General features: G+C 37.4%; 2 protein-coding genes across 3 annotated transcripts; one reads left to right on the top strand and one right to left on the bottom strand.

Annotated features, from left to right (window-relative positions):
* The first annotated feature begins 494 nt into the window (after positions 1–494).
* On the top strand, positions 495–18148 carry CHAF1B (chromatin assembly factor 1 subunit B). 2 transcript variants are annotated; one of them, XM_083361582.1, is made up of 14 exons: positions 495–547; positions 2075–2201; positions 2512–2644; positions 3896–4016; positions 4225–4328; positions 6012–6108; positions 6725–6809; positions 9295–9388; positions 12100–12169; positions 12261–12352; positions 14831–14987; positions 16381–16788; positions 16987–17051; positions 17258–18148. In XM_083361582.1, the coding sequence occupies exons 2-14, from the start codon at positions 2076–2078 to the stop codon at positions 17332–17334; spliced, it is 1629 nt and encodes a 542-aa protein (XP_083217708.1). In that variant the 5' UTR covers positions 495–547; position 2075; the 3' UTR covers positions 17335–18148. The 2 variants fall into 2 exon arrangements, with proteins under 2 accessions (XP_083217708.1, XP_083217709.1); XM_083361583.1 differs by having other exon boundaries at positions 12103–12169.
* Positions 18149–26438: 8290 nt separating this feature from the next.
* Positions 26439–27146, bottom strand: CLDN14 (claudin 14; the record flags this gene model as incomplete). The annotated part of the gene is made up of 1 exon (XM_083361619.1): positions 26439–27146. One exon carries the CDS (start codon positions 27144–27146, stop codon positions 26439–26441), a length of 708 nt encoding a protein of 235 aa, XP_083217745.1.
* Between the last annotated feature and the right edge of the window lie 44943 nt (positions 27147–72089).

The following is a 72089-nucleotide window of genomic DNA, read 5'->3' on the forward strand; positions in this document are numbered from 1 at the left end:
ACGTGCTTTCAAACTGCTAGGTTGGCAGAAGCTGGGACGAGAAACAGGCGCTCACTCTGTTATGCGGCACTCGGGATTCGACCTGCCAAACTGCTGACCAAGCTCAGCATCCTAACCCACTGAGCCACCGCCTCCCTGGCAATACATAATCCAAAACAATTATAACCTGCCTGAATTGCAGAGGTTTTTTAATAGGAATCTGATATTTTTTATTTTAAAAAGTAAAACTCGAGCATCAAGTCGGGTCTGAAACTATAACTTATGGTAACATACGTTTTAAATGGTTAGGCATCAATTATATAGTGAAGCGCACAACCCTGTAAATTCTGACTCTTGCAGTCAGGGGAAGCCTAGTAAAGCCTAGCGAGACGAAGCGCGTCGAGTCCCGGACGCTAGGTGGCGCTTTTCGACACCCTAACTAGGAAAGCCTCCGAGCGACCTGCTCTTCCTTCGGGACGCCCAATGACTCCAATGCGCAAACGCGAGCGCGGGAACCTGAATTAGTTTCGAGGGGCAACTGGACCTCTGTGCCGATTCCTTTTTGCAGGTATTACGGGGTGGGAGGTAAGAAACTGGCAGACACGAATGCAAAAGTCCGGGTCGGGAGCACGAAAGAACGGATCTCTCGCTTGTGCGGAGAAAGGGCGGGAAAGCGGCTTGGGCGCAGTAGGAGGGAAACTCTTATATGGAAACTGTCACAAAGGGTTGCGTCCCTGAATTGTGCTGTGTTGTCGGTAGGTTCGGGGGAAGTTTTCCTTTTTTCTGGACAAAAGTGGGTGCGCTGTGCTACTCGCCGAGGGTTAAGATGAGGGCGGTTTATTTTAGATTAAACAAAGAGCCCCTTCCCGGTACACGGGGCAAGAAAGTAGCTCTCTGGACTCAGACGGTCGCTCCTCCTCCTCCTCCTCCTCATTGCTTATCCCAAAACAAGGTAATACGTTGATACACAAGTAGCCCTTGGCTCCAGGATTAAAGGGAGGGTTTTAAAATAGAGAAATGAGTAAGTTGAGTGAAGGGCTTGCTAATTTAGCTAAGAATATGGCATCCTCAACAAAAACGTGGATCCAGATCTTGACTCCAAGAAGCGTTTATAAACAAGTGGAAGAGCACTTTTATTTGTGCGGGTTTGGGATCCTTTTCCCCTGCTTCCAAGTCTAAAATTCCGTGATCGAGGAGAATAATAACCAGCCCCAGTCATGAACGGGAGGACAGATAGGGTTAGGGTGTCTGTCTCTCATCTTCCATTGTTTGTATTGTAACCCTAACCCTTGGGTGCCTCAGAGAAGCTTAGATAATGTAAGTTAAATGCTTTGAACGTTTCTGAAAGAATAGAATTTAAAGTGTTATTTTTGCAAGCCCAGCTTTGCTCTAGTCTTCTTGTGACTTATGCCTCCTTGAAGTTTCAGCAGTCCCACTCTTGCTTTTCTTAGTAAAAGCTGAAGGATTTATTCAGCTGGAAGAGAAATCAGAGCTCTCATCTTTTGTTTTAACAATATATTCCTGTGTATGCTTTAATTATATACAATTCAATTTTCATCTTATGGCTTCATTGTCATTGGTCTCCTTTTGAAGAAGCTTAATTCTTAGCAAAAGAACTATAATGGAATGGTTTTATTGAGAAAAGACCAATGTGTGAGAGATGAGAGCATTCCTCTTACTTGTCATAAAATCCCTAGGATTGTAACACTATCACTACATACACTGGGCTTTTTAAACCTTTGCATTTTTATTCTATAAATTTATAAGTTGTAGAATATGGTGAAACTAAGAACAAAGGGGGAAATGATTAGCTGTCTACCAGCCATTTGAATAGATCTAGAATATCCAACTGACATACTATAAATTACAACAATGCTAATTTGTGTGATATTTGTAAGATAACAAGCCATACGGCATAATTCTTTGATATGTTTTCCATTGTTTAGGTTAGTATTTTTCAGAATGGTAGGTCAGTTTTATGTTTAAGTTTAAAACCATAAATATACAGGACCAGTACAATGATAGCCATGCATTGGGCAACACTAATTTCTATCAAAATAAAATTATCTTCAAACTTTTTATCTGCTTTTTACAGAATGAAAGTAATTACATGTGAAATTGCATGGCACAACAAAGAGCCAGTGTACAGCTTAGATTTCCAGCATGGAACTGATGGTAAAATCAATAGACTGGCTTCAGCTGGCGTAGACACAACTGTTCGTGTGAGTTAAATGTCAATGATATTGCTATATTTTTGCATATTCTCTTCCAATATGAAAACTTTAATTTATGGAACTGGACAGTTTTATGTATATATCCCTAAAGATTTAGAAGTTTGGTCATAGAACAGCAAATATTTTATTTCTGTACATATATTCAAATTGATTATGAAAATGTTAAAATGTTTTATCATCACATTTTATATATAACGTACTACTTTCAAACTGTGTTATCATTAGGATTTGTTTTGGAATTTTCAATTTTTTAGTTATTCTGATATTTTTGCTTTGGACGTTGTGTTTTTATAACCAGATATGGAAAGTAGAAAAAGGACCAGATGGGAAAGCAATTGTGGAATTCTTGTCCAATTTAGCTCGTCATACCAAAGCAGTGAATGTTGTACGTTTTGCTCCTGGTGGTGAAATTCTGGCATCTGGTGGTGATGGTATGTGTAAAGTTGGCATTGAAATACTGATTTTAAGTTTCTTAACATTCAGTAAGAAAATAAGTGTGTTTATTTTATATACTGCATTTATTCCCTTTTATAAAGGAATGAGGGTGCAATGGCTCAGTAGTTAAGGACTCTGGGTTTGTCAAAAAGCTGATAGTCCAGGTTTTAGACCCGAGTGCCATGCAATAGAATGAGCTCCCTTTGCTCGCCGCAACTCCTGCTCACCTAGCAGTTCGAAAGCATGCAAATGCAAGTAGATAAATAGGTACCATATTGGTTGGAAGGTTCTGGGCACCTCGGAGTATAATCATGCTGGCCACATAACCATGGAAAATATCTTCGGACAACACTAGCTTCCTCCCTAAGAAACAGAGATAAGCACTGTCCCCTAGAGTCGGAAACGACTGGACAGGGGAAGCTTTTACCTTTATAAAGGAATAGCTCAGTAGCTTTTCTTGTAAGGCAATTATGGTTATTTTTCAATCTCTGAATCTTATAAAAGACAATTATACTTTAAACATTAAAAATAATATTATAAAGTTATCAGGTTATTTAGAGAAATGGAATTGCAGTAGTAGCAATACTGTCTATATCTTGTTCTTAATTGGCATGTAATTTTTTCCCCCTGAATTTCATAATTGTTGTATAATGCATTGAGTTGTGGAAACAATTTTCTACTGCAGTCGTATAGTACCCTTGACGTAACAAGGAGCAAATAAGCTGTTTGAGTGCTACAGATCCCAAAATTTAAATGAAAGGCCAGAAACAACTAAAGAAATCCCAATTTTACACTGAGTTTTAGTACTCGGTGATGGGGGATATATATTGCTTAGTTCAGTCATGAAGTGTATATTACACAGAAATAAGTTCCATTAAATTCAACAGGTTTTATTCCAGATAGACCACAATTCTATCTATGCCTAACTCTAATTCTGTAGTGGCTAGCCTCATAAACCACTGTTGTGGTTAAGGCATCAGGCTAGAAACCAGGAGACATGAGTTCCAGTCCTGCCTTAGGCACAAAGGTGACCTTAGACCAGTCATTCTCTCTCAGTCCTAGGAAGGTGGCATTGGCAAACCACTTCCGGAAATCCTTGCCAAGAAAACTTTGAAGACTGGTCCAGGTAGTTGCCAGGAGTAAAAATCTGACCTGAAGGAACAAAATAAAATTTTGTAATACTATGTCATAATAAAATAATAGTTGGAAAATTGCCAAAGATTTTTCAGAGAAATTAATGTCCACAGATGCTGCAATTTTATTATGGAAGTTGAATGACAACAAAGAGTTAGAAGCAGTTGCATTTCAAGATGATGAGGATGATAACCAGCTGAACAAAGAAAACTGGACAGTAATCAAAACTTTAAGGTAGCTTTCTTAGCTTTTATTGAAATTTCACTGAATGAAATAGTATCTTGAGCCAAGCTGCTAATATGACAAAATTGTAACAATATAAGACTGGCTTACTTGTGTACTTGAGCTCTATTTTAATAGTTAGCTAGAATATTTACCAGCATCATCCCATTAATAACTTACTTCCTTTTTATCAGTTTGTTTTTACTATGCTTCTTTTAAGAGGTCACCTGGAAGATGTATATGATATTTGCTGGACTCCTGATGGAAATTATATGGCATCTGCCTCAGTTGACAACACAGCTATATTATGGGATGTCAATAAAGGTAACTAATTGTTAAAGCTCAAATTGCATAAAATTACATGCAATGAAATCTGTAACAACCAAACTATTCACATGCTTTGAATAAATGTACGTATGCTGTGTATTCTTCTACAAATTATTACAATCTCTTTCATTTTAATTGTAAAAGCAAATTGATGAGTCAGATAAAGCAGCATGCTAATTAATTTACTTGCCTAATGTATCAATAGAAGATTAGAAGAATTCAGTTGTGTATATATTGTATTTATATGCTGAGATAATTTATGGGAAAATTAGGAGTTATCTTTATTGATAATAGCAATAACAGTTTCTACTAATTGGAAAATGCTATGAATCGTAAAACCATGTCCATTTTTTTATATCTGTTATACTTGCTAGAACAAATCTTGACTGTTAGGCCATCACAGAACCCTTGATAAGGCACTGTGTAACACATTGGATCTGCAACATGAAGCAGTCGTAGTGTTTGATAGCGTAGGACAGCTGGTACACAACTTTCTCAAAGTTTTCTCGTATATGTTTGCATGTCCTGAAGCCACTTTCACCAGCTATTCCAGATAATGGAATATCTGCTGCTAACATAAACATTTGTCAAGATAACCTTGGAAAAGCACTGAAGCAGCCATTCGAAGCCTTCAAGTATAGCTGTTATCAGTTTTATATCCTTGCTGTGTGAATCTAGAACAGTGGTTAAATTACAAATGAAATATTTTGTCAAAGCATGCAGACCTATCTATGCCAAATAACATTAACTTGGACTTAAATGGATTTGTAAGTGGATTGAGTGCCAATGATATGGTACAACGTTACATCAGGGATATTTACTCATGGTTTTCTTTCTTCCCTTTTAAATTTTATTTTGTAACATTTGTAACTCTTTGTGGATAATATGTTAGAAGCAGCAAAGAAGCTGTTTCTTACCTATAAAGCCCTACATGGCTTAGGCCCGGGATATTTGCAGGACCGTCAGCTGCCAGGAACGTTTTCCCATCGCCCTGTGTGCTCACACAGAGAGGGCCTCCTCAGGGTGCCATCGGCCAGACAATGTCGGCTGTCGACCCTCAGGGGGAGGGCCTTCTCTGTTGGGGCACCTGCTTGGTGGAATCAACTCCCCTGGGAACTCCGGATGGCCCCAGACCTTCGGTCCTTTCGCCGTGACCTTAAGACATATCTTTTCCAACAGGCCAACCTGGACTGATGATAATGGGGTTTTTAATTATGATTTTAAATGTTTTTATTGGTTTTAGTGGGACTTTGACACAATTTATTTCTTTTTTAATATTTGTATTCATTTGTATTTTATTGTTGTTAGCCACCCTGAGTCCTTCAGGAGATAGGGCGGCATACAAGTCTCATTATAAATTAAATAAATAAAAAGTATTAGTGTTAAGAATATTAAATTTGCAACCAAAGAGCATTTCAAAATTATTAGATTGCTGACTTTCCTATTTAAAACAAATATGCAGTTTAATTGCTTATAATAATACCACATATTTTTATATCATTAAAGAGTACATATTGATTTTAACTGCATAAAAATGAAATTGTTATTGTACTTATTTCTCTAATTAGTTTCTAAAATGGAAAGAAAAATATAGGGTTATAAAAATTGATATGAGGGAAATTGCTATAAACAGAATTATTTGTCTCACTGTTTTGAAAATTAACTTAGTGTTGTTTCTAGGGCAAAAGGTTTCTATTTTTAATGAACACAAAAGTTATGTGCAAGGAGTTACTTGGGACCCTGTGGGACAGTACATTGCGACTCTTAGTTGTGATAGGTAAGTTTTTACTGTTTGGAATATGAGATTGTTATTTTAATTGATTCTGCATTGTTTAAAAATGTTTACAACAGTTAGGCAATATATCTAATGGTCCATAGTAATGCAGGCTACGGGCCATAGAATCTTTTGTTTCATGTGCTGCTATGCACCAATAAAGTTTTAAGTTTTTTTCTAATATTAAAAAAAATCATGTACTTGTTCTATTCAGATGCATATATATTCAAAGATAGATAGATAGATAGATCATTGCTAAATGGTATTGTAGCCATTAGTGTTGCACAAGGCTTTGGTTTTGATTTAGCTGAGATGCTTCAAGATGCACAGGAGCTATCTCCAACTTATTCAGACAACTTCATCTTTTTTCATAATTTTACAGTTGCTGGAGACAAGCTTCCACTGCAGCCATGTGTGCCTAGAAATATGGCCTGTCTTAATGAGTTGTGGTCTGGTACTACATTTATGATTCTGCACATCCTTCCAAATCAAATCCAAATCAATGTGCAAGCCTAATTGTAGAAGTGGAAATTGAAACTCGAAAAGCTGTAGAACGCACCCTTTTTTGTCACCATGCAGTTAGTTCAATGTTTGTAATTAATACTTTTCTTTTATGTAGGATACTGAGAGTGTATAGCACACAGACCAAGAGAGTGGCATTCAATGTTACTAAAATGTTATCAGGAGGAGGATCTGAAGGAGAGGTCAGAATTAATTAAAACTCTTTCTAGCTATAGTTCTGAAATATTAAAAATACTTAGATATTTTGATAATATTCATATGATAAATAAATATCAGCGTATTTATACTCTTTATCATTGAAAATATACACTGAAGAATATTTTCATCATTGCTTCTAATTAACAGGTTCTGCCCTTCATTTTTGCCCCAAAGGAGAGCAAAAGTGAGGAGACCAAGAAGGAATGAGAATTTTCAGAGACTAGGTCTCCTTTTTATCTTCCATTCTACATTATTGTCCTCATTTCAGATAGTAATATAGCCTTCCAAAAGAAGCTACTTTCATTCTAAACCACTCCAGCTGGACAATGATGTGGGGAAGAGAACACCAAACTGTTTGGAATGAATTCATGTCACTGGAGCCTGGCGGATTAGATGTCAGGGTGTTAAAGGAACTGGTGAATATTATCTGAGCACCGTTGAGGGTAATCTTGGAGTGCAGGGGATTTGCAGAAAAAGATTATATTATAATCTTTTTTAAGGGCAAAAAAAAATTGACCCAGAAAGCTGAAGATCAATCAGTTGTACATCAATAGCTGGGAAATATTTAGAAAAAGATAATCAAGTTGTGGCTTTGTACACATTTAGAAAGGGATAAGATCTTCACTACATACAAGATGGTTTTATTAAAAATAGATTGTGCCAGATTAATCTTATTGATTTTTTTCCTGATACAGTGACTAGATCAGCAGATCAAGGGAATGCTTTGAATATAGTGTACCAAGACTTCAATAATGCATATGATAAAGTTGACTATAGCTTCCTAATTAATAAAACGGAACAAAATGGGATGGATGGTTTGATTACTAGATGGATTCAGAATTGTTTGAACAAATATTCTCATCGTGTGTTCTTAATGGATCTACTATATCTATATTAAGAGAGTTATGTAGTAGGAACCTCAGGGTTCTCTCAGGGGCCAGGTATTCAACATTTTTATAAGTAACTTAGACAAGGAGATAGAAGGGATGGTCAGCAAATCTCCAGATGAAATACAGCTGATGTTGATTGCTAAAATCTCAGAAAACAGGCTCAACATTGAAAAGGGTTTGCAGACACTTGAACCTTTTGCCTTTTTCAATAAAAATCCAATTCAGCAGTGAGAAATATAATATTCTGCACTTCGGCAGGAAAAAATCAGATGCACAAATACAAGACAGACAATTCTAGGCTGGTGGCAGTGCTGGTACATCCATAGATGAAGGGCAAAAACCAATGGATCAAGCTTTACAGAGAGGAAATGAAATTCAGTAAGGAATTCTTTATTGGTTATAGGAGCTGTTAAGCAGTGGAACGGCTTGCTTTCTGGAGTTGTGGGGACTTCATCAGTGGAGGTTTTCAAACAAATGTTGGGCAGCTATTTGTCTAAGATGGTTGAGGCTTCCCACCCATGGGCAGGGATGGAGCCAGAAGACTCAAGTTGCTTCTGCCCCTATGATATTCTGAACATTTAGACAGGATTGCTGTCACCACCATGCCTATAATTAGATATGGGATCCACATGTACAAACAGTAAAATATCAGAAGTATGTGGTGTATCATACTCAATTCAAGATTGTTTCACTCCCATTTTTTTAGTTAACTGATTAAAAGTTCCTCTTATGCCTTTGCTTCACAACTGGGTTTCCTAGCATGAGTCTTGCAAGTGTCTGTACCTTTCATTGGAACCTACAAAGCTTTCACATCTTTTTACATCTTTAAAGCTATTTTTTTTATTAAAAAGTACCTGGCGTGCTGTAAAACAATTTGACTGAATTATATTTATTTCCAAGATTTTTTTAGCCACCGTATGAGCTAATGAGCTTTCTCAAAAAAATAAAAACGAGCAGCTATAGTCCAGTACTTTGTTTGAAAGAGTACCTATTTTTGCAGGAAAAAAAGAAATATAAGGGGTGTGGGGGGATAGTTAGCAATATAAGGTGCAGTATATTGGTGCTTTTAATTTTGTGACTAGCAAGATTTCCCAGCTACCATCTTGTGAAAGTTCCCAATCATATTCTCTGCGAAAATCCCAAAATTGGTAAACTGGATTTGCTTCAGTTGCTTCAGTTGAATTTTTTTTAATACATGAAATTATCCACTGAGTTAAATCAACTTAAAAAAATACCAAAAACAGGAATCAGATTGTTTTTAAGGTTGTTGCTTGTTATATTTGTACGTTGTTTTCTTAGCTGACAAAGCAGATCTGTAGATTCAGTAAGCGCGAATTAAAAATGCAGATACATGTAAAAAAGAATAATTGCTTAAAGATTGAGACATTATTTGTAAGTAATCCCCAGATATTACTAGATTGCAAGTCCCTTTGATAGAATTGGAATTTAGCAGCAGATTGTGATCATAGTATAAACTAGACTATGACTTTCTGAATAAAAATATCCAAAATCACTGTGTTTGTTCGTGCAACAATTGGTATTGAACAGAATTATTTTATCATTGTTAAAAAAAATTCAGGTGAAAAGCTATAGAATGTTTCACGATGACAGCATGAAGTCCTTTTTCCGGAGATTGACTTTTACTCCTGATGGTTCTCTACTACTGGTTCCTGGTAAGCAGTTTTACTTTCGTTATTTCATACAGTTCTGTAGAGGTCATGGGTCTCTGAGCATTTTGAAAACAAAAAACAAAAACCTGTTCATGTTAGCATGTAATGTGAGGCATGTTGACATTTATTATTATTTTGATTACTCTAAATCAGATACATGACTTTTGTTGTCAAGGCCTGCATTCCAAATGTGAAATATTTTGGAGAGATTGGATTTTGCTCTTTAATTCCTCAACTCCCAAATACACAAGTATTTATATTTCTTTTGAGTTCAAAGGGGAGTGTTTAAATTGTGGGTTTTTAACTGTAGATTTTTAATGTTGTACACCTCCCAGGGTCACTGGTTGTGAGTTGCGTGGCTATATAAATTTGGTTTAGATAGCTAGATGGATGGATGGACGGAGGGATGGATGCATGCATGCATGCATGGTGTATTGGGCTGAGAAGCTTGACAATCCTAGAACAGATCCAACTCACACAATGGCAGTTGTAGAAATTAAGACAATGGGGAGATCTCTGTATGTGTTGCCTATGGTTTGTAAAAAAATTAGTCTCCAAATCTACATTCCTGAAGTCACCATTAAGTATTTACTAGACTGGGAATGTCACCCCATTTATATCAAATTGCCCTTCCCTACTAAATCGATTTGCCTTTTTTTAACTAGTTTTAATGAAAAGCAGAACACTTTACTCATTGAAAGAAGATTGTCTCTGTTAATATGTTATCCAGATTCTCTTCCTCATAATATTGAAACTTTTGAAAAATAAAAAAAAGAAAAGAGAATGTTGTTTTAGAATCACAAATACAGTAAAACATGACATTACTATTATTTATTCCTGAAGACTTCCCATAGCATTGTATCACTGCAATTGCCATACAAAAGAAATGACAGGGCAATGTAGAAAAGATTTGCATTCCTTCACACTTTCTGTTTTTTAAAATTGGAAATCTATTAAATGAAATGACATCTCAACCACAGAAGATGTAAGAAATCTAACTCAAAAAATAAGATTGAATACACATCATATAAAGCCTGAACCTTATGCAAAATATCTTATTTTTCCTTGTTTTCTTCACCTGTTTTTCTAAAGTGTAAGCATGTGAACTGTTTAAAATCAGAATAATTACTCAGTTTATTATCTTGTTGTTAGGTTCTTATTTCATTTATTTATTAAGCATGTGCCACCCACCTTGCCAAAGGTGACCCTAGGCCACTTAATGATATGGTTTTTAACTTCAATTTTTGCCAATATCAAATTATCAAAATTAAGAGATTCTAAACTAATTAGATTTCTTTAGCTTATGATTCTGCTTGAATGCAAAAGCAAAAACATTTTAAAGCAAACTCAATTAGTATAATTACAAATGTAACTAAATTGTATACATACATTTAATAAGTATTCCAAAAGATGCTATGCAAAATAATGTTACATATAGTTTCATGTTTCAACAAAAGTGTTCCACAAATTTCTGCTGTACCTGGAATCAGGAATATGGCTGTTCCTTTGAATCTTTTAAAAAGAGCATTTTCTATTGCTGTCATCTCCTATGCATGTTATTCTTTTGTAGTAATGAATTATGAATAAATTGCTTTTATGTTGAATGTTTTCTCAATAATGTGCCTCTAATGAACTTCTTTTAATTTGTCTTAATAGGAAGATACATGGTCAAAGATGTGCATTTCTAACTTTTGTCATGTGTTATAAACCACTTTAAGTATAGTATGAATATATACAAGTATCTTAGATATAAATATTAGAAATTAGATTCTTTTCAATAAAACAATAATGCAAATCTTCATTATGGGCTATGTACATTTGAAGCAAATATAAACATACTGATTACCGTATTTTTCGGACCATAAGACACACCGGACCATAAGACGCACCCAGTTTTTAGAGCAGGAAAACAAGAAAAAAAAATCTTCTTCTCTCTCTCTCCCTCTCTTTCTCTCTCTCTCTCTCTTTCTCTCCCTCCCTCTCCCATTGTCCCTCCCTCCCTCCCTCCCTCCCTCCCTTCCTTCCTTCCTTCCTTCCCTCCCTCCCTCCCTCCCTCTTTGTCCTTCCCTCTCTGCATTAGAGCAGTACCCGCGGAGGCGGCCCTGCAGCCCAGCTTTCTTTTGCAGAAGCAAGCTGAAACGGAGTGAGGGAGATTGCCAGAAATGCGAATCGGCCAATCTCGCGCTCCTGCAAACTCCCTCGCTCGGTTTCAGCTTCCCTTGCTACAAGAGAAAGCAAGCTGAAACGGAGTGAGGGAGATTGCCAGAAATGCGAATCGGCTTATCTCGCACTCCTGCAAACTCCCTCGCTCGGTTTCAGCTTCCCTTGCTACAAGAGAAAGCAGGCTGAAACGAGGCAGATTGCAGCAGCGCAAGATCAGCCGATTCGCATTCCTGGCAATCTCCCTCACTCCGTTTCAGCCTGCTTTCTCTTGTAGCAAGGGAAGCTGAAACCGAGCGAGGGAGAGTGCAGGAGCATGAGATCGGCGTTTCTCAGCACGTGCCGATTCGTGCTCCACTTGCAGAGGTTGGGGCTGGCCATACGGATCACCTTCGGACCATAGGACGCACCCTCGTTTCCCCCCCCCCCACTTTTGGGAGAAAAAAAGTGCGTCTTATGGTCCGAAAAATACGGTATTTAAATTGGCAATGTTGATTACACTTGGCATTATCCAACATTGTAAAACTGACATTTTGGCACTTTCATATTCTCAGCAGGCTGTGTGGAATCAGGTGAAAATGTAATGAACACTACTTATGTCTTTTCCAGAAAAAATCTGAAAAGGTGAGGGCTGAATTAACTCCATATTTATGTAAATATCAAATGCATTCTGTAATTTCTATTTTTATTTTTAAAATCTGCTATTTTTTTTTAGACCCATTGCTCATCTACCTTGTCCTGGAAAGGCAACATTAGCTGTTCGTTGCTGCCCTGTCTACTTTGAATTGAGATCTGCATGTAACAAAGGTATTTTGAATCTGTTAGATAGTTGTTTATATTGCAGGTTTATTAAAAAATAAATTAAATATAATTAAACTAGTTTAGTTTAGTTTTAGTTTTATTTGATTTCTATACCGCCCTTCTCCCTAGGGACTCAGGGCGGTTCACAGGGCATATATAAATAGCGATACAAAAGTTAAAAGGAAATTAAACCAGTGCCCAGTTAAAAAACAACAATAATAAAGTACTAAAAAACACCAATTTAAAAACCCATATTCCCCCATCAGGCCAGACCAGCTAATTCAAATAAGTGGGTCTTCAGCCCGCAGCGGAAGGATCGGAGGTCTGATGCCATCCGGAGCTCAACCGGCAGTTGGTTCCATAATGCCGGAGCGCCCACAGAGAAGGCCCTCCCCCTGGGGGCCACCAGTCGACATTCCCTGACCGGAGGCACCCTGAGGAGGCCCTCTCTGTGGGCACGTACTGGGCGGAGGGAAGTTGACGCCGGCAGCAGGTGGTCCCCGAGGTAACCCGGACCCATGCCATGTAAGGACTTTAAGATCATGACCAAGACCTTGAACCTCACCCGGAAGACAACTGGTAACCAATGCAGCTCGCGGAGCAAAGGTGTAACATGGGAGTACCGGGAAACTCCCAAGACAACTCTCGCGGCCGCATTCTGTACCAGTTGGAGCCTCCGAGTGGTCTTCAAGGGAAGCCCCATGTAGTCAAGGCGAGAGGTCACGAGCGCATGAGTGACCGTACACAGGGCATCCCGGGCATCCCGGTCCAGATAGGGCCGCAACTGGCGCACCAGGCGAACCTGGGCGAAAGCCCCCCTAGTCACGGCCACTATATGATCTTCCAGGGTAAGCCGTGAATCTAGGAGGACTCCCAAGTTGCGAGCCCTATCCACGGGGGGTAAGAGCTCACCCCCCATAGAAAGAGATGGAACATTTTGAATGTCCCGGGATGCCGGAATGGACAGCCACTCAGTCTTGTCAGGGTTGAGTTGAAGTCTGTTCCTCCCCATCCAGACCCGAACCGCCTCCAGGCAACGGGACATCACAGCGAGGGCATCACTGGGGTGGTTTGGGGTCGAAAAGAAAAGTTGGGTATCATCGGCATATTGATGATACCCAACTCCAAAACCACGAATGATCTCACCCAGCGGTTTCATGTAGATGTTGAACAGGAGAGGCGAGAGAACCGACCCCTGAGGAACTCCACAAATGAGAGACCTAGGGGCCGATCTCTGCCCCCCTGCCAACACCGACTGCGAGCGTCCCAGGAGATAGGAGGAGAACCACTGAAGAACTGTGCCTCCCACTCCCAATCCCCTGAGGCGCCGCAGCAAGATACCATGGTCGATGGTATCGAAAGCCGCCGAGAGGTCTAATAGGACTAGGACAGAGGAATATCCCCTGTCCCGAGCCCTCCAGAGATCATTCACCAGAGCGACCAATGCCGTCTCCGTGCTGTACCCGGGCCTGAAACCTGATTGGTAGGGGTCCAAATAATCCGCTTCATCCAGTGACTATTCTGTTCTACATCTTCCTCTTTTATAATGCAAAATCACGAATCTTATTTGTCATCTCCAGCTCTCTGCTATTTACCATTACTGAGTTTTGTGCTGTTTCATTTTATTTAACTTAGTATATCACTAACCCCTAAATTCTATATTAGCTTATCTTAAAAGAATATTTAGAATTAAAATTAAAATGTTACATTATGGTAACCAATAAAAACAAGTTAAATTATGCTATGACTTGTTCTACATCTATAGTAGGAAATCATTGTTTGTTTGTGTGTATATGCGTGTGTTTGTGTGTGTGTATACACACAAATACATATATACATACATATGGGGCGATGTGGTAGCTCAGTGGTTAAGATGCTGGGCTTGTCGGCTGGAAAGCCGGCAGCCCAGGTTTGAGACTTGAGCACCATACGGACAGGGTGAGCGCCTGTTCTTGCCCCAGCTGCTGCCATCCTAGCAGTTTGAAAGCATGCAAATGCGAGTAGATAAATAGGTGTCACTTTGGTGGGAAGATAACAGTGCTCCTTGATGTCAGGCTGGCCACATGACTGCGAAAATGTCTTTGGAGTGCACTGGCACAATGGCCTTGAAACAGTGATGAGCACCGCCCCTATAGACAGCAATGAATAGCAGAGTAAAATCTGCAGAGACTCCTTTATCTTTTTTTTAATGTGTGTATGTATGCAAAAAGTTTTTGCAATTCAATATTCTTTCATTTTTCCAGTGCTGGTAAATTGTTTTCTATTTTTGGTAATAATATTCAGAGAGAGACTTCAAATCCCATACTGAATAAGAGTCCCCTCTACTCTGAATAATAATCAATTTGATAATAAAACTTTAATAATAAAATTTAGAATAATCAAATTCTGTCTTTAATCATTCTTAAATATAAGAGAATCCTGCAGCAGTTTATAATCTTGTCAGTAAGGTATGATTTTTATAAGACACATTTTTGGTTGTTGTAGAAGAAACTTCCCAAAAGATTGGTCTAACAAATCTGCCTTATCGGTTGGTTTTTGCTGTTGCTTCAGAGGATTCTGTGCTCTTCTATGATACACAGCAAACCTTTCCTTTTGGTTATGTATCTAACATACATTACCATACTCTAAGTGACATTTCATGGTGAGTAATTTGTCTTTTTTTCATGGTAAAAATCTGTCTTAGTTTGCATACTTAATACTGTTGAGTTTCTTACTACCTTTCTTCCAAATGAACAAGAAAAATATTGTCTAATTTCACAGTTTGATAAAAGTATTTTTAATATTGGCAAAAATGCATGCATGTATAAGAGATAAACAAACGTAAGGAAAAGTAACTTATTACTTTTGCAAATAGTTGTTCTTAGGCAAAATAAACAATACTGAAGTATAGCTTCAGAATGACTTCAGGACCCCAACCCCCCAGTCCGTGGCCCAGTGCCGGGCCAAAATCTGTTCAGAACGGAGCTGCAGAAGTGGCGAGTGCCTTAAATGACATATATTAGTGAAAAAGGTCCCCAACTTTTCCGGCTCAGCGGACAGGCGGTGGCGGGGGGAGGGAGAGGGAATGTTTTGGTGCACGCGCATGCATGCCACTTTCACAACTGCAGCTTTGTGCGCGTGTGTGAGCACTCGCCACTTCTGCAGTCATTCTGGATAAGGAAGATATAAGTGTGTGTGTGTGTGTGTGTGTGCATCCCATTGACATGAGAAATTAGTCTTGCCACTTCCAGCTGAAACATCCTGTCAATTTTCTTCCCACCCCAAGAAATGTCAATGGGATGCACAAGCGCACACACACAAACACACACACACACACACACACACACACACACACAAATGACATTTTGGAAAAGGACACAATATGTACAAAAATATTGAATTAATAACTCTTCAGGTTAGCTGCCTGTTAAATATATTAATAAATTGATCTCTATATGCAGATATATTCTCTTTTGCATACAGATTGCTCTCCCGTACCAGAACACATAAGCACTGAGACACCAATATGTTTTCTTTCCCTCCTTTCAGCAGTAACATCAGAAAAGAAGAAAATGGATGGGATAAAATGAACATAAAATTATTGAGATGAAAGCAAAATGTTAACTGGATGAGGAAAAAGAGAACAGAATTCTGACTTAGACATTACACAAACATCAAATAGGTTCCTATTGGTTCCCTGTAATCTTGGCTGATTTATTTTATTTTTTTAAAAAACTGGATTAAAACACATTAATCAATCTTGCTCATCTTCAAAGGCTTTTCAGCAGTGAACTCTGAAGTTATTTCACTTCTTACTCATGCTTTTATCTTCAACAATTTCTGTTTTTATCAATCAAAGTAATTTGACCCTTGTCAGGCAATTGAAGTAGAGGTTACTCATTTCCTATCAGCTAAATCTGATAATATGTTCAAATATTTCACCATGTTTAATAGTTTCAGACGTTAACTATAATCCATTTATGCTTTCATTCTGAATGGATCACTACTTGAAAGTAATCAGTTTTTATCTACTTTTCCCCCATAAAATATGCCAGGTCCAGTGATGGATCATTTCTTGCTATTTCTTCTACGGATGGATATTGTTCTTTTGTGACATTTGAAGAAGGTGAACTTGGAATCCCATTGAAAGAGAAGCCAGCCATTAATATCAAAACACCTAGCACAGCGGAAAAGAAAATTAAAAAGGGTCAGTCTCCGAGTGTTGTCTCTCCAGTTTCAAAACCAGTGGACGGCAGTCTTAAGTCTGGAGAACCATCATCTACACTGCAGACTCCAACCAATAGTAAAGACTTGTACTCCGTACCTGTTATGGTTAAAAACATTTCCATGTCATCTTCGGAAGATAAAAAATCTGTGCAGGCATCAGTTCACACATCAAAAGTAAACCAATCCAGGAGGGTTACATTGAATACCCTACAAGCATGGAGTAGTAAGCCACCAAGGTAAGTTTAACGTTGCAATTTGGAATCGAGAAATAAACAGGCTTCCAGGAATGATATCTCTAAGGTGGAAGAGTCAGGAGAAACAAGGGGACAGGGGAAGGAAAGTTGAAGGAGAAATGCATTATTAAAGAAAGCAGGTAGGAGGAAAACATACTTGCATATCTTCTAACGTGTCATGGGTTTTGTTCTTGTTCTCAGGAGAGTTGCATTGATTCCTCTAAAAGCAGCTACTCCAGACTCTTCCAGAAACACAACTCAGCATGGTAAAACGTCTTTTTGTTCATAATTTATTCAGATGTTATTGTAAAACAATTACTAAGTAAATTGATTTTATCTCTGTTGGTCATAATTTGATGCTGCTCATTCTGGTTGAACAACCCGTGCAGGGATAGCATTATGAAGAATATATACGTCATCAGTTCAGGTTTTTAAAATACTAAAATGTTTATTGAATTCTTCAATTTTTCAGAGAGACCATCGCCACCTGAAGACCAGTTACAAAATCCACCATCACCTAAGCGACTAAGAATGGATGAAACCCCATAACTGGATTTCCTGAAAATGAAAACAAAATATAAATCCATTGAAATGCTTTATTACAGTGGGGACCTTTTTCTACAACACAGTTACCCTACTCTGTGAAAGAGATTTACTCAGAATGGCATTTGCATTAAACATGACTTTGTGGTGAGGAAGAAAATGAATCAGTGGTTTTTAGACTTTTTAAACAAAGTATTGGCTATATAATGGACCAGTAAGGATTCACATATTATATGAGAAAGGCATAAGTGTTCTGCTCTGTATCTGGTGGTGAAATCATTGCTTTTCAATTGGCATTTACTTAATTATTTATCTTAACAAGCTAATTGGCACAGTATAACATTTGTAAACTAATACATTCCTTCTCTCTTTCAAATCTTTAAGATGGGCAGTTGGTTACTTAATTGCCCTACATTAGTTAAATGAAAGTAACAGTAAATCTGAATGTTTTCCTTACACACCAAGTAAAATGTACCAGAGATTAGAAGTTGGATTTAAGCTTGAAAGCCTTCACTACTTAAATTTTCTACATTAATTGTATCCAAGCTCATTAAAAAGAAGTCTTCAAATGTCTATGTGATATATATTTGTTTATGTGTGGGCAATGGGTGCATTGTTTTAAAAAGTTATGAATTTCTAATTTTAAAGATTATGTTGTAAGAAAACTGTTTCAACTGTTGCCATAGTTATATAGAGCAGAATATTTAACATTAACATTCACACTTTTATCTGGTGTACATTTTAGTCATTTGCTTTTTAAAAATGGTTATTTCAGATTTAATTAAAAACAAAGCAAGATGGTATGAGGAAGCATGAGAAAGAAAACAGTCAACTTTCATTAAAAAAATAATGGAGGTATATAATATAGTATTCAAATAAATTGTGTTGCTGTCCAAATTCTTATTTAAATGTTAAGATTAATTCATAAGAAAGAACTTGGATTATTTTGCACTCATTTCCAGAAGAGCTAAACTATATTGTGACAAAAATATAACAAAGCAGAGCTGTGCCATTTAGGAGGCAAGCCAGAAATTCCATGCCTACTTGACTAAAAATAAATCACATGATGCTTTCAGGCCTTTTGCTTCCATGTAACTGTTCATAGAATGTAGCTAATTTCTGCTTCACAGAAACACCAAGAGTCATTCAAGCTGAATGCAATTAATTCTGTGTGACCACTACATTAGTGCAAGCTTTTTTTATACTATCATTCATAACTGATTTTCCCTGTTCATGCAAACTCCAAGAGATTCAAGGTGCTGGTGATGACCTATAAAGCTCTAAATGGCTTGGGTCCGGGATATCTGAGGGAACACCTGCTGCCGGCATCAAGTTCCCTTCGTCCTGTGCGCTCCCACAGGGAGGGCCTTCTCAGGGTGCCGCCGGTAAAGGATTGCTGGCGGGCGACACCCAGGGGGAGGGACTTCTCTGTGGGCGCGCCTGCCCTTTGGAACCAGCTACCCGTAGAGCTCAGGACTGCCCCTGGCCTTCGCTCATTCCACCGGGACCTGAAGACCTGGCTCTTTGAGCTTTCCGGCCAGGACTGAGAATTTTTAATTTTTAACATTGTAATTGGGTTTTTTAATCAGAGTTATAAGGGTTTTAGATTTTCAATCAAGGATAATTTAATCTATTTTAATTGTTATTAACTTTTGTATTGTAATATTGTTTTAATTCCCTTGTGAACAGCCCTGGGTCCTACGGGAGAAGGGCGGTATATAAGTTCAATAAATAATAATAATAATAATAATAATAATAATAATAATAATAATAATAATAATAATAATAATAATAATGAAAGATAAAAATGCAGATCCATACATACATGAGCCACTAGCTGTAATGACTACATGGATTCATTTTGAAGAGACATCTCCTCTATTTCACTTCTTGTTAATACTGAAGGATCAGTTTTCACAAGCAATCTTACATTTATGAACTAAATTGGGAATATAGCATGTACCTACAACTTATTTGGACTAAGAAATAAATTAAGATACATATATCAATATAAAGAAATATTGCTAAATACTTCAAATATTTAAAAGTGTATGTATCTAAGCTGTCCACAAGTTCTTTTGTTTAACTATAGTAACAGTTTTACAATAGAAAAAGTAAAGTGACATCATGGTATTCTCCCCTAATATAATGTCCTAATGTCTTCTTAGAATATATGTGGGGTTTATCATAAGTTAGTATAAGTGACAAAGGTATGTCTGGCGTGTGCTGTGAAATATAGAGTGGGAAATAGAATGGAATAGTCTTCTAGTCCAGGGGTTCTCAACCTTGGCAACTTTAAGACTTGTGGACTTCAACTCCCAGAAGCTGGCTGAGGAATTCTGGGAGTTGAAGTCCACAAGTCTTAAAGTTGCCAAGGTTGAGGACCCGTGTTCTAGTCCAGCCCTTTGCTCAAGTAGAAGACCTTGTACCATTCTGGACAAATGGATATCCAATCTCTTTTTGAAAACCTCCAGTAAAGCTGTTCCACTGATTAATTGTTCTCACTGTCACAGAATTCCCCTTAATTCTAATTTTGAATTTTCTTTAATAATCTTGCATCTGTCCAGTCTTCAGGTCCTTTGGAGAAAAGATGTGGATAAAATCTTGGACCTATAGATTTGTAGTAATCATACCAGTTTGTTTAGATTTCTACTGAATCTTGGGTGAATTGAAATCATTTTTTTAAAGCCCACTTTTTATGTAATTGTCTTATTTTATACTTAAGCTAATTCTAGGTCATAGCCAAAGTTAGTTGCTGTTGTTGTTGTTAGTTGCGAAGTCATGTCCGACCCATCGCGACCCCATGGACAACATTCCTCCAGGCCTTCCTGTCCTCTACCATCTTCTGGAGTCCATTTAGGCTCACGCCTACTGCTTCAGTGACTCCGTCCAGCCACTTCATTCTCTTTCATCCCATTCTTCTCTTGCCCTCAACCTTTCCCAGCATTAGGCTCTTCTCCAGTGAGTCCTTCCTTCTCATTAGGTAGCCAAAGTATTTGAGTTTCAACTTCAGGATCTGGCCTTCTAAAGAGCAGTCAGGGTTGATCTCCTCTAGGGCTGACCAGTTTGATCGCCTTGCAGTCCAAGGGACTCGCAGGAGTCTTCTCCAGCACCATAGTTCAAAGGCCTCAATTCTTTGGCGCTCAGCCTTTCTTATGGTCCAATTTTCACTGCCATACATTGCAACTAGGAAGACCATAGCCTTGACTATACGCACTTTTGTTGACAGGGTGATGTCTCTGTTTTTTAGTGTTCTATCTAGATTTGTCATGGCTTTCCTCCCCAGTAGCAAGCGTCTTAATTTCTTGGCTACAGTCCCCATCTGCGGTGATTTTGGAGCCCAAGAAAATAAAATCTGTCACTACCTCCATTTCTTCCCCATCTATTTGCCAGGCATTGAGAGGGCCGGATGCCATGATCTTGGTTTTGTTAATGTTTAGTTTCAACCCAACTTTTGCACTCTCCTTCACTCGCAACCAGAGGCTCTTTAGTTCCTCTTCACTTTCTGCTATTAGAGTGGTATCATCTGCATATCTTAGGTTGTTGATATTTCTCCCGGCAATCTTAATTCCAACTTTTGATTCATCTAGCCATGCCTTTCTCATGATGTGCTCTGCATATAAGTTAAACAGGCAGGGTGACAGTATACAGCCTTGCCGGACTCCTTTCCCAATTTTGAACCAATCAGTGGTTCTGTGTCCAGTTCTCACTGTTGCTTCTTGACCCGCATATAGGTTTCTCAGGAGACAAATATGATGGTCTGGTACTCCCATCTCTTTAAGAACTTGCCACAGTTTGTTGTAATCCACACAATCAAAGGCTTTAGCATAGTCAATGAAACAGAAGTACATGTTTTTCTGGAACTCCCTAGCTTTCTCCATGATCCAGCATATGTTGGCAATTTGATCTCTAGTTCCTCTGCCTCTTTGAAATCCTGCCTGTACTTCTGGTAGTTCTCGATCCACATACTGCTAGAGTCTAGCTTGTAGGATTTTAAGCATAACTTTACTAGCATGTGAAATGAGTGCAATGGTGAGATAGTTTGAACATTCTTTGGTACTGCCTTTCTTTGGAATTGGAATGTAAACTGATCTTTTCCAATCCTGTGGCCACTGTTGAGTTTTCCAAATTTGCTGGCAACTTGAGTGTAGCACTTTTACTGCATCATCTTTTAAGATTTTGAATAGCTCAGCTGGAATACTGTCACCTCTACTAGCTTTGTTGTTGCTCAGCTTTCCTAAGGCCCATTTCACTTCACATTCTAGGATGTCTGGCTCGAGGTCAGTGACCACCTCATCGTGGTTATCAGGGATGTTAAGCTTGTTCTTGTATAGTTCTGTGTAATTTTGCCACCTCTTCTTAATCTCTTCTGCCTCTGTTAGGTCCCTGCCATTTTGGTCCTTTATCACGCCCATTTTTGCATGAAACGTTCCCTTCATCTCTCCAATTTTCTTGAAGAGATCTCTAGTCCTCCCTATCCTATTGTTTTCTTCTATTTCTTTGCACCATTCATTTAAGAAGGCATTCTTATCTCTTCTAGCTATTCTCTGAAATTCTGCATTCAATTGGGTGTATCTTTTTCTCCCTTGCCTTTCGCTTCCCTCCTGACCTCAGCTATTTGCAAAGCTTCCTCAGACAGCCATTTTGCTTTCTTGCATTTCTTTTTCTTTGGGATAGTTTTAGTTGTTGCTTCTTGTACAATGTTGTGAACCTCTGTCCATAGTTCTTCAGGCACTCTGTCTATCAGATCTAATTCCTTAATCTATTTGTCACCTCTACTGTATATTCGTCAGGGATATGATTTAGTTCATACCTGAGTGGCCTAGTGCTTTTCTCTACTTTCTTCAGTTTAAGCCTAAATTTTGCAACGAGAAGCTCGTGGTCGGAGCCACAGTCAGCTCCTGGTCTTGTTTTTACTGACTGTATAGAGCTTCTCCATCTTTGGCTGCAGAGCACATAGTCAATCTGATTTCTGTGTTGACCATCTGGTGATTTATTTTATCACATGGTGATGTCCATGTGTAGAGCCGTCTCTTGGGTTGTTGGAAAAGAATGTTTGCTATGACCATCGTATTCTCTTGACAAAATTCTATCAGCCTGTGTGCCCTGCTTCATTTTGTACTCCAAGGCCAAACTTGCCTGTTATTCCAGTTATCTTTTGGCTTCCTTCTTTAGCATTCCAATCCCCCATGATGATAAGGACATCATTTTTTGGTGTTACTTCTATAAGGTGCTGTAGGGCTTCATAGAACCGGTCAATTTCATCCTCTTCAGCACTGGTGGTTGGGGCATAGACTTGGACTACTATGATATTGAATGGTTTGCCTTGGATTCAAACTGAGATCATTCTGTCATTTGGGGGATTGTATCCCAGTATTGCTTTTCCTACTCTTTTATTGACTATGAAGGCTACTCCATTTCTTCTGAGGGATTCTTGCCTGCAGTAGTATACCTGATGGTCATCTGAATTAAATTCACCCATTCCTGTCCATTTTAGTTTGCTGATTCCTAACATGTTGATGTTCAGTCTTGTCATCTCTTGTTTGACCACGTCCGGCTTTCCTTGATTCATGGATCTTACATTCCAGGTTCCTATGGAGAATAAAACTTTACAGCATCGGACTTTCCTTTCACCACCAGATACATCCACAGCTGAGCGTCCTTTCGGCTTTGGCCCAGTCGCTTCATTCTTTCTGACACTACTAGTACTAGCCCTCTGCTCTTCCCCAGTAGCATATTGGATGCCTTCCGACCTGAGGGGCTCATCTTCCAGCGTCATATCTTTTTTACGTTTGGTACTGTCCATGGGGTTTTCATGGCAAAGATACTGGAGTGGGTTGCTATTTCCTTCTCCAGTGGATCACATTTTGTGAGAACTCTGCTATGACCTGTGTGTCTTGGGTGGCCCTGCATGGCATAGCTCATAGCTTCATTGAATTACACAAGCCCCTTCACCACGACAAGGCAGTAATCCATGAAGGGGCCAAGGTTAGTAGAAGACCTTAGTATGAACAGGAGAGAATAGTTTTTACCAGTTTATCTCCCATCTGTGATCTCCATGCTGTCTCAAAAGAATCTTCCCTCCCTTTAATCCCCTGGAACAGCTTGAAAGTTACAAAGGAAAGAAGGAATTCTGAAAATACAGCTTAATGTTAAATACTAGAATAAATATATTAAAGGGTTACCTGTAGTAAGTAGCTCCAAATAGGCTAATATTTTCTAAGCTGTAAAAATGAAGCTAAAAATAATACTTCACCAAATTGTACTCATAATCATTTAAATTGGTGGGTTTTGCTAATGTAAATTAATTCATATTATTGAACCACCATATCCAAGTCTTACCAGTCTCATTCCCAATATGAATTCCACTAGAAATCATTTTAGCAATTTGAACTGCTGTGTGGAAATGCAATTTGCCTTAGACTACAAATAAAGTGCAGACATGCTGCTTGTATTCTCTGTCTGTCTGTGTGTGTGTGTGTGTGTGTGTGTGAGAGAGAGAGAGAGAGAGAGAGAGAGAGAGAGAGAATAACAGGAAATATGGAGCATATTAGCTCAGGTTTTGAAAAATATTCAGATACTGGCAGTGTAATGTTATGCACAATTTGGCCACTTGATGTCACTGTTTTATAATTATTCACAACAGTTTATTCTGGAAAATTTTTAAGTTTTTACAGATTTATTACTTCAGAAGGAGGAAAGCAAGTATAATCCAAACTGCCTTTCTCATCACTTTCTCATCATTGCTAATGCTAATAATCTATTTTCAACTACATTTGAAATATATAGTACTAGCTATAAGATTTCTAGCATATGACCTGCAGGTAAAAACAGTTTTATTCTTTAAATAATGAATTTTCATTTTGCTTTTTTTTTAAAGGATATAACTGTACAATATTTTTCAAGCTGTCGTTTTAATTTTTTTATCCCATATCCAATTTCCCATGAACAACTAATATGAAAGAAATAATAGTGGCTTGTTTTCATATACTAATATAAATGCCCCCACAAATACAGCTTTAGCACATGCCATGGATTGCAATAGTCTTGCTATAAACCATCCCTTTCCAATTTAATGTGCCTCCTCATGATGTCAGCGAGGCCTCTGGCTAAGAATTCTGGAGCTTTTGGTTTTTACGAATCTGAATGTACCAGGTTGAAAAAAGAAGCTCTAAAGAGAAAGCCATGTCTTTTGTTTTGAAAATAAACTATAATAAGCATAGGACTTAACTATATGAACTAATTTTGTTTCTTACATAAACATTAGCAAGGGCTAAGAAGAAACATAATGGAAAAAATATTAATAGGCATGATTATTCATAACTTTTGAATTGTACGGCAACCTTCAAGAGGGCAGAAAAATATAACTTATTTCCAACTTCCCCTTTCTCTAGGAACAGTTGTACAGAAAGTGGTACAACTCAGTCTTAGAGAAAGCAGACTATTTGGAGTCATGCTAAATATTTCAGGCCAGGATACAACTGGAAACTACATTTGTCACGCAAAGGGAAGTACAACCCTTCTGGTCCTCTTTGACCTTTCTGGCTTTTGATACCTTCAACACTGGCATCCTTTGGGACTGTCTCTAATGAATTGGGGTGGGGGGGCACCATCTTGCAGAAACTGTTCTTCCAGAATGGGTGGTTCTAGTCAGGGAAGAGATGAAAAATTAAACCAAAAATCTTTACTTCTTTCTAATATCTTGGGAGTTTCTCCAATTTTCTATAACATATACACAAAATTGCTAGGGGACATCACTGTTAGTGTGTGTGTGTGTGTGTGTGTGTGTGTGTGTGTGTGAAACAGGTAATGTAGAAATAGCAACGCAGTCCCTGGAAACTGGCAAGGTTTGAAGAGAGAGAAACACACTTAGACTGAAACGTTCTGCCACAGAGCATGAAGTTCTGACTGGAGAGCATACAAAATCAATCGATCGATCACACTCAGCCTAAATAGCCTATGCTAATCAAATACGCTAATCAAATTATAGTACTGCTAGAGATTAACATGTGCAGCGACTAAAGACAAAAGTGAAGGGAAATAAGTGTACCTTCGAAGAAAGCGATTGACCAAACTCATAATTAATTGGTTCATTGTGGTAAACAATTGAAAGGAGCCTGTTTTCCCATCAAGTCACCCTATCTTCTTTTCTTCCTCTTCCACCTCCTCCTCCTCATCATCCTGAGTCATGCTCAAGTCCTAATGACTACATACACATGAACATATCTGTCTACTGTTCTTGACAATCACACAGGTTTGTTACTGCATTCTTCCGGGTTGCTTTTTCAACTTCCTAATATAGTTTGAGATGACACTCCCATATACTAACCACTGCACATTGTTAATTATATCTAGAAGGGGCAAATTTTCTCATTTACAAGGAAATGAAAATTACCTTTACAATTACCTTTACAATTTAAATGATAATTTGTCATTTACAAGGAAATGGAATCAAAAGGCTATTGAAATGGAATCATAACACTTTTAGATTCGGTCCTGGTGGTCAATGTCAGAGCCAGATTAACCTTACATCCACATTTCCTGCCTTACATCGCATGACTGATAGGAAACCAATACAAAGGGCGGAGCTATTACACAGCTTTGTTTTCTTTGTCTACATGTCTTAGAATCAGATACACACAAACACACATGTTTGTCAAAATATCCCGTAAGTATACAATGAAGTACAAATACAAGATTATCCATTTACATGATCAAAATACTTAGTATGAGACTACTTTGTATGATCACTACTAAAATAACAACACATCTGGGCCTTATTGTACCAAATGTGCCTTGTTACTCACAGTTCCACAGTCTGGAACTCTTGTGCTGAGCAGCCTGTCTAAAATCACAAACCTTTTTTTGTAAATATTTGCAGTCTTTCTCTAGGAAAAGGCTACTTATTCTAATTTCAAGCTCCAAAACATCTTTTCTTTTAAAATTGCATTAATTATACAAAAAGTAAAATAGTAATAAACATAGAAATTATAGTACATTGATAACACTACAAACATCATAGATGTAATAACATAATTTGTATACACATATACAAACGTATTTAGAGAAACACTGACAGCAACATATACATAAGAGAAGTCCCACAGAATTTATACATAATCATTTAACCTGTAACCATTGTAAGAAGCGGATGCTTGTGAAGGACTGTGATTTGACTTGTAAGCCATTGGTGGTCTGGAGGATGGAGCTAATCTTGCACTTCTTGATTGTTGTTGGGAATTTATGTCATTCTCCCCCTGCTGACATGAAGCACACAAGATTATTCCACCAATTATACTCAGTGAAGCACACACAAAGCCAAGGTAAAGGGCATGCCCAATCCCATATTTCATCCCATCGGGCAACATTGGATTGTAGAAATTAGTCACCGCAACATTTGTCATCCAAGAAACAGGAATGAGGCACACAATTCCAGCCAGTATGAAAAGAATGCCACCTAGGACAGCAAAGACCTTTTTGGTGGAGGACCCTTTAGCACATTGGGTACACTTCATGCCAATAACAACAGTCACACAGGCTAGAGCTGAAAGAATGCACGATATCACCATCATGGCTCGGGCCGCTTGAAGGTCACGAGGCAAAGCGAGCGGTGAATGGTGGAACTGACACTGGGAGATCCCAGTACTGTGCCAAACACATTCCATCCAGAGACCCTTTATGTATACCACGGCTGTGATGATATTGGTTCCCATATGAGCACTGTTCCACCAGTGAGGCAGGATGGTTGCAGCGATGGTTCCAGCTAAGCCAAAAAGACTCAAAAAAACCCCCAGCAGCTGAAATGCCATGCTTTGCATTTCAGTGTCCACAGTTCCCTAACAAGACTGTTGGAATTCTTCTGAAAAATCACCTTTTCCTGGTACATATATGGCGGATTTGCTTTGACACCTCCTGAACGCCTAATAAAGAATAATTGCAGAAGAAGAAGTTAAACATTACAGGAATGAATTTCCCGGTGACCAATAATGTACATTCCAAAGGTACTTAATGTAATGATTAGCATATTTCACTGACTTTAATGAACTCCATGAAAATGGGGAGAAAGCTCATTATTATTTACAAAATTCTGTCAACACCAAGAAGAAGACTATTGGAAACAAATTATGACTTAGAACAATGTTTTCAAGTGATTTTTTTTTAAAAAAAATCTTTCTTTTAATAGCAATAACAAAATTAGAACATTCACTCATGAGACAAAAACAGATTCAGAAATTGTTTGCCTGAATGATACTTTGCAGAATGAAATGTCTGAAAAGTTCATCCTGAATTCCATAAACATGTCCAAATGCATCTGGATTAAGTACAATGATAATAGTAATAATCATCACCACCACAATTATCGCAATAAAAATAACATAGGCCTTCCAGAAGAGTCTAACAAACAATGAATTAAAACCTGTTTTTATCACCTTCCAGTATTTCTTGAGACTGTTCTTTTAATAAAGGCCCTTGAAAGTAAATAATTTGCATCATCTTGAGGCAAGTGACAGCGTGTGAAATATGAAAACTATCTTATCATTTCTGCAGGGCTGTGCCTTCAGAATTACTGCAATTGTTCCACACGGAATCCAAGCTGAAACAGCACAAAAGAAGAACATTTTTTCCAACTGGAAATCACATTTTCAGTGGTTCCTGATAATGGATTTTTGCCAGATGCTTGCATACGGTAGCCTATGTGCCTGGGTACCCTCACATGGTTTCACCAACCTACCAGATCTGAGCTGCAAAAAACCAGATGAACATTCAAGATGTCACCCAAAAAATCCTACAAACATGTTAACATTAAGTAAAGTTAGACCAATCTGAGATAAAAAAGATTGTCTTTTATCAATATTAAATATTTGAGGACTATAACTAACTTTTAAGTAGGTTCACCTGCTATAAAAGAAATACTTCCATACATTTGGAAAACTATACTAAATCAGCTGCAAGTAATCCACAAGACATTTACCTATTGGAGAAGACCGTTAACTGTTCTGAACTTATTTTAAAATAATACAATCCTAAAAAGCCTTTCTTACAACCATGCACTCTTTGCCCAAGCACCCTGCTTATTTCATTCCATGCAAGATAACAGCTGATAGGAATGAACAATTGGTTGGCATGATGGTATGAAGATAGTTGTATGCTGATGATACCCAGCTTTTTCTTTCCACCCCGAACCAACCCAGTGATGCCCTTGACGTGATGTCCCGTTGCCTGGAGGCGGTCCGGGTTTGGATGGGGAGAAACAGGCTTCATCTCAATCCTGCCAAGACTGAGTGGCTGTGCATACCGGCATCTCAGACTAACCAATCTTTTCCATCGTTAAGTATGGGGGGTGAGGTGTTACCCCCCGTTGATAGGGCCCACAACCTGGGCGTCCTCCTGGATTCACGGCTCAGTTTGGAAGATCATATAGGAGCCATGGCCAGGGAGGCTTTTGCCCAGGTTTGCCTGGTGCGCCAGTTACGGCCCTATCTGGACCGATATGCCCTACACACAGTCACCCATGCACTCGTGACCTCCCGGCTAGACTACTGCAATGCTCTCTACATGGGGCTGCCCCTGAGGACCACTCAGAGGCTTCAGCTGGTGAAGAATGCAGCCGCACGAGTTGTGATGGGAGTCTCCTGATACTCCCATGTAACACCTCTTCTCCGCAAGCTGCATTGGCTTCCAGTTGCCCTCTGGGTGAGATTCAAGGTGCTGGTGATGACCTATAAAGCCCTAAATGGCATGGGCCCGGATTATCTGAGGGAGCACCTGCTGCCAGCATCAATTTCCCATCGTCCTGTGCGCTCCCACAGGGAGGGCCTCCTTAGGGTACCGCCGGTCAAGGATTGCCGACGGGCGATCCCCAGGGGGAGGGCGTTCTCTGTTGGTGTGCCTGCCCTATGGAATCAACTGCCAACGGAACTCCGGACTGCCCCCGTCCTTTGTTCATTTCGCCGGGACCTAAAAACCTGGCTCTTTGAGCTATCTGGTCTGGACTGAGGGGTTTAATGTTTTTAAATTGTGATTTTAATTTTTTGCGGCTAGACTTAATTTAATTTAATTTTAATTTTATATTGTATTGTTTTTAAATTTTGCCTTGTAAACCACCCTGAGTCCTTTGGGAGTAGGGCGGTATATAAACCGAAATAATAATAATAATAATAATAATAATAATAATAATAATAATAATAATAATAATAATAATAATCATAATAATCATAATAATCATAATAATCATAATAATCATAATAAATGAGACATGTGGGCTAGATTATGGTTTGCTGTTTCTGTGAACTCTGTAAGTTGAATTACTTCAGTATGCATGTAGTTATTGTGTGTGGAACAATATTGACAATACGTTTAGATAAAAAACAACTCAACTATTACATTATTCAATAATTCTTACTAAGAATTTTTTAACCTGTTACCATGAAAGATTATCAGTATTTACAGTATATTTTGTTGAAATAGATAACTGCACCAAAGACTATATGCATGTCTTCTTAGTAGCAGCCCCCTATTCAGGTCAAGGAAACATACAAATTCTATGAATAAATTATGCTTTATAATTGCTGCAACCATGCAAGCAATCATCTGAAATAATTCTACTTTAAATCATATAATCATATTTAGTAGTGAAGTACAAGAGACAATGGAACTTAAGACATCTAATCTTACCTGAATAATGAAGAATAAAAAATTTAAGAAGATGTTTCAAATTTATGTCATGATTTTTGAATAAAATGAAATTTCAGATAATATATTCCCCAACACATTCCTCTGCTGATTATTTTGATTTCAGAAACAACATGCTGTTCAACACACATAGTTTATGTAACACCAATACGGCCTGATCAGTTAAAATAAATGCTGTTATTGAATTTTGTTTTCACATTGACTTTCATTTAACAAATTACTAATTTCTGTATTTTATTCGAAAGCTGTCTTATCTAAGAATCAATAAAGGTACCATGTGATTGTACCAAGATGGGTGGCCAATAAATTTTACAAATAAATTAGTAATTAACTTGAATAAACTCAGATTAAAAACAGAAGAATTGGCGCAAATATAAATGAAGAATAAATATGGTTATAAATAGGAATATCACTGTTAAGTATACCGTCAATAGCAGGTTATTCAACCTTGGTTGATTGAAAAAGCTAAGAAGTGTTGGACTTAGTACTTGGAGGGGAGCCATCCCAGGCTTGTAGTCCAAGAAGTAAGAAAAAAAATCCAGAAGAAGACACTAACAAATGATTTTTACATCAAAGGACACTATATAGGTATCTATATATGAGTAGTCCTCGACTTACAACAATTGTGATTGGAACTTCCATAGCTAAGTGATGCATGAGTCATCACATGAGCACACTCAGTTTTATGATCTCTTTTTCCCTAAGTGTTAAGCAAATCTCATAGTCTGAATCTGGCTTTTCCCATTGACTTTGCTCCTTGGAAGCCAGTGGGAAGGTCACAAATGGTGATCACATCATCCTGGGCCACTACAATCATCATAAAGACATGCTGGTTGCCAAGTGCCCGAATTATGATCACCATGACCATGGGGATGTTGCAATAGTCGTAAGTGCATAAACTGCCATAAGTCACGTTTTCAGTACCAGTGTAATTTCAAAAAATCACTATATAAATAGTTGTAAGAGACTATCTATACATAAATAACATGTACAGTATATTATTAAGTTGGTGTATACTTATCTATTTAAAGTAAATCCCACTGATTAAAGACTTAGCAACAACTGAGAATCTGGAAATTATTACTGGTGTACTGATGACTGAAATTATTATTGTTGATGTTGTTATTAAAATTGTGAGATAGTCTGTTTGTGGATTTTTGTTTCCAGTAAAATTATTCAATGTTTGGCTTTATTTCTTGTTCTTTAATTGTATGCCTAGATCCTAGTACACTCTTGTTTTAACTATTTCCAGTTCAGTAAAAATATATGGTACCTATATGTACGCTGTATGAGATACAATTTGGACACTTATAAGAAGACCTTTCAAGGTCAGGCCTAAAAGCTCACTGCTAATCCCAAAGAATCCCAAACAGAATATAAATACATGTGATTTATGCTACTAGTCACAGGAAATAGATTCCTGATTTAATGTAGGTCATGATACTGAATAACTAGGCAGCAACTATTTTTAGAAGTCATTAAGCTGTTATTTTACTGAGTCTTGCTGATTTTGGAAACTGGTGTGTGATGGTCTCCCTTGCTTGACATCATGTTTTCCACACTTGTATTCCTTATATACTTTACCAGCTACGGCTTTAATTACCAAAGAATAATTGTTCATTTTCTATTTAATATTATCAAAACTGCTGAAAATCAACACATGCATTTGGAAGAAATTTGGTGCCTTAAAAACCCACTGCTATCCATATGTTTTATTTCCAGTGACTTGTATTTTCAAAATTTCTACCAAAATTAACATAATATAACCTCGTTCATGTTGCATACAGTTAACAATATATACAAGTACATAGAATTGATATAATGATTGATTTGGTTCACAGCACAAGTCATAAGCAACAAAAACAATATTTTCAAATAAGCACCCAATTTACAACTCAATTGTGTTTTAATGTTTAATATATATAAAAAATATTTTCTGTTTTATTACAGAGGCACCAAGAACCATAATTTAAATTGTATCTTTTCTTAGGGCTAACAGAATTAGGTTTGGGAAGAATAAACTACTAGCAGCATGAAATCATTGAGATATGCTATGCTATGAGATAGGATATAATATAAGATGAGATAGGGTATGATATAAGGGTCACAGTGACTCAGCAGTTAAAGATGCTGAGCTTGTCAGCTGGAAGGCTGAAAGACCGGAGTTCAAGACCCAAGTGCCACACTATGGGGTCAGCTCCTGCCCACCTAGCAGTTTGAAAGCATGCAGATGTGAGTAGATAAATAGGTACCACTTCAGTGGGAAGGTAACAGTGTTCCATGTATCTTGGCGTATAGTCATGCCAGCCACACGACCATGGAAATATCTTTGGACAACGCTGGCTTGCTCGGCTAAGAAATGAAGAAAAGCACCACGACCTAGAGTTGGAAATGACAGGACATGGGAAACCTTTACCTTTATGATACAATATATGATTGTGGAAAACTGATCTGCTTTATTAAATTTAGTGAGAAAATTGGTATCATATCTGTTCCGTTTCAAGTAGAGATGTGAATGCTGATCCCTCTTGAAACAGCCACAATAAACTCAAATGAAATGGGAATAACAAATCACTTTATTTCACATGCGTCCAATGTCAATAACTCACGGTTACATCAAAGGTCCATCCGGAATACAAGGTTGTAATTTGAACCCATCTCATTAGGTAAAAAAATGATGAACGTTCCATCCTGTGCAAAGTTACATTTATTTATTTATTGAACTTATATACCGCCCTACTCCTGTAGGAACCAGGGCGGTTCACAAGGCAATTAAAACATTACAATACAAAAAGTTAATAACAATTAAAATAGATTAAATTATCCTTGATTAAAAATCTAAAACCCCTATAACTCTGATTAAAAAACCCAATTACAATAAGTTAAAAATTAAAAATTCTCAGTCCTGGCCAGAAAGTTCAAAGAGCCAGGTCTTCAGGTCCCGGCGGAATGAACGAAAATCAGGGGCAGTCCTGAATTCTATGGGTAACTGGTTCCAAAGGGCAGGTGCGCCCACAGAGAAGGCCCTCCCCCTGGGTGCTGCCCGCCAGCAATCCTTTGCTGGCGGCACCCTGTGAAGGCCCTCCCTGTGGGAGCGCACAGGACGAAGGGAACTTGATGCTGGCAGCAGGTGTTCCCTCAGATATCCCAGACCCAAGCCATGTTGAAAATGGAGCTTGATATCCCCAGCCACGCCAGGGTTCATCCAGAGAGATAGTACAAAGACAAAGGCAGAAAGTCCTACCATAAACTATGAAAGCTCCACCTACTTAACTAGAAAGCATGGTATTCACTATACAGCTAGACTACAATTCCCATAAGACATCTCTTGATGAAATAATGTTTAACCCTGTAAATGCTACATGTTCTTACATACAATGCTACTAAGGGTGTTGTATTAACTCTGTAAATGCTGTATACACTAACACAGTTCTTAATTCCTAAACTAGATATAAAATGGAGCAGCTGAATATATACTGGTCCAGCACAATATCTGCAATTATATTAACAGAACTTTCCCATATTATGTTGGACCTGTAACTGTTCCAGCATAGCTGATTCTTCTACAGATGGAGCTCATACAGCAGTAGGTTACTAGTCAGTGCAAAGTACAGAAATCATATTTTGTGTGTGTGTTGAAGATCTGCAGTGATTGCCACAAGCACAATTTAAAGTACTGATGAATCTTTAAGCCCTAAAAAGCAGATTAAAGGGGACAGTTTTTCATGTTATGATCTTGTTTGTCCATTAGGAGCTACAGAAGAAGCCCTTCTGGTTTTGTCCCATTTTCTCATTTCTTTCACAAAGAAAAAAAACATTTTTGTTTTGTTCCCTTGCTATAGAATAAACTCTTTCAGGACTTACGTTTAGTACCTCCTGTCTCATATTTCAGAAAAGGAGCCAAAAATTTCATTGCTTTCCGAGGCAACTATTTACCTTTCAATTTACTTGTTATTCTTTAGCTCTATTTTTGTGTATTCATTAGTTTAACCTTCAGTGTTCTTTGCAGACAGAAAGTCAGCAGGGTATATGCCTGATTATGATTACGTATTCCTGGTTATTATAAGGGCCAATGCTCTGTTTGTCTTAATAACAATTATCCATCTTCAGGTGCTGCGTTTGGTGGTTGTAAATTGCCAGTATCTTTGTAAATATCTCAAAATTTCAATCATGTGCAAAGCTATTCTTTATATATTACCTAATTTCCCTTAGTTTGAGGCAGATTGTCTGTGATGTTTAAAGTAAATTGCATTCCAAATTCTCCCTAAGCTACTTATTTTATTTGGAAGTAGTAATTAAATATTATCTACTCTATGGTTCACTGCACAGTCAGCCAGATGTTCGGAGGGGATTTGACATTTTTATACATCTATCAAGTCCTTCCCAAGGATCTGGGATAGGTGGATGTTTGAGGGTGTTAAAGGTATTGTCACAGGATGTAAGCCATTCCAAGCTGCCTTTTGCAATTAACTGATGGTGAGTTTGTCAATGCCAATGGTATTCAAGTGGTACAGTTGTTTTGGGATTGCATCCAAGGCACCTATCACTATTGGTATTATCTTTTCAATAGACACAGACTTCTATTTGTAATTTTCTCCAGTTCTTTTTCTTCTATTCTGATATTTCTAGGTATTGCCACATCCACTATTCAGAATTTTTTTCTTATCAACAATAGTTAAGTCTGGGGTGTTATGTGGCAGGTGCCCATCTGTTTGAATTCTAAATCCCAGAGCACTTTAGTTTCTTCATTTTCTCTTACGTTTCTCTATTTTACGGTCCCATTATTATTATTGATATATAAACAGGATGAGTTTTCCTCTTAATTTTTTAAAAATCAGATCTGTCTATTGTCATAGAACAGAACTGGAAAGAAAAATGTGTCGAAGGCACATCATGAAAACTCATCATTACAAAATTTATTTTACTAGTGCAGGGGTCTTCAGACTCGGCCCTTTTATGAGTCATGGACTTCAACTTCCAGAATTCCTCAGCCAGGCACGCTGGCTGAGGAATTCTGGGAGTTGAAGTCCATGACTCATAAAAGGGCCGAGTTTGAAGACCCCTGCACTAGCTTATTCCAGATATTGGAAACTATCAACATCATCCTTTTAAGTGGCCTTTATTTCATAGTCATACATCATCAGAGAAGAACTAAGTTAAGGAGGATTGGTCTAATGATGGTCTATGAATCAGTTTGATGGAGTTGAGTCACTCTTCACAGAGTGCCACAGGCAGATTCTTCTGCAGGCTTTTCATTGATAGAGGCAGTGTCAGCTTGGATTCACCTACCAGAATGGAAAGATGGGAAGAGGACAAAACAGTCAATGCTAATAATGCCACAATTAAAATCCCACACCATTTGTTCATTTGCATAATATGTGACTTTGGTCATAATGCCCTAACCTTTTGCTTTTCTTTTTTGCTCCCTCTCTCATCTTGCAGATGCTACTGACCAGAAGGATTCTAGAGAAACACAATAAATACACAAGACATGAGTATTCGGACAGAGTCCTGAAGCCAGACCAACTCTTTTTAGTTGCCATAGCCTGGCTCTCAGGTGCTTTTTGGATGAGATGCTGAAGAGGAAGAACAGCAAAGGAATCACGCTTTGCTTATCATAATCTGCATGTGTGTAATCAGCACAGCCCCTTTAATCAGTGAGGCAAGAAAAATAAAATATGGTTCCACAATTGGGAAGCAGATTTCAGGCAGCAGTTTTCTATTGATACAGTGAATATGAGTGAATAGGACTTTAACGGTAGAGAAAGGCTCAAAGTTTGCTTTAAATGAATTTGTCTATGACAGGGGTAGGCAACCTTGGCTCTTTTATGACTTGTGGACTTCAACTCACATGTCTGGCTCAGGAATTCTGGGAGTTAAAGTCCACAAGTCATAAAAGAGCCAAGGTTGCTTACCCTTGGTCTTTGATATCCAACTCCTTAATTTGGGAGTATCAGATTTTCCTTAGCAACAGAGTCTATGTCAAAAAAATGTTTACACGTTTCTCAAATTTATTGATTTGTAATGTAGATACATACCTGTAAAAATATATTCAGTAAAAATTGTGTTTTTTATTTCTCACATGCAACTGAAAATATTCAATATTAAAAAATAATAAATATTTTCTTGAATATTCTTTTTGTTGCCGGTGTCAGCAGGCTAAAAAAAAAAATAGAAATTGTTATTTTTCTTGACCCAGAGATATTGTGATTGTTAAGGTACAAGCCTACTTACAGAATTCTTGGGTGAGTTTCATTTTTTTCCACCATCACACACATGTTTGAAGTAAATTGTTTGGAAAATCATCAGAATATAGAAACTTTGTATACTTTAAAATTCTGCTGTTAGTGTTGAGTGTAAATAAGTGTTGGATGGCACTGTAATTGAGGTTTGTTTATTTTGGTTGACGGTGATTTTTTTTAAAAGTACAGCAATAAAGACATATGAGGATTCATAATGGTTGCCAGAGCTCCTACTTGCCTAAGGGAGAGATGGGCCTTCCTTGTATAACTTAGAAGCTATCAGTTAACCCAACTCCCAGAAAGGTTGAACCAAGCACCAGGACCACTACCAGATAGATATTGTTAGTACATCTTAAATATAGCTGTTTTTCACATTGTTCTGATGAAAGTCTTAACACTTTCAAAAGAAATTTTCCGATCATAGGAAAAGATCCAGGAAAAGAACAAAGCACTGCCTTTAACAAAATGCAAAGAACATTTATGGACAAATAAGTCAGAACCTCAATTCTTTGTCCTTCTAGACTTGATAAGCTAATTTGAAATAGAAAATATGCCAAAAGAAATAAATTACTATAAAGTGAATTATTATATAATTATATAATAAATATATTTGCTTGTATTATATTACTGGTAAAATCATTATAAAATAATATAATACTTCTAATTAATAAATTCTAATTCATTAATGATAAATGAATACTTTTTTCTCACATTCTTTGAATTTCCATTTATGTTAGCCTGAAGAAATAGAATACATATTAATGTTATCCACCATAAATGAATTCATCTTTCCCATAACACTCGTGAACACTGCCATGATTTAACTTCTTTTTTTTAATCTTACGACTCTCATAAAGCTTAACTCTTCCTATTTTAGATACGGCTGTGATTATTTAATCTAGTTCAGTCCTTTTTTTAAGTAAACCAGGAATGGAAGAAATGCCAATGAGCAATATACCTTATTTACAAAAATGGGACTTTTACGATACAGAGATACTGGGGCTCCTTGCATGTGCCTTATCTAAACAGTGCTTGTTTAATTTTGTCACGGTAAGTGAAACTGTAGCATGGTGATTTGAAAAAGCCATACATCTGGTTTAGCATTATTCCTTTTTATGTACAGCATCTAATGAAATACCTCTGTATTTTAATTCAGAGAAGCAACTTTTTTCTTTCTTTTAACAGTAGTTAGATTTGGCAGAAAGGAAAACACAAGACCATTTTTTTTTTCATCATGAACTATTTTGTTTTTCCAAACTTAAAAAAAAGACCGTTCCAGATATATTATCACATCACATTTGTTGATTTGATGTGAATTGTGGGGTTTTAAATTCTTTTTTTTTAAGGAGGAGTTGACTGAAGTTTCTATCTGCTTTGAGCTTGCATGCTATACAGGGATTCCATTCATATCCAGGGTGGTTTTTGAAAACTTAATTCTAATATCTTTTTTAAAAATAATTTTATTAAATATCATAATTACAATAGTACAACTAATGCAAACTAAAAGAAAGAATAAAAATGGAAAGAAAGAGTAAAGGAAAAGAAAAGAAAAGGAAAAGAAGAAAGAAGAAAGAAAGAAAGAAAGAAAGAAAGAAAGAAAGAAAGAAAGAAAGAAAGAAAGAAAAAGAAAGAAAGAAAGAAAGAAAGAAAGAGAAAGAAAGAAAGAAAGAAAGAAAGAAAGAAAGAAAGAGAAAAAGAGAAAAAGAAAGGAAGGAAGATAATATAGTGAAGAAAAAGAAAAGAAATATGTAAAAAAAAGTAATTTCCAACCTTCATCACAATGAGTATAATTTTTCACCTCTTAACTTACAAATCTCTTCATTCCATGTTCTGCCCCATATCTATAAATAAACTATAAAATATTATCATTTCAATCCTGGTGTCAGTAAAAGTTAAAGGTTGCCAGAAATAACAACCTATCAATTTTAACTAAGCCAACTTAATATTCTTTTCTTCTAACAATCTTAATCGTTAGTCCATTAAATTAATGCAGTACAACTTTCTTTTCATTTCTTTTTTATCTTTTTTCACAAGATTTTCCGAGCTTTAAAAAACCTCTTTCATAAATCCAATGTAAAAGAATTATTCAGGTCACTCTATTGGTTAATTATGTGTTATTCACTTTTCATTTTTTAAAGCATCAATCTATTTCTTTTATATGCTCAGTGAAATATTTTTCCTATGTCATTTGTGTAGCTTGTCATTTATAGATTTACTTTCAATGCCAACTTGGTCTCTTTTTTTGTCAGATAAAATTTTTTCTGCCAGTTCATCCAAAACATCTTTTGGATAATCTATCCATAGAAGGAAAGATCTCTATAGATGTTGTTGGGATTAACTTCTGATTCCATTTTTCAAAACATTTCAGTATGTCCAATGAAATATAGTTATGGTCCTGAGATATGTTTACTATCATTATTTAATGATGCAAATCAAAGAACAAAAAACTAAACAAAACAGCTGATCAATTCATGGCTGTTTATAACACAATATAGAAAAGATCCAGAGCTCTATCACTAAGGATCTAGTATTAAAAACTATGGAAAACTCTTATTATGGAAAAATGAAGAAAAACAGGAGATGTTGGAATATTTTTTATTCAATTTGAGAAAAAGCAATCCTTTCACAATACATGTCAAATTCCATTTTTTTTATTTACTCCAGTACATGAAAACATTGGTTTGGGAATCTTAACTTGTTCTTAGATTTTGTTGTTTTTTAAATTAATAAAGTATATATTTTTAAAAGATCACAGAAATATTTTATTTCCATTTTTTGGTTCTTTTTTACTGTAATTAAAAATATATTTAATCTTTAAATATTCCATTTAATAAATCATCCTCTAGGCTTTAAACTCTGATTCAAAACATTTTTAATCCATTGTAATTTTCTTAAAGTCAATTGCCTTTAGATATCTAAAACATTTCCTTTATATAAGCCATTCCAACTCTTTTGTATTAGTCATATCAAGAAATAAAATAAAAAAAGAAAGTACTATGTTAGAGTTAGTTCCCTCTTAAAGTCAAATTCAAATCCAAAATTTTTCTATTTCTTTAACCATATACAAACAGGTGTTTGTTTTTTAAATATTCTCTCTGATAGGCCCCATCAATAATTTTCTTAACTTTCACTTTAGCCTTTTTCTTTTGCCCAGTATCTTTCTTAATCAATATGCTCTGTTGAGTCAAAGAATCTTTCCATATTTTTGTAGGTGTTACTGTAGATATAAAAGGTAAGTCAAATACAACATCTTTGTGAGAGACATTTGCCCATTCATTTTTGTTGAAAATCTATTTCTTTCTTTTTCTCTCTGCTTCTCTTATCATTTTTTGTCTCTCCAGTTCTAGTGTTTTTCCTGGCATCTCTGTAGTCTATTTTGTCCAGTCTTTTTTCTTATCCTCAAATTTGTTTTGTGGTGTTAAAGTATGTAAGTTGTTTTTTTCCAAATCCAGTATTTTTTGTAATTTTTTTCCACTTGGGTTAAATCATACTTCTTTGTTTTGTTAGGTTCCATGTTTAAGTCTCTATCCTCAAATTTGTATTCAGTTGTCTGTTTTATCTGTTCCTTCACTGTTATTGTTTCCTGGGATTTTTTTTTTTGTTGTTAAATTGGAGATGGTTTGATCTTGACAGGGTCAAGGTTGACTCAACCTTCCATCTTTCCAAGGTCAGTAAAATGAAGACCCAGATTGTTGGGGGCAACATACTGACATTGTAAACTGCCCAGAGAGTGCGGGAAAGCACTATGGAGCAATATATAAGTCTGCTATTGCTATTTCTATCAGGCATATTCAGGTGAGGGTGAGAGCAACACAATCAAGATGGTGGCCATGATTATGCAGTTGAAGCCCTGCCCCCCTTTTGCATCTGATGCACACACAAAAAAAACTGAGAATTCAATTGTGTGGTCTCATTGCTGGCCAGCTGGTGCAGAGCTAGATCACTCCCCAGTGGAGCACCAGTGCAAGAAAGGGACTAGCAACTCTTGGCTGCCAGAACTACTACTGTGTGTAAACATTGTAGACTCCCTGGCCTTGTAAGCCATATGCTAAATAAATATAAACTATGGATCCTGACCATGTGGCTAACAGCCACTACCTACATGACCCTTGCTTCCACTTTTCTATCTGCTCATTGAACTGTCCAAAGGAAAGTATGTCTCACATTCTTAAGCTATCTCCTTACTAAATCCTTACTTTTGCCTACAAATACATTTGAATATAGATAGGCCAAATTATATTAAAATACAAAATGCTTACAGGTATTTTTGACAAAATGATAGTTACGTAAATTGTTTTGAAACAATTTGAATAAAAAATAAACAGATTTCATTCATGGATACTCCAACTACCCAGACAAACAATTTTGTACGCTTACCAAAATGAATCTTGCAGAAACAGTAAATTGTTGGAGAATTTTGCTTATTGTGCATTATTTAAAAATGTAGTTAAATTATCCTGTAGATGACAAGCAGACAAACAGGTTCATTCTGAATCTGAAGAAAGTCTTTTGCCACAATTATTAAATAAAAATTTGTGTAGCAGTGATGGAATGCTTTATTATCCTTGTGACACCAGGCATAGACTTCTTGATATTTTCACAATGTTAAAAAAAATCAGAATTGCCAGTAGACATTCACATTTAAATATGAGTTGTACATTTTGTTTTATTTGCATTTTAAATGTTGGCTTTGTGACCCAATTTGGAGAAGGGATTACAATGATTTTTTTTATGTTTTGAATGTGAGTTGCCTTCAATAGGACATGTTTTAATAATTTTTTATATTTATTTGTTTATATATTTATAATGATTTTAAGCCTCTGTTCATCATCCAGAGTCTCGTGGCAAGTGGATGGCTATACAAATTTAAGTAATAAATACAGGAACAAGTTGAAATACCAAAACTATAATAATCACCCATAGGATTACTATACACAGGCTTAGCTGTAGTTAAGAGTCAAATTAAGAATGCTGTTCTTAAGGTTCTCTTACCATTTCTGGAAACATGTTTGTCAGTGAAAAGCATAATATGCATTTTAGGCTATATTTCACTTGGGCCAAATGACATGGAGACCCCCTTCATCTCTCCCTTATTAACACAAGGAGAAATTTTATTTTTTCCCGTTACCTGAGTTTACAATTCCAAAGTTACTTTTAGTGCTTGCAAACACTTTTATTTAAGGTACTGCTGTTTGCTATGGGCGATGGGGTGAAAAATACATTCACACAAGGAAGTTTCAAATGCCAGAAATACTGCCGTTTTGACTGTTTCTGTTTTGTAGGCTGCTTGCTTTAAAGTTCAGTGTTTTAGCTCATATGCGTTATGGCCCTGATCCAGGAAAACACTTAATGCTGACCTCATAGACATACACCTCATACACAGAATTATATTAATTCTGCTGCTTGACTAAGGTCTAGTCCAGGTTCTTCCAACTCACCATTTCCTTCATGTATAGTTGAAGTAGAAAAGCAAGTGGACTTATTCTATTAGTAGTGCCTACAGGATTTGAACAGGTGTCTAATTCAACTTAATCACAGTGTTTTATTCTGTTGCCTGCCACCCAGCCAAGAAAAATACAGAGCATACTGTACTAGGATGTTTGCAAAAGGGAAATAATGTTGGCCCTCTGTTAAATGTTAACTTCAGTAGGTCACTCAGGGTCAAATGAGTACCTGAAGTTTGATGGACAGTATTTTTCACGTGTCCTTGTGTGAGTTTCACTTCTGTGCTGATGTACACATTGTTTTATGTCTTCTAACTGACCCTCATAGAAAGTTTCAGTGGATAGTATTGATTTATGGAACTTCTAATTTTCATCATTACTTTCCAATAAAAGCAATAGAATCATTGGCACTTAAAAAGGGACTTCCTGGGGCAAACGTTGCCGTTCATGGTTGTACAATAATAAACTTGCTATAGACATAGACATAGGGACGCGGTGGCTCAGTGGGTTAGGACGCTGAGCTTGTCGATCAGATGGTTGGCAGTTTGGCGGGTCGAATCCCAAGTGCCGCATAACAGAGTGAGCGCCTGTTACTCATCCCAGCTTCTGCCAACCTAGCAGTTCGAAAGCATGTAAAAATGCAAGTAGAAAAATAGGGACCACTACGGTGGGAAGGTAACAGCGTTCCGTGCGCCTTTGGCATCTAGTCATGCTGGCCACATGACCACGGAGACGTCCTCAGACAAGTGCTGGCTCTTCGGCTTTGAAACGGAGATGAGCACCAGCCCCTAGAGTTGGAAACGACTAGCACGCATGTGCAGGGGAACCTTTACCTTTACCTTTATAGACATAGAGGGATCTCAAGAATCTTTGTTATCACTGCTGTTTTCTGGTAGCAGTGGTAGAGGCATTTTGCTGTTTTCTGGATCTTTGGGGCCATGGTTCTATTACCTATCAGCTCTTTGTCATTTAATTCAGAGAAAGTAATTTCCACCTTTTGATACTGACTATGGTCCAAAATAGACTGGATGAAAAGGAACAAGCTGAAATAGACGTCTGGCAAGATTACAAGTTCTTAGGTTCTGTGCCGCTTGGGAAGATGATCCACTTACTTATCATATCATGCTGCTTATCACACATTAAAAAAAATGCTGAAGAATCACTTTTCTCCTTGGCTTGAATTTCAGGGATTTTCCACACCCTGTCTAGCCAAGATGTTATCTTTATCTCCATTCCCACTCTCCACCTGCTCTAGCTGCCCTGCTGCTTTAACTTTAACTATAGAGTTGCTGGTTGCTGGTTAATGGTTTTGTCATACACAACATTTTTCCCCACCCTTCCAGTGGTCAGCTGAAACAATGGCTGACCGGCAAGAGAGCAGAGAAGAGGACAGCAATCTCGATCTCCTTATGTTTCAATTTCAACCCAGCTCTATTAAGCTCAAGAAATAATAAAGAGAATTGGGACTTCGGGGGATTGAGACACTCTTCTCTCATCACTCATATCATATTTCATTTTGATCATTGTAATCTTGTCTACATGGGGCTGTCCCTGACGACCACTCAGAAACTACCACTGGTCCAGGATGCAACAGCGTGAGTATCAAGGAGCAAGTCTTGTTGTGCCCATGCAATATCTCTGTTTTCCAAGCTATATTAATTTCTGGTTGGCTTCTAGTGCAATTCACGGTGATAATTGTTACTTATAAAGCCCCTCATAGCTTTGGAATTTGAATATCTATAGAACTGATTTTGTCTGGGGTTTTTTTCTGACTGTCCAGTAAGATCAAGCAGGGTTGCATGCTCCATGTCTTATCAATGAAGCAATGCTATCTTATGGGACAGCATGTCTTCTCTCTGCCCTCTGGAATATGATTCCCTTTGAAATCCAGTAACCCCAACTTTGATTATATTTAGGACAACCTTGAAGATCTGAGTTTTTAAGCAGGCCCTGGTTCAGAGAGTTTTATGATCCCACTCATGACCTTGTTTTGTAGACTCAGTATTGGTACTGTTGGTTCCCCAAAGTGACTTGTTCCTTTTCCTTTCTTACTGCTGAACCCTTGTTGTTTGTTATTGCATTGTTTTTAAATGATGTTGTTGTACATCATCTAGAATTGCTACAGAGTTTAGCTCGAGGCAGCCAGCAAATCAAATAAATTCAATAAAATTAACAACCTTGGCTGAGTACCCATTTCCACTGTACATTCCACAGTGGGAATGTTCCTTGCGTACACCATGTTCAAACTGTATTGCCTGAAACTTTTTAGGTTGCCTTTCAGGTTGTGCTAAAACAGTCTCACTGGTTCTTAAAAGTAGTTTTGCAGAAGATGTACTGCAAAAGGAACGAGGGATCACACGACCGGTCTCCCTCCATCCTCCCTCCAGAAGAAAAGAGAACTTCAACTAAGCAGTATTTGGATCCAGCTCAGTATTTAATAGAAGCTTAAGATTCCATTAAAAAACAACCACAGTATTTTCCAGTAAACATGTGTAGCTGGCAAAGTCTTGATGAGTGCACCTGGCTGAAAGAGTTAGCTATTCGGAGAAGCCTAATATGTTAACAGTCACATCCTAGTTACCCTAATTGAGACATGCAAAGCAGAGCGAACTTCTCTGACAAAGCAGCTTTTCATTACTCAGAAATTTTCCCATCCCTTCTGTCTCACTGCAACCGAGGAAAGCCATCAAGCGCTAAACCTGCACATCCTGTAACCATTTGTTAAACTTCAGGAACAACATACTCTTTCCAGTCCAAGCAAAGTTGTTAATTCTTCTATTAAATCACCTGCACAGGCTCAAACAGAGGTGGTTGCTATGAAAAGCCAGTAACATTTTAAAGGATTCTGTGTTTGGGATTATAAAAAGAATTGGCCCTTGTGGAAAGAGGGCTTTGTCAAAGGACTCGGTGCAATTCGTGAGAAAAATTATTCATACTGCTTCCAGCTTGGCTCCGAAAGTATATATACAGTGACAGGAGTATTTATTTATTTTGGAAAGCTTCGGATAACTTAAGCCCCTTTTCTTTAATGTGCATCTCCTCAAACCATATGCCAATGTATTTTTCATGAGCTGATGAATGTATCCAGTTAAGGTGCAGAAGGAAACAGGAGACACTTTTACTCTATTCCACTAAATGAGAAAAAAAATATAATTTCTTAGGTTTATTTTCATTAATTTAAGTAGAGCCCACTTGATTGCCCTGAGTGCTTCTATAAATATGTGCAAAGGAGGAAACATGTAGGTGAAGAACACATTCCCAGCCAATAGCAACGCGCAGAGTATTCTGTATCCATTTCCCTTTTTGAATTAGTCACGTGGTGGAGAGTGTTCAAGGTTAGTTTTTCAGACACTTTTCATTCCCATAGCATTTTACTTAAAGTGTTGTTTATGTAGCAGATAGAAAATTGGAGCTTTTTCCTTTTTAAGAAGAGACTGGACAGCCATTTGTCCGAAATGGTATAGGGTTTCCTGCCTGAGCAGGGGGTTGGACTAGATGACCTCCAAGGTCCCTTTCCAACTATTATTATTATTATAATAATAAAGCTAGTGGCTCAGTTTGTTTGTTTGTTTGTTGCTTGTTTCCAAACAGAAGCAATCAAGCAACTCCACTTTTCTCTCTATCTCATCCTCTGGAAATTGTTCAAACTTGTAGTTGCATTTGAATGATATAGAATCCTATGGCACTGGCTTTCCTTCGTGGATGAACTTGATGCCCATACACATGGAAGTGTATAAAAGACAATTGAAAGGAAGATTTGTTTTGTTTTAGCTTGCCAGAGTGGCACTAATGGAGATTTCCTTCTAAATTTAAAGGTTGAAGGGGTGGATTTCTTTTTAGGATTATGTGAAAAGGTAGACAAATGTATGAGACCAATAAGCAAGAATGATGCTAAAAGAACATAATACCAAGTTCCAAAGAATCATTACCTATAAGGGTTTGTAGGAATCATCTCATGCAGCACGGGTCTGCACATCCTGCCAATTCTGGAGGACATGAACTAGTAGCATCATCTTCAATTCACCTCTAATCAGTCAAGGAGGCAGCTTCTACTCATCTTTTTTTGTTCCACATCAAGATATCTACTGGCTTAAACATTTGCAATATCTACTGGCTTGAACAGTGTTGTGAGATCTGTCTGCTGCATTTCCTCGCTTTGCAGGCGATGCCTTTGCTCCAACTAGTTAGTCTCTGCTGTGCATGTACTACCCCTTCTCTTCTACCATCAGTTGCTGTCCTCCACAGCTGTTTTTCCTTGTGATGTTGGGCTCATGAAACAGTAAAGTTGTGTGTATGTGTTTGTGTGTGGGTTTAGCCAGCCCTTTTTCTAAAAAAAAAAAAGTCCACTGATAACCACCATTTGGACAAAACATCTGGCCATCTTTGTCGCCACCGTTGGGAATAAGAAGAGCAATTTCTAAACCTGCTATATTTCAGCCAGTAGCAATACAGAATACAAACAGGCTGAGGCTGTTAGGGATAATCTCAGTCATCCCTCTACCCATACAAGCTACCACACAGTTTCTATTTTAAATAGTTCCAGTGAAAGAAAGTCCTTCTAGCTTCCAAGGAGTAGGTCCCATTCTTGAGAGCTCTTAAGGTTAGGAAATTCTTCGTGACTAGAATCTGCTTTCCTTTCCTTTAATTCTATTGGTCCTTGTCCTCTCTTCAGAAAGAAGTTTGAACAACTCTACACACTGTCTTCTACATTAAAGGTAAAGGTAAAGGTTCCCCCGCACATGCGTGCTAGTCGTTTCCGACTCTAGGGGCCGGTGCTCATCTCCGTTTCAAAGCCGAAGAGCCAGCGCTTATCCGAGGACATCTCCATGGTCATGTGGCCGGCATGACTAGACGCCAAAGGCGCACGGAACGCTGTTACCTTCCCACTGTAGTGGTCCCTATTTTTCTACTCGCATTTTTACGTGCTTTCGAACTGCTAGGTGGGCAGAAGCTGGGACGAGTAACAGGCGCTCACTCTGTTACGCGGCACTCGGGATTCAAACCGCCAAACTGCCGACCTTCTGATCGACAAGCTCAGCGTCCTAACCCACTGAGCCACCGCGTCCCTCTTCTACATTACAGCCCTTCAAATACTTGAAGACAGCCATTGGGTTTCCTGTAGTCTCCTCTATTCCAGGCTAAATATGCATAGAACCTTCAACTCTCCCTCTTAAGTTTTCCCTTCCAGACTGTTTATGATGTTGGTTGCTCTCCTCTGAGAATACGCTAGCCAATTTTCAGAATACTCTACAATTTTCAGGCAACTGAGCTCATAATAACAGATTTGTGGCTCAATATCTCCATTTCTTCTTCTTTTTCTTTCTTTAGTACCATTCAGTTAACCTCTAATTCTATCATTGCTCCTTAGGTGTGTAACCTAGGTTGGGCATAATTCATTATTCGGTGGTGGTGTGCTGCCTGCATAAATGCAGGTTGTGGGGAAGCTTCATAAAACCCCAGTTGAAAAGAACAAAGAATTCCCAACAAGAGTGTTTTGAGAACTACTGTGGTTGTCTAATGACGTTATAGTTGGTATCATTGCTTTTATACAGCAAATTGATCTCCCAGGAGCTTATAACAACTCAATAAATTAGCAGGAAAAGTCCCACATCACACCTATCCCCTTTCTATGAAACAGGACTGTGTTTTCCACAGCAATTAGCCAACTGAAGGTACCCTTGCAAAACTAACTACAGATGTCAAACGGTAGACAGTCTGGCTCCAAAAAGTTACGACTGTATCAATTGTTCATATATAGCCCCACAAGAAACACAACAGATCACTGCATCAACAGGTTTCATGAAATAAAAACTCATTCTATATGATTAAGAGAAGCAAGGGAACAATGTCATAAGGGAATGTGAAACATTGAAAAGAAGTGATAAATGCTTCCCGGAAATCACTTAATCCTGTTTTATACTTGTTTAAGAACTTTGAATCCGGAGAAGATAACAACAGCTGCTCAATCCTTGAATGGGCTCAAGGAATAATAAAAATAATATGTGTGTGATGTGCATTGGATTTTTCTTAAGACCACTTTGTGTAGAAGAATTCCTGTAAGAGTTATCTATTATCACAAAAATATTTTCCTTTTGGGAAGTTTGCTATGAAAAATTCAGTTAATGAAACTAGTTACAAAATTATGAATGGGTGTGTTTGGAACGTGGCTCAATATCCCAAAACAAACAAACTCCCTTGGAATTCCAGCAACAAAGTTTTATTTAAAAAGAAGCGTTTGCAAAAGCTTGGTGAACTGAAACACACACAGGAGTTCAGTCACACCTTACAGAGCTGTTTGACACATTTTTATATCCTATCCCCGACGCAGATTCCACCTCCCCTATCGCACTCAACACCCCTTCCCTAATCATCCGAAAACTACTCCGAACCGCCTAAAACCACTGCCCCCTACCCTACCCTTTTCCAAGAAGTCCCCTTTGTGCCCATTCTATCTGTCACCATCTACTATTCTATGAATAAAGCTTGCTTTTTATCTGTCTGCGGTTATATATTGAGCTCTAAACTTACAGGTGTTATTTTTCCACTACTTGTGGTTTTAGGTAGCTAGCGATTTCAGCTTGTCACATTTGTATTTGTCAACTTTAGATGAGATGAGACAACCGTTATTACTTAGGATTTTCAGGTGGCTTCTTCTAATGTCCTTTAGACTCATTAGAAATTTCTGAATAATATTTTATTCCTTTCAGGTGCTACTTATTAAAAAAAGTAAGGTTTTTCGTTATATATTAAATGAAATTTATACGTTTAATTCATTTGGTAGTTGTTAAGAAACTGGCACTTTGAACTGAATCATTTTTTGACCCCTCTCAAACTTCTTGCTTCTGGTAAACTCAAAATGACACTCAAAATGCTTATGGAGCAATGCCCATGAAAGTCATTTGTTAGAACTGGTAATTGCCACATCCCTGTCCTTGAATCTCAGTTGATGCCACACCCAAAACCAAGCTGGGCATAATTCTGAGAGGGAAACACTCCATTCTGGACCCAGCGGGTTACCTTAAGGCTGTTCAAAAAGAAATAGTGTTAGCTTGCAGCGTAAAAGGAGCCAATTTTTTCAGGCAATAGGCCAAGAAAGCTGTTATCTGTTGCCTGAACAATATATAACTGAATGTGCCAGGTGCTTCGTGTCCAGGTGCTGCCTGACTGTGGATCAAGACTGTGGATCAGCACTAGTGTCTTTTTCCTTTTTTTCTCTTTTCTTGGAGAAATAGTCACTCTATAATTGAAATAAAACAAATAAGTAAGCAGCAACAGGAATTATTAAGCCCAGTTTTCTGTGATCACCAATACCTAACTTGATCACCCATTATTTATAGCTAAAACAATAAGCTCAGATTTCTAACAGAATTCTTCATGTCTGTTTATTTAGGAGGAAATCACTTTGATAATTTAATTTCTGCTAAGTATCAGGGCATTCTTCAGCAAAATGTTTTCATGTCATCTTCAGCGCTATACTCATTTCTACTCAAAGTAGCTATATACTGTATATTTCTGCATTCTTAATGCAAAAAACCATCAGAGCAATGAGAACAGCTGCCGTAACATCTTTATTACCATGCCTTGTTTTTCCTTCTAGGGATTTCAAAAATGAGTCATAGTCTACTTAAGCTCAGTGCTTCAATTAACAGTTTAATTTCAAAACGAACAGCAGAGAGACTATATGTATAACGGCTTACTAAATGAGTTCAGTTTTGTAACTTGATTTTATAACCTGAAGCAAATGCACAGTGGGACCAGATGAAAGCTTTTATGCAGGATATAAATATGTGTGTCTGTTTGTGTTTATAGCAGACTACTAAGTGAACGGCAATCCATGTTTATATGAAAAAGCACAGGTAATTTCTGGCTGGCATCCAGTCTACAGATTTGACAAACAAACTTCCTAAATGAGATTTTACTCAGTTTGCAATTATAACACTAAATAAATACAAGAGTCAGGAGAAAGATGTGTCATGTTTTTGCCATTTTCGGCTCATTAATTCTGTAAGAAAACTTCCTAGTAAATTTTCCCATGTATTAAGTAAAGTTACACCCAGGTTTCGGCTCAGTTTTTACTATAGTTAGGTAGCAAAACATTTCATAAAAGAGACCAAATGCTACAGCAAACTTTACTTGAGTAGAAGCAGCCAGCGCTTCACTGATATGGGATATTCTGACAACGTAATCCAAAAAGGTAGTTTGAAATGTAGGAACCAATGTCCTCTCATTTATTTCAATTGGGAGGGGAGAAATTTAAAATAAATTTCTCCAGGTTTGTTACCAGGATGGAGCACTGAATATTCTGTTTTGAAAACTTGTTGCCACTTCAGTGCCTCTTTCAGAGGCTTCATTACCAAATATTCTGGATATGTCTGTGATACAGTTTTCCTACATGCTTTGCTAGAACATCGAAAATGAGTAGATGTTTCTGTTAGTGGAACTGTTTTCCAATCTATCCTAAATTCTTTCAGAAAAGCAGTTGAAGGAAGGAAGGAGATCATAATACATTAAATATGTTGTTTGGTGTATGTGGACTTAAAAATAGCCCATCTTTTGCTCATAGACTGAGTTCATAGCTCATACTAAACCAGGGGTGTCAAACTCAATTTCATTGTGGGCCGCATCAGCATTGCGGTTGCCCTCAGGGGGCCGGGTGGGTATGGCCAGGGTGGGTGTGGCCTACTGGGTGGGTGTGGCCAGTTCTACATCGTTTGCATCAAGGGTGCCTATGGGGGCCTGGGCAGGAGTGGGACAGATCTGAGGGTCTCTGGCAGGAGGAGGGTCTCTGGGCCAGGGCCAAGGCAGTGGGGGCCGTTCCCTCACTGTTTCCAGGATGGCTTCGCGGGCCGCATGAAACCATTTCGCAGGCCGGATCTGGCCCCTGGGCCTTGTGTTTGACATGTCTGTACTAAACCATAATATTTCTTTGATTTGAGTTTAGTAATTGTGCAACCCAATCATACTTCTACACTATAGTTAATGACTTCTCATCAGTCAATTTAAAGAATGTCTATGGAGATTGTCAATCATCCAGGTCATGGTTGTCCCAAAGGTGCTTTTTCACGAGGCAACTGGACTTTCTTGTTTTTCTTTTCAAAGAGAAAAAAAAGTCCAGTTGCCTTGAGAAATAGCACCTTTGGGCCAATTTAAAGAAATTGTGGATTTGTGCAATGCATGAATTGAGTTCATCTAGACCAGGCATGTCAAACTGCCGACCTGCAGGCCGGATGCATCACGATGAAACCACGCCCTCCCCATTGCCGGCAATGGGGGAAAAGTCACGATACATCACATGACATCACATGACGTTGCGAGTTTGACATGCCTGATCTAGACAACAACTACAAAAACCAACATCTTGCATTCTATAATGCAGTCAGCCACATATCTCTGGGTACCCAAAACTGGACTTAAAAGCAACCATTCTTTTGCCCAGCAACCCTTCTTTCTACCATCCTGCCTCTCAACACGATGTCTACATGGCCATCATGGCTTCTAGTCTTTGATATTTCCTTTCTTCAACATTCAAAACATAAGTAGTGGCCAAAATTATGGAAATCTCTTGGGGGAAGTGTGTTTTTGAGGTTTGATGGCTAATAACACCATTTTTGTTTGGAGTAGGACCATAAAATTATATATCAATGGAAAGATAATTTAATCAAGAATGTAATGCAACAAAGTTTGTTCTATTATCTGTACTGTATTCTATGAAAAGTTATTGCCAAACAACCAGAAAAAGGAAGCACAACTTGCTTAAGTTGATATCAGGTAGCTTTCCTTCATCTGATTGTAGCAAATGAGCATGAGTGTTTAGAGAGCCAATCAGGTGTCATGTTGTTTTGGCAATGAACCAATCAGATCACAATAGGATTCAGTTATGGATGTCATGTATTGAAGCTGAGAGGAGGACATTTGTCAGTGTGTTATGTGATTGCTATCAAGTTGGTTGGGTTTTTTTTTTCTTTCATTTAGTGAGCTTGTAAAACGTAAGAGTTGACTGGTTGCCCAGAAAGCGATGTAAAATAGTATTATTAAGTGAACAAGGCTACAGTTATAAAGAAAATAGAAGAAAAATTGGTGGAAACTTAACCAAAGGTGGCATTTCTACTGTACATTTTTCCCAAAAGGTTTCCACAATTTTGAACACTATTGTAAAAAATATGTCTTTAAGGAAAATTCAAGTTTCTTTCTGTTGAGTATATATATAAAATGTTTGTGGGATAGTAAATAATATAAAAAGAAAGAGGATTTTGAACTTCCTTCTCTCATTTTTATAAGAGACAGTATTCCATTAAAATGATATAATGATCAATAACCTGTATGTAAAGTGTCTTGCAAAACATCTTGCCTAGTTGAATAAAGCAAATCAACCAATATCTATCATTCAGAAGAACATGAAGAATCAGAAATGAAACACTTTTTACTGGGTTTCTGGCAGGAAAACTTCCTCTGGTTTCTGAAAGGTGTGTATTGGTTACTTATCTGTATAAACACATACATCAGATTTTTAAACCAAAAGGGAAAAAGTTCCATAGTTTTTCACACTGCCATTGTTACTACTTAGTAGATAAGTCTGAAGCAGAATATGATTGAATTAACATTCCCTGTGTATTATGTTTGCCTAAAACTTGTTCTGTTATTCATGGGCTACAAAGGACATATCAGCAGTTTCTTTGAAATAATTTTAGGGGATCTGTGCTCTTTTATTTTTAAAAAATTGGAATAAATCACACTTCTTCTTCTCCTGTCCGTAATCAATGGAGTTTGATTCAAGATCAGAACTTGGTCTTTTAAAATCAGTAGTGTGCCTTTTATATTTCAGATCCACAGTTTCTTCTTCTCATACTTCTTTTTTAAAATCAAATACATACCTTTTGTCATATGAACTTTGAGAGTGTAACCAGTAAATATTATATATTGTTTTGTTAACTGTAATATATGAATCACAAAATACAACTTTTTAATCTTTAGATTTATTTTTTTCATTATCTAGCATTTTTAACTGTTTTAAGTTTTGTAAAAAATATATATACCTACAAATGCTACTACTTAAAATGCTCAGTCAGATATCAGTTCTTATAGTCTGAAATCAGAGAGAAGATAGCTTGCCGTAATCTTTTCAGAAAAGTATATACCACTTTTTTTTTCAAGGTTGGAACAATTTTTCAAGTGATCACTAGATGCCGCTCTCCTCTTATCATAATTATATTTTGCATTGTGGCTCTATAACTTGCTTAGTTTCGTTTGTCTATTCTACAGTCGCTATGCACTTCACTATTAAATGGTTATTAATTCTGCTGCTTGTCTGAAATCATTTGGAGAGGCGAAGAGTTTGTCATTAATTTGTTTAATCAGGGAAGTGAGGAAAGTTCAACAACAACATCTCACTCACAATTGGTTTGATTTCATGCAGTTGTTGGGTGCCATGAAGGAGAGGATTAAATCCTGTGCACCCAACACCGAAGCAACTGCTAGACCAAGTATTCTTTGTCATGGGCAATCTCAAATCTTGTCCTTGTCCAAAGAGAAATTATGAAGAATAAATTATCTTGCCAGCTCTTTATTCTGTCACTGTTGTCAGCTCCACTTTTACCAGAGCCGTCTTTGGTTTGCCATTTCTTCCCTTTAAAAAAATCCCAAGAACCCTGCAAGTTTTTAACAGTACAATTTCTACATAACTATTGATATTTTAATAATATTTTAATGTTTTTAAATTGTGATTTTAATTTTTTTGGGCTAGACTTAATTTAATTTAATTTTAAATAAATAAATAAATAAATAAATAAATAAATAAATAAATAAATAAATAAATAATAAAATAATACAGAAGATGCAGTCACAGATAACAATTGTTATCCTAACAAATAATTATCCAAAATGATTAAAATAGCATGCACATAGAGGAAAATTTAATAGAGCCCCAAACTGGCCTGCATTCTACTTCAGTTGCCTCAGCTGTAATGAGGGAGCAAAACAGGAAATACTATGGCCATTGGGCATTAAATAGGTCTAATGGGTTACTTACCTGAAGGCAGGACAAGAAGCAATGGATGGAAACTAGTCAAGGAGAGAAGCAACCTAGAACTAAGGAGAAACTTCCTGACAGTTAGAACAACTAACCAGTGGAACAACCTGTTCTAATCATAGAACTACTCACTGTTTGACCTCTTTCTGGTGGAAACACAAGAAATCATAAAATGGTTTGCATATCCTTTCTAATCACTAACTTACTGCAGCTTGTATATAAATGAATATTCAGAGAGCCTATGTTGATCCACTGATTAAATTAAAGCCCAATTAAATTATTAATTAAAGCCCAACCAATTATTATTTTTCCCCTTTTCTGTGGTTACATATGGGTTGTTTAAAGACATCTCTGTATAATCTGTTATACTTAGAAAGGCAATAAAATTGTTTCTTTACTTGGTGGGTCTGGAAATGTAAGTTCTAATTATTTGCCTTTATTTTACAGGATGTTGTGCTTGCATTTTTAATTAAGTTTGAAACACAGCTCACCTCTTTGCCACTGAGCCAAAAGACACCTTACAAAAATATAAAATAAATAACTCTTTTTGGTTCGGTATTTTTAAAAACATATTTCTGAGCTCCACTATCTCAGGGGCTGCCACAGAGAGGAGGGAGCCAAGCTATTCTCCAAAGCACCTGAAGGCAGGACAAGAAGCAACGGATGGAAACTAGTCAAGGAGAGAAGCAACCTAGAACTAAGGAGAAACTTCCTGACAGTTAGAACAACTAACCAGTGGAACAACCTGCCTCCAGAAGCTGTGTATGTTCCAACACTGGAAGTCTTTAAGAAGAGATTGGACAGCCATTTGTCTCTAGGGTTTCCTACCTGAGGAGGGGGTTGCACTAGATGACCTCCAAGGTCCCTTCCAACTCTATTGTTGTTGTTGTTGTTGTTTTAAGCTTCTAGATATAAAATATACAATAAATGGTTTTTACATTTTTTTATATTTAAATTGGATAGATGAAGCTTTTATAGTTTGGATTAAATTATAGCAAAATGCATAAATGGCACTAACATAGGAGGTGTTCCAGATAGTATTTTTTTTCCAAAATGTCAGATACTGTAGTAGATTGATTCCTCCAACTTCTCAGCTTGAAACTGTGGGAGGTTTTTCCAGTAATAAGAATGAATATAAATTGCAAAGCAATGAAGAAAGTATTCTCCATCTTTAAATGAAGTTTGATTGCATAGTTAAAGTACTTTGAATTATATATCCAGATTTCGTTACAAGTAAATCAAATCCACTAAAATCAGGCAGGAAAAACAGCACGATTAAGTCTGAAGCCAACTAACTTCCCAACATTCCCTTTAATTTTTTTACTGTGTTTTGCACTATAAATATTGCCCCTTAATATTATTGCTATTTCAAAAACAGCCTTGATTTTTCTATGAGTTTCTTCTGAATTTCAGAGATCTTCTAGCCAATCCATTTTTAGATGCATGTTTTTTAGATCTTGTGAAAGGCTGAAATTCCACCTGTAACCATTATTGAAACTTTGTTTTATGTTTTAATAAAACTGACAACTGGTCAGCTGATATCCACTAAATAAGATCAGGCCAATTTAAATAAAAGGAATGTGGGTAATATAACCAGAAATAAAATACCATCAAAATTTTTGTAAGTGAAATGATAAATTTTAATATGAGAGACAAAGCTGGCTGTACATCACAAATTCAATCAATTCCTTGATTTTGACTACCTGCATGCCAATTTTAAAATATTTTTGAAACATATAAAAATGCCAGCTTCAAATTGATTTGATCTATGGCTCTTTCCTCAGAGATTAATTAATTTAGTTTCTTTTATTACCTAGAAGAAATGGTGGCTGTTTAAAAAAAACACTTATGCATGCTTGCACTACAAATGAAATAATTTTACTTGGTTGTTGCCCCAATAACTGAAAATTATTATTAAATGTTTACAGAGAGCTAAATAATTATTGTACAAGACAACTTCCTATATTTTCTGAATATAGGAACTGGGGTAGATACAATTTAGAAAACTAACTGGCCAGCTTTGGAGCAACACTTAGGAAATGTTATGTTCCATGGTACTGATTTGGACATTCTTGGGGACCTCAATATTGCCACATAAAAATTATACTTGTAATTATTCTACATTCTATGTTCAAATTGGTCTTCAGACCAGAATGCCCTAGTTTATATAATAATTTGGCAAATCTTATAAAAGATAAACCTATGAAATATTCAGAAGTCATTCATAGAAATCTCACCCTTTTGCTCTTTGTGATATAAATTTATATTTATACTTAACATTTTGGGTGTTTGGGATGTAAATGTTACTAGTATCAGTGATGTTGCATAATTTGGTAATAAAATGTCTGCAAGAAAACTGTCAAGCTCAGAGAGCACCAAGGGCCATACAGGATGTAAAAATCACTGCTTATATATCTAAAATGGCTCATTCGTGGAACGAAGGACAAATGGAGAATCAGTAAGAGAACAAAGTACATAATACTCTATGTGGATTGGGCAGCCATATAAATTTGTCTGATAAATAAATTGATTGATAGAATAGAACACAGAAGCACTGCAAATTTCATCATTTAATGGAAATCTGTGGATTTCAAAATATGTGAGAAGTACTGCAACTATCAAACAGGTTAAAAGACAAACTGAAGTGACTGAGATGATACAATGGTCAGACTGGATGAGAATTGGGAAAAAATGCTTCCCCTTCTCTAAGAAGACTAATATTGCACATTTCAGAAAGTTTTTTTTAATCTGAATCTCTCTGAAGATTGTTGATTAACTTTGGCTTATTTAGTGTAGATTGAAATTGAGCTGCAAGAATTTCATACTGGAAACCTTCAATTAGTACCCATTATTCTCAAGGAGAGCTGAATGTTTCTATCAATAAAAGAGGCTTCTGGAAGACTTCAGCATATTTCAAAACATGGCAAATCAATATGGGAAGAAATCTTTCAATGTTTAATTTTCACATCTCGTTTTAGGTTTTGGATGTCTGTGTACAAGCACTTTGTATTGAGCCTAGATAAAAATAGGCAGCCAGCGAAACTCTAAGAACAGATGTCATGTGCATAAACCTAGCTGTACCACTGCGGCAGATGTATTCTGCATCAGGTGAATTTTTAAAATCACCTTCAAGGGGAGACTATAATATGATGTATGAATCCAATTTGAAATTTACCAGAACACCTGGATTACAGTGGACAAAATTTCCCTATCCCAAAAACAGTACAGCTGATAGAGTAGCCAGAAGGACCCCAGGGGCTCAAGTCTACCAAAATCATCTGCATTTCTATAATATATACCAGATTATGAATGTCTTAGTATAGACCGATAGAATGTTGAGGTTATTCTGATTCCAGATTGCAAGTGAATATTTTTCAGTGTTCTATTGTTAAAAAAAAATTAGCAGCAGGGACTTGCTGAGGCTAGAACTGTTTTCCATGATATTCTGTTATTTATACAAAGAGGAAATGATTGCCATAAAGTTTGATATTAATACCGCAGCAGGAAAGAACGCTGGTAGTTCAATTCAATGTTTATTGTTGTGAATTCATCTTTCCAGAATTCCAATATAAGTACGGTAAGGCTTATCTGACACTAATATTCTATGATTTGTTTAGTTTTAAGCAGTGTTAATCATTTTCAACTTTCTTCAGTGTTATGTAATGTTATCTATTGGGGCTGCATGGGAATGCGGAAGGAATACAGGTGAAGTTGCACAGACATGGATAAAAAAAATCCCATTCAGAAGCTGAGAAATTAAAGAAACTATGGATAGAGAAGAAAGATATTGACAGCCAAGATGCAAACTTATTGTTTTCATAGCATGACTTATTCCTGTTGAGAACCAAGCTTGCTTTTTCACTTGTTCAGTGCATTCATAAAAGGGCTGCTTTGGCAAGAAAACACTAATGCCTCCTTCTCACATGGAAGATAAATAATGTGAGCAGGAAGGACCTGGCAAGTCACATTAATCATGTAGGCAGGATTTTTTTTTTAGTTCGCGGATTGTTTTATTAAATCCAAAAAGCATCCATCGCATGCCTAGCTGATAAAAGCATTTTTATAACACGGAGAGTGCACCTTTATTTTATTTTTCTAATGTTCTGAATATTTTAAATGTGGTGGAAGCAATCTGTGTAAGATTATGAGATTTTTTTAAAAAAAATTGGTGTTCGTAATATTTGCAGAATGGAACATCTCCGTGTCTGTTAATGCCTAGTAGTCAAACTGTAAAAGCTTCCCCAAATTTATAATTTTTCTTTCAACTTTTGTAATGATGGCTTAATAAGAAAAATTGCATAAACGCTTTCATATCAAGAAGAAGAGAACAGAAGAGGATACATAACAGACTTATTATCAAATAGCTTTTTTCCACAAATGTTCTCAGGAATGACCCATTCACTGGGGAGCTGCCTAACATTTCAACAACATTTCCATCCACCCAAGATGTGTTCATTTGCCTACCTCTCGCTTTTAAGCAGCACATTTTATTGTTACATTTCATGTTTGCTGATTTATATCAATGTGATATTACTTGGCCTACTGTTTGTAGTGCTTTTGCTGTTGTTGGTAATATGGTTGTTCAGGTATGAGTAGAAAGGAAACACATAAATATTTAAACAAATAAAATAACTGTCACGCTCAATATTAGCTTAATTTTTTTAAGTCCACCCTCTTCTTTTAGTAGTATAACCCTAACCTCTGGAGAAAAAAATGAATTGTTTAATAGAACTATGTATACTATTCATATTACAGTATGCTGGTTGAGTGTTTTTATGTACAGAGCTAATAGTTAGACGCATATGTGGTCTCAATTGAATCTCAAGTCAATTGCAAAAACATTGTTTCCAATCTCAATGTGCTTTGGGAGGATTGTAAAAGTAAATTGATATTCCAGCACTTTTGATGTATTTTGTGACCATGAATCTGAAAGAAGCATCAGCACTATGATTTTCCAGTAATGAAAGACAACTGATGGTGAAATGTTTGCACACACTGTTTCCATTCAGTGAGTAACTATAGTTAGCATTCTTCCCCAAGTATGTGGAATTCTACATACAATCTTCCCCACCCCACCCAAAGGCTTTCCAAGCACAATAGATGCATATCCCAAAGTAAAAATACAGAAGGGGGAAGAATTCCTTTTGGGAAACTCCAGTCTTTATGATGTGATGTGTTGTGATGTGATGATATGATATGATATGATATGATATGATATGATATGATATGATATGAAGAAATACTATGGATAATTCATTGAAGCATACTCTGAGTATAGTGCCATCCATCTGCTTCACCATGAATATGTTGCATGTTATACCAGTTTTGAGAATAAAGCTTTTCCACACATCCTACACATGTACCAGGGGTAGGAAAGTTTCATAGAGGTATCTCAATACACTCTTTACAAAAGCACAGCATGAGATATGAATTCTTTGTTTCCCACACCTACATTACTGAAATTTTGTAGGTTATTTACCTAGAGAACCCCACATGTATGCCATTTTATTGACCTTAGTCTTAAAACAAGAGAAATGCACATTTCTGGCTAAAAGGTAACATGTAATCCTTCCAGATCTGCAAACCTCATTAAATTCTGATGGGAAATTATTATATCACATCTTTTTTTAAAGACACAAAATTTATATGTTATTTATATGTAACATCCCAACTGTGTATGTCTAAAACTTGACATTTGATCTATTTATAAGAAGCCATCTTGATTTTAAATTGAAATTCAATTATACAAAAAAATGTAGTTATTATCAATGTGGTAACAGGAAACTTGGTTTCCAAAATAAAAGTCTGCTTTGGATTCAAAATGAAATTGGTGTTTGCTAAAGTAGCCTGAACTTACTCAACTCACCAACTAAAGGGGTTCTGAGCAGAATCTTGTGTTGTATGTCTGAATGGCTATTTATAGTAGCCAAAATAAACTAAAATCTAATTGGTCAAATATTTAGTAAGCATAATAATATATAGAAGTTTTGGTTACAAGTTTATTTGGATGGCAAATTGCCTTGTTCTTTGTAGACTCCGAGAGTTCTTATTTTCCTGGCCAGCTGAAATGGAGAGTAAATGTTTTAAAATTTTCTATTTAAGCTTCTGAATTGAATAACTGTCCAAAAAGGGCTCAGAAAACATCGCTAAATAGATGTTAAGTGCTTTAAATTGAGCAAGATATATACAGTGTTGAAATATGAATGAGGAAATGAAAGTTCACTCGAAAGGGCTTTCTATTATCAGTGTTACAGTATTATTTATTTATTATTAGATTTATATACCACCCTTTCCCGAAGGACTCAGGGCGGTTTACAGGGCATTTTAAAATCATATCAATATAAGTACAAAGTTAAAAGAGAATTAAAAGATTAAATTATCCCTGAAAATAAAACCCCAGTTAAAATTCTCAGCCTGGGTCAGAGAGCTCAAAGAGCCAGGTCTTCAGGTCCCAGCGGAATGAGCGTAGGTCAGGGGCAGTCCTGAGCTCCACGGGCAGCTGGTCCCAGAGGGTAGGCGCACCCACAGAAAAGGCCCTCTCCCTGGGTGTTATCCGCCGGCAATCTTTTACCAGCGGCACCCTGAGAAGACCCTCCCTCTGCGAGCGCACTGGACGAAGGGAACGTGATGCTGGCAGCAGGTGTTCCCTCAAATATCCCGGACCCAAGCCATTTAGGGCTTTATAGGTCATCACCAGCACTTTGAATCTCACCCGGAGGGCAACCGGAAGCCAGTGCAGCTCACGGAGTAGAGGTGTTACATGGGAGTATCGGGAAACAGTAGGTGAAATATACTGCAGATTTTCAAGGTTGAACACATTTCTATACAGGAAACTGAGAGGGAAAACATGGTTAGGTTGTAACATGTGATGATAATGGATGCAGGTATCGTGTTGCACTATCTACATATTGGTTTCTTATTATTCTCCGTACAGAAATATCTTCCATTTTAAAAAACCTTTAAAGAGTAATACCTCAACCTGTTTTTCTTTTACTATGAAGATAACTTAAATGTAAGCTAGTCCTAAGTGGTCCAGGAATTAATTTATGTGAGTACCATAAATAAATAAATAAATAAATAAATCCCTGAGAAAATGCTCACTGAGGCTTACTTATGTGCAGACAAGTATAGTATAAAATTACCATACAACAGGTTTCCCCTCACTTTTGCCATCCAACGTAAAAGTCAGAAAATACACACCCTGGTGATGTTTTTCCAAGCTATGGCCTTTCATTCTTTTGTCGGTTTTTATTTTTCATGGTTTCTAGCTCCCTCAATTGCTTTGCTAGCTATTGATGTATACTGATTTTGAAATATTGTCTACGAAATGACGTTCAGTTTGATAGAAACTTGCTCTGACTCTTTGTCCTCCGACCTAGGCTATATAATGAATAGCTCTCCAAGGCTAAGGTATAAATCTTTCTCACCATCTAGCAAGCAATTGAACTTGAGACCTTCACTATATCAAAATGAGCAAAGATTTTTGCTTTACCGTTCTGGTTTCAAGTTCTTAATTGAGTTGTTCCTTGCTTTGGAATGATTAATGAATGAAAATATGGGATACCCACAATGAAAAAAAAAATAATATAGTAGATCTTAAAATATACTTCAGCGGATAATTTCCATAACTAAAGTAAAATATCTAAAGGATCCATACCTTTTTTATACTTGCTTGTCATCGATGACAAGCAAATAGAAGCAAGACAAGCAAAAAGTACCCTCTTGAGAAGACATCTGCCAGCAATTCACGATATGCAACATGAAGGAGCACATCCCAAGTCCCCAAATCATTAAACTATTTGTTCAGATGCAGTTGGAGCAATTGAGCTTTGAAGCCATCTAAGCCAGTTTGGAATTGTGGAGTCCCCACCTGCTTGCTTTTAATCTAAGGCATGAAAGACCATTCATTTCTGATGGCCCCTTTTTATTATTAATGTTTGCTAGTTTATGTGGAATATTTTATTGGGGTTGAGATTTTATTGGGGTTGGGATTTATTACCACCCAGTCTCCACCACTGAATTATATAGAAATGTTTGTCTAAATAAAATAAATAAAACATACGGTAAATCTAGATTGCAGAATCAGCACAGTAAAGGCTTGTGGCTATATCTACTTTCTATTCTTAATCAATTAAGCCATTAAGAAACAGCCTTTTACTTATCTAGGCATTGGTTGATGAAGATAATGTGTCTGAGTTCTTTGTTTCCTTCTTCAACTCTCGGTTAATATTTTTTAAACTGGTATATTAGTGGTTTACATGTCTGCTAATGGCTGATTTGTCAGAATAAGCTTCAAGAAATTTCCTAGCATTTTGGGATTTGGTTTGATAAAATATCTTTCTCCCTTTCTCAGTAAAATATAGGGTTGAATTTGTCCATGTGTTGGGAGATGAAGGAATTTTCATCATGTCTTGACTGATATTTAATATTGTTGGATAGCTATCAATCCTACATAGTGACTGTTATAGTTTTATTTTGTTTTAATAAATAGTTTTTATTTTATATTTTGCAAACATCTCTAGCTGCCTTTGTAAAAGCAACAGTTTAAAACTATGTTAGTAACAACATATAGCTTTGAGATTCTTAAGAGTGCATCTCATATTCTGCTGAAAATACATAGATTTACAATATTCTTCATCAACACTGTCACACAAATTCTTATATTAAGAGTCTTCTCATTTTTACTTACAGCATACATAACTGAATGTATAAGTTGTACTGTTGGTCACAGTCTTCACAATTTTGTATTGTTAAAAAGAATCTGTATTTACATGAAGAAGGTTCGTTCTTCTGTTTACCATGTTCTCAGTGACTTGAGAGTTTAATAGACTATCCTGGAAAATGTAAAGCAAAATTAAAGCATGGCAGATCACTTCACCTTTGAGATTGGTGCCAAACATATTTTGTGGTGTTCCAGTGAAACAGGACACTTCCACTCCAGTGGCTTGTTAAGTCACACAGAAAAGAAAGCAGCACGTGAGCAATTTTTTTTATTTTCACAGGATAGCTGGAGTTTCAGACTTTCCAAGTTTTATTATTAGAGTTTATTAGTAATTTTATGTATCTGGTTTCATTAAACGATTTAGATAGTTTTAACTTGATCTTTTTCCAAATATTTGCACAGTATGGATCAACATGCCAAAGTATTTTGATATTCTCACTTTCATAGGGCCAGGACTTTGAAATCTAGATGAGGCCACTTAAGTGCTTTGTATAACTTTTTCCTTTAACTAGAGAAGCCATGTTCAGCCTGGCCTCAGCAACCTTTCTGAGCAGATTATAAATGGTGTGTGTGTGTGTGTCTTATGTGGAAGAGCACTGAAAGTCGGAAGACATATGTCTGCCATAAGGAAAAAGGGGGTATTGGAACCACTAACTGACTAAGAGCTATTAACCTCTTGGGAGTGTGAAGGTTAGGACAAAAGGAAATAGGGAATATTAAAGAAGCAGGAACTACATTTTCCAGAGCATATATTCCTATCATTGTGAACTGCAGTGAAGCTCTGGATAACATCATGGACAATAATAATTCTTCTTCAGCAAACAAGGAAACATTTTGGAATCACATTGATTCTATATTTGATTACTTAGATGATAAATAGATAGCTATACATAGATAATTTAATTTAACAGGAAGGATACATTGTAAAAAAACAAGAATTACACAGTGAAAGATTACTTTTACCACAATTTTTCCTCAAACATAGATTTTAATATAAAGAATCCCTTCTGGGATAAAGGCAGATGTTTGTGTACTGCCAGGAGTACATGAATGCCATGAAAAAAAAATTACACAAAATTTCAGTACATTATTATAGATATGCACATGTATCATCAACTGATATTGTTTATTTCTAAATCCTAAAACGTTACACCCAGAACCTCCTTAATTGTTTTCCACTTCAGGGATACATGATAAAAATAATATTTTCTGTACACAAGATCATGGCTCATATTTATATCTACTTAATTCATAATTAAATGCTTTTATGTATTTACTGATTAATTTAGCTGGTGTCAATCTCCAACGACCCTGAGCAGCTAATGGTCAGAAATATCTTTTTAAAAAACCCTTCAACAAACAAACAAACAAAATAAACTTGAAATATAAATTAATAAATAAATCCATTTTGTAATAAAGAGGCAACTTTAAAAAAAAAGATACAAAGTCATGAGAACATTAATGCATCACAGAATATGTAACCTGCCTTCTTCTTAATCTTCCTAAGCCTGAAAAACCTAGGCTTGAAGTACACTTCTGAACCCGGGGAGGGGGGGGGAAGAGAGAGAGAGAGAGAGAGAGAGAGAGAGAGAGAGAGAGAGAGAGAGAGAGAGAGAGAGAGAGAGAGAGAGAGCGCACAGGTGTCAAATTCACTGCGTCACATGACGTGTTGCAACATATCATGACTTTTTTTGCATTGCTGGAGCTGGGTTGGATGTAGCCTCTGTATGATGCAACCAGGCCATGGGCCAGCAGTTTGACACCCCTGTTCTGGAGCACAGGTGTCAAACTTGCTGCGTCATGTGATGTGTCACAACGTATCATGATTTTTTTTGCATTGCCAGAGCTGGGGTGGGCGCAGCCTCGGTATGATGCAACCTGTGAAACACAAGTCACTTTTTTCAGTGCAATTATAAATTTGAATGGTCACCTGAACTGAACAGTTGTAAATCGAGGACTACCTGCATTTCCATGGTATATTGTGATTCCTACTTTTAATTTTCTAGTAAGTATTTCAAAATTATTTTATAACATCAGATTATGTCTCACTCCTTATTCTTATGTCCATTGGAGCAAGCACACTCACTAAATATGCACAGAACGCTCCAGAGAAACCCTCCCGAGTCAATATCGGTGACTCAGAAAATGCTGAGCCCAGTTATCTTTTTAGCTTCAATACTAAGATACCACAAGATACAGAGAATAAGATTCCCCTGAGCTTATGGGTTATAATATGGAAACGCTTTCAAAACGGCATCTCCTACCTAGAATATACTGTAGTACAAGTAGCAGTTCTGGCAGTTATTTGGCTGAGCTCTGTTCACAAGAACAAAGAGAGTGTTTCTAAGGAGCAAGCCTTTAGACAGAACATGGAACATAGAATAATAGAGTTGAGGTCTTCAACCCCCTGCTCAAGCAGGAGGCCCTATACCATTCTGGACAAATGGTTGTCCATTCTCTACTTGAAAACATCTAATGATTAACCATCCACAACTTTCAGAGGCAAGCCATTCACACTCTTAGTTCACACTCTTAGGAAATTTTTCTTTATTTCTAGGTTGGATCTTTAAACAACTTTAAAGATCTTCCACTTATTGCTTCTTATCCTGTCCTCAGATGCTTTGGAGAACAGATTCACCAAGTGTTTTCCAATATAACCCTAAGAAGCTTTTTAGAGCTTTGTTTACATTTGCCTTTCTAATAATGAAGAACATAAATAGAAGGCAAGAGGGATATATGTTTTACAGTCAGCATAAATCTCATTCATAGTAGGTGATTTAAAAACAAAGCCAATCTTAACTCTATAGGTTGCCCGTGCTTTTAAGCAGTGCTTTTTTTGTAAAAGAAAAAGGTGCCGGAACTCACACATGTCATAAAACCCGCCTTGCTTCCCTACAAGGCTCCATCCAAAAAAGGTGCCGGAACTCCATTCTGGGCATTCTATGACAAAAAAAGCCCTGCTTTTAAGGCTTCCCCATTTGCAAGATTTTCTCCCACGAGAGTCATTTTGTAGTGATTCCCACAGAGGAATACAGGTAGTCCTCAACTTACAACAATTCATTTAGTGGCCATTCAAGGTTACAACATCACTGGAAAAAAGCGCCTTACGACCATATTTCACACTTACAACCATTGCGGCATCCCTATAGTCAGGCAATCAAAATTTAGATGCTTAGCAACTGACTCATGTTTATGACAGTTGCAGTGTCCCAGGGTCAGGTGATGACCTTTTGTGACCTTCTGACAAGCAAGGTCAATGGTCAACCATGTTACTAATTTAACAGGTGCAGTGATTCACTTAACAACTGTGGCTGGAAAGGATGTAAAATGGGGCAAAACTCACTTAACAAAACTCTCTCTTAGCAACAGAAATTTTGGGCTCAATTCCAGCCATACATCCAGGACTATCTGTAGCTGATAAAAGTATTAGCATCAGATATTAAGACCTTATCTCCCACCACAAAACCTTGCATTTTGTTTGGGAGGCTCTCACGGCATTGGCCTTATCCTTGCATTGGAAGTTCAGTTCAAGCAGGTAATAAAAGTGCAAACTGCTTCCACTGCAAGCTAGGAAATGTCTTGTTTTCCTAGCTCTTGCCTTTACATTGGGAGCCATCACCTTTGAAATACATTTCTCCCATACTTTGCTTCTTCCTTGGATAGGCTGACTGCCAGCCATTCTTCTTGCCTCCCAGCTGATCACTTAGCAGAAACTGCAATCCAGAAAGTGCAATTGATGGGAAGGCAGAGATATGGTGCCTTACAAACAGCTTGTAGATTGCGGGACAGGGTGGGAGTTTAGGGCCAAGGGATGTCATGATGGCTGGCACCTGTTCAGAAATGTGATCGGTGATGGGAAGTTTGGGAGGATTCCCAAAGAAATCCTCCCAGCTTTGCAAGACTTCTAAATTGTTTTTCTCATTTCAATTTTTCTACACCTACACCTACATTGTCATGAGTGATTGGATATCTGGATGTTAGGAAGAGGAAGGTTCTAATATAATTGCTAACTTTTTTCTCTTATAAGTTATGGCCACATCTAAATTCAGCCTTCTGATTGTATTCTGAAAATTTGCTGGTTTTCACATTGGTGAAAAATGCACTTAACGTATGTAAGCAAAGAGTTGCTTATCATTCTTTTCTGAAGAATACCATATGGGCCCTGAATACTAACATATCTGTTCCTGAGAAATACTTCCAAAAGCAAGCCATTACATCAACCCCTTCAACACTGAGGCAGTGCGTATCAAACTGATCCAGTTAGAAAACAATTAAATACGTAAAGCCTATATGATGAAAAGTCTCTCTATCTGTCAAGACTAATCGTCTTTCAAAGTTACTTGCTAATGGCCAAAAGCCAGCTGGATGGGCCTGGATGGGGCCACCTGTTTCACATCTAATATCCTATCATTCACTTTGTTCTACTTCTCCCTACCTCTTTTTATTTTGAATAACCTTTCATCTGCCCTCTTCTCATCTTTATTCCCCCTCTGGTAGAATGATAAGGAAAGGCCATGCATTGTTACGAGAAGGCAGAACGGATGATTTTTAAAAAAAATTCTGAAAATTACACAGGACTCCACAAAGTTGAGCTGTGAAACACATTTCCTATCCCTGAATGAAGAGACCAAATCAATGTCATCATCAAACGTCACCGGGCAGTGTACAGCTAGTCATTTTATTTCAGGACGCTTGCACTGTACAACCTAAAGCGGTGCCATACCATTTTTCCAGGCTCTGCTGCTGAACAATGTCTCATTTTCAAGAATTGTTCCAGAATTTTGCAGTGCCAGCTGAGAAGAGAATCCTTGCTTTGGAAAGTTCTTGTCCTGAGCAAGCAACTTAGAGGATGAGAGGACCTCTATGGGAATAGACTCAAAGGCAGCCTACCCCCAGAAAGGCGGCTGCCTGGAGCATGGGGAGCCACCCCAAAAACCCTCACAAGTAGATGAAGACTAAATGAAGTCCTGCAGTGCATTTTTATACTTTCTGAGCTGGAAGAACTCATCCCAGTCATACGTGCATCCCTGATGAACCCAAAGACACTTTCCTGTATTTTGTACTCAGAAACCCCAAGTTGTTTGCTATGGATGTGCAATCAACTCCACTGCCTGCTTGCTGTCCTACAGCCTATACTGCTAGAAGTTAATGGTGGAAAGGAAGCAAGATAGGCTTTTGGGCAGCAAGCAGGCAGTGGGAGACACCAGAACCAAGCCAGATGTCTCATCCGATTATGAAGAATCATAATCTCAATCAGTTGCCCTCTGATTTTGATAACAATCCTTGTTGCCTCCTTCGGTTTCAATTGCTACTTTTTGCTGCAAAAGTATAGTTTCCCAACATACACGCTATCTCATTATGTTCGTGCTCTTATCGTTTCTTAAGGGCCACATACAGCTTCAATTTCCACCTTTAATAACCAAAGCTATTTCTTTCAGGTGGTCTGCTGACACTCTGAAGTCATAGGTTATGATGTTATCACCAAGGTTTTTATTTGCTTAGAGCTCTACTTCCTGAAGAAACAGGATTTTCTCTTAAATGAAATGATCCTTAGCTAAATCACATTTCATACTTAGACCAATCCTATTGCCAAAACCGGGCAAGTCACACTAAAAGCATAATAGGATTTAATCCATAAGGCTAATTTAAAGCGAAATAAGATGAAAGTTCATTCTCAATCATCTTCCTCTGAGATCTTAGAACAAGGCAAACTAGACAGAAAAAATTACGTGAAAGTCTTGAGTATGTTCTTTGTCTTGCTCTCTCAAGCCATATATAATACTGAAACTTTAGAAATAAAATGATCATGCCTCCATCCTTTCCTTTACTGAACATCCCCTTTCATTTAGTGCTGCCTCGTTGACCTCTGTATAAGTTTTCCCACCCCAGAGTATTTTATTTATTTATTTATTTATTTATTTATTTATTTATTTATTTATTTATTTATTTATTTATTTATCAACTTATTTCTGAAATACCCCAAATAAGAAAAGCCCATTCATGCTTTTTTAGATTTTACCATTTGTATTTGAAATTATATTTACTGTTGGCATTTTCAACTGTATGTATAATATACCCACACAGTATATTAGTATACATGTACCATATGTATATATGCAGATGATACCACTCTAATGGCAGAAAGTGAAGAAGAACTAAAGAGCCTCTTATTGCGGGTGAAGAAGGAGAGTGCAAAACTTGGGTTGAAACTTAACAATAAAAAAACCAAGATCATGGCATCCGGTCTTCTCAATTCCTGGCAAATAGATGGGGAAGAAATGGAGGTAGTGACAGATTTTATTTTCCTGGGCTCCAAGATCACTGCAGATGGGGACTGTAGTCAAGAAATTAAAAGACGAGACTTCCGGTGGCGACGCGGCGCCGAAGACAGCCGTCTCCGGGCTGTCCGCTCCGCAGCTGTGTTTATCCATCGTAAACAGTGCCGATCAGCTGTTTAGATGGATTTGAAGCCCCCTCCTCGGGAGAAGAGGAGGGGGTGAGGCCCCAGGTAGGGGTTGAGCTCTCCGGGGCCACCTGAGCTGAGAGTTTGGGCGGCTGAAGGATTGAGCCCCCCCGAAGCCTGGGTTGCTCCGAGCTGCGCAGCGTCTCTGCTCTGTGATTTTTGGAGCAGAGCCAGGCATTAGCAACCACCCCTGCCAGAAGGAAATACCCTGGAGTATCAAGATGCAGGCAGAGCGGTACAGGAGGTCATGGTGATGTGGACTTTTATTTTTACTCTCTAGCTCAACGGATTTTATAGCTTCAAAGTGAAAGTGCGTAACAAGTGAAAGTGGGGAAAGATGGCGGCCAAAACTTCTAAAGCTCTTCGGAGTGCGGGGTCTTCCCCGGTGCAGCAGACCTCTTTGCAAGCTTTGCTTCCTCCTGCACCTCCTCCGGCATTGACGCTCAAGGATTTACAAGATGCCTTAGAAAAGCATTCACAACTAATGTCTGATATGATGGATGAAAAGTTGAAAAAGCTGGAGGAGAAATTGGAGAAGAAATTGGAAGAGAAGTTTAGAGCAATGAGGGTAGACATGTTGTCTATAATTGAAAGTGTAGCTGAATGTGTGCAACAGCTGGCGGAAAAAGGGGAGGATCTCAGTCAAAAGAACTCTATATTAGAAGTAAAGGTATTAGAGAATGAAAATATAAGGGATAAAATGGACGGAGAATTGAGCCTTGTTCAGTACCATCAGATGCAGTATGCTATTAGAATTAGGGGCTTAAAAGAGAATCCTAAAGAAGATTTAAAGCAGCTGATCTCTGAGGCTTTGGAAGTGGTATTGGGCCAGCCAGCATCTGAAATTGAGGGAAGCATGGATAAAATTTTTAGTGTAAATTCATGGATTGCAAGACAGAGGAAGTTACCCAGAGATGTGGTGGTCTATTTTACAAAGAGAGTAATTAGAGATGAAGTCATTCAAGCTGCTTATGATACTAAATTGGTAGTTGCTGAGCAAGAAGTCCTGGTTTTAAAAGAGATTCCTCCAAAGATTTTAAGGAGAAGGAAAGGCTTTGCATTTCTTGTACAGGAACTTAAGAAATGTGATATCAAGTTTAGATGGGAGATTCCAGTCGGACTGGTGGTGACGCACGAAGGTAAAAGACATCATCTGGTTACTGTGGCCCAGGCACGTGATTTTTACAGCAACGTGTTAAAAGCAACCCCCCCTATCACTTCTGGAAGCTGCAAAGGGATTTGGCGTGGGAAAGCCTCAAGATGTTGCAGATAGACAGACAGAGGAGAATGGTGCTGGAGGGGATCAAGTTACAGTTTCATCGGCTGCTGCTGGAGAGCAGAGGATGTCGCGCACCGCCCTAAGACGAGCGAGACGAGAGCAAGAGCAAGACCAGCAGAAAGTCATGGAACTTCCAAAGTGTACTTACAGTGAAGTTGTGGGAGGGGCGCGGTCCAAAGAAGTTACAGGGGCCATTTCAGACATGCTCCAAAAGCTTTGGGGCGTCAAGATTGGTGACTAAATTTCTAATTTAGAACGTTAGTGGATTAAATTCATCATAGAGGAGAAAGAAAGTTTTTCAATATTCAAAACAATTTAAGACTGATGTTATTTGGTTGCAAGAAACGTATATTAGGGTTATGGACTAAAAGTATTTTTTGAATTTAAGATTGGGTACGTAAGCTCCTAATTAACAACAAGTGGACTTTTCCTAACTTACTACATATAAAGGGTACTTAATTGGATTATAAAAAAATTTCAAATTTTTATTATTATTTTTTCATTGGAGATTGGAATGGTGTTTTAGACGTATAGATGGAAAAAGTGGGGGGGGTTTTAAGCGTGTCATGAGTCATGCTAGATTGTCTAAATTTCTTTTTTATTTGAACTCAAGGATGATCTGGAATTGTGAGACATTTGGTGTGATACATGCAAGAATTATTTTTGATCATAGTTCAGTTTGGCTGGAGATTAATAAGGTTAATAGAGATAGGCGTTCTTGGCACGTAATTGAGAATTTGTTTAGAAATTAGAGGTAAATACTAGAATTTTTTTTTTAAATTAATATGAATAAGGATTGGGACTAAGAAATTTCATTTAGCATTTGAGTAAAGCTCCTTTTCTGTTTTCTTCTTTTTTTATCTGTAATATTAATATTGTTCGTAATCATTTTACATGAGCTAGAGGGTGTTAGAATTAATAGTTTATTGTAGATAGCATATGGATGCTTATGTTTGTTTTTCGCTTTTATACCCTGTACTTAGCTCTGGGAAGTCGAGGGGGAGGGGGGAATGGGGGAGAGGGATAGGGAGGGTTAGATGGGGGTGGGGGAGGGGGGATTGATAAAGTTAAAATGTACTGTAAAACTTTTTAAATAAAAAAAAAGAAATTAAAAGACGATTGCTCCTCGGGAGGAAAGCCATGGCAAATCTAGACAGCACACTAAAAAGCAGAGACATCACCCTGTCAACAAAAGTGCGTATAGTCAAGGCTATGGTCTTCCCAGTTACAATGTATGACAGTGAAAGCTGGACCATAAAAAAGGCTGAGTGCCAAAGAATTGAGGCCTTTGAACTATGGTGCTGGAGAAGACTCCTGCGAGTCCCTTGGACTGCAAGGCGATCAAACCGGTCAGTCCTAGAGATCAACCCTGACTGCTCTTTAGAAGGCCAGATCCTGAAGCTAAAACTCAAATACTTTGGCCACCTAATGAGAAGGAAGGACTCACTGGAGAAGAGCCTAATGCTGGGAAAGATTGAGGGCAATAGAAGAAGGGGATGACAGAGAATGAGGTGGCTGGATGGAGTCACTGAAGCAGTAGACGTGAGCTTAAATGGACTCCAGAAGATGGTAGAGGACAGGAAGGCCTGGAGGAACGTTGTCCATGGGGTCGCGATGGGTCAGACACGACTTCGCAGCTAACAACAACAACAACCATATGTATATATGTATAATGTATAATACTGTTGTGCATAATATGATTACAGAAATTCGCCATCCACTGGAGAAAACAAGAGGGGGCCAAGGGATGAAAGATGATTGTGATACAAGTCTGTGTAAATACCAAACAGCAGTACTCGGGTTACAATAGGTTTGTGGTTTTGATATTATCATCATTACGAATGAAGAGCCATATGTAAAATAAGTCAAAGGGTGAAGGAATTAGAGTTACTT

Source organism: Vipera ursinii (genome assembly GCF_947247035.1).
Source record: "Vipera ursinii genome assembly, chromosome: 4".
NCBI classification, from domain to species: Eukaryota; Metazoa; Chordata; class Lepidosauria; order Squamata; family Viperidae; genus Vipera; species Vipera ursinii.

Excerpts from the sequence above, each read along its gene's own strand:
- CHAF1B (XM_083361582.1), top strand. The coding sequence starts at position 2,076 with ATGAAAGTAATTACATGTGAAATTGCATGGCACAACAAAGAGCCAGTG. Across the intron at positions 6,109-6,724 it reads GCGACTCTTAGTTGTGATAG|GATACTGAGAGTGTATAGCA; the intron begins GTAAGTTTTTAC and ends TCTTTTATGTAG. Across the intron at positions 17,052-17,257 it reads CAGAAACACAACTCAGCATG|AGAGACCATCGCCACCTGAA; the intron begins GTAAAACGTCTT and ends TCAATTTTTCAG.